Genomic DNA, 56121 nt, shown 5'->3' with positions numbered 1-56121 from the left:
GGGAGCTGGGTTTTCTTTCCTAGCCTACCTGAACCAGTGACAGCCTCAAGTCACCAAGGGCACCTTTGTGCTTATCAAAAGGCTTGTGACTGGTAAATTTTATCCACTTGCCTCTCTCAGCCTTGATTGGGACAGTTCCCGAAGGCTTCCAGTGGAAGAGATACCGTCTGCCACATTTCAGTAACGTCTTTGATCAAGCTGGTTGTGAGATGGTGTGAGATCATTCCAAACCCTCCTGCAGCCAGAGGTGAAGCTTTAGGGACAGAATAGACCAGAGGTCACCACCGGGGCTCAGTGCTCACATGTGGGAAGGTCAGACCAGGAGACCCAAGTTTCTTGTCCAGCACGATGGAATGTGTTCCAGCCTGCCATGGCTTTGTGTCAGGGGCTCGGCCCATGTTGGCTGGGAGCCCAGTTACCACAGTGTCATCTGTCAGGCCCATGCTGAGCCTCAGCCAGGGGGAGGGATTCAAATTAGGAACTGTCCTTAGAGTAAAGGGAAGTCAGAAAAAAAAGTGAAACTTGAGGTCAAAGAACACAATATTAATCTGTCTTTAGACCAATGCTACCATAAGATGCGATTTTTGTTTTGTTTTTTGGAGGAAGGGCCCTTGAATAATGAGGGCCTGAAGCAGGGAGACCAAGGTACTACAGCTCCCCTCACCCTTGGGGGCTTCCTGGAACACATTTTTGCCACGACCCGTGGCTACAGCCATCACCCAGCCTAGAAACTAGAGCGCTTACAGTTTTGCAGAGTGGACAGAATCTGGACCACGAGCTCCCAGCGAGCAAGGCTCTAGGAATGAACCTGCACTCAGCACTCTGCAGCGGGCCGTTAACCCAGCTCCTTGCTGCCTGCCTCTGCCCCTGGTTGGGGAGAAGCTGAGATGTCACTGACAGACCCTACTGAGGGGAGGCTGTTGACATTCTCCAGGGAGATAAACATCCTTATGTTTTTATTTTACATGGTTTTGTAGTTCTCTCCATGCTTAAGGGAGTCAACTCGCTTGACCTTTGACATAGGAATTAAAAGCCCCATTTGAAAAGAGGAAGGCAGGGCCCTGCAGGCTGGGGTCATAGCCCCCAGAACGATGGTGTGGGGCCACAGCCCCTGTGTGCAGCTCCCTCCACACAGCCTGCACACCCTGCTGCCACAAGGACAGTTCCTACAGTCCCCCTTGCTCCCTTCCCTCAGCCCTCAATGCGTCCTGGCATTCAGTTGCCAGCCCCCACAGGGAAAATGGTCCCCCCACTGCTCACCAGCCCTCACTGGGGAACACAAGCAGACCCACTGAGGCATCACTAGGCAAAGGGAGAGATGGCACAGCCTGCCAGTGGCCATCATCTGACTCCATGACTGGCCAAAACTGCCAAGGCCATGACTCAGCAGGAAGCAAGAGTCCGGTCACTTGCTTCTAACTGGCAAGTCTGGGATAGAGGGAGGTGCAAATGGGGACATGAGGCCGAGTATGCTTTCAAGTGACTTGCCCTGTCTTATCCCAGAAGGAGCCACAATACAGTATTTTCAGCCATTCGTTCAGTGTGCTGACCATAGGTGTTCACTTGGCAACTCCATGTTATTCCAGCTTCCTTGCAGGACACATCAGAGCCTTTAATGTGCTGATGTCACTGGACAGTTCTTTTGTTTTGTTTTGTTTTTAATTAATTTATTTATTTTCAGAAAAACAGTATTCATTATTTTTTCACCACACCCAGTGCTCCATGCAATCCGTGCCCTCTGTAATACCCACCACCTGGTACCCCAACCTCCCACCCCCCGCCACTTCAAACCCCTCAGATTGTTTTTCAGAGTCCATAGTCTCTCATGATTCACCCCCCCTTCCAATTTACCCCAACTCCCTTCTCCTCTCTAACACCCCTTGTCCTCCATGATATTTGTTATGCTCCACAAATAAGTGAAACCATATGATAATTGACTCTCTCTGCTTCACTTATTTCACTCAGCATAATCTCTTCCAGTCCCGTCCACGTTGCTACAAAAGTTGGGTATTCATTCTTTCTGATGGAGGCATAATACTCCATAGTGTATATGGACCACATCTTCCTTATCCATTCGTCCGTTGAAGGGCATCTTGGTTCTTTCCATAGTTTGGCGACCGTGGCCATTGCTGCTATAAACATTGGGATACAGATGGCCCTTCTTTTCATGACATCTGTATCTTTGGGGTAAATACCCAGGAGTGCAATTGCAGGGTCATAGGGAAGTTCTATTTTTAACTTCTTGAGGAATCTCCACACTGTTCTCCAAAGAGGCTGCACCAACTTGCATTCCCACCAACAGTGGAAGAGGGTTCCCCTTTCTCCACATCCTCTCCAACACATGTTGTTTCCTGTTTTGTTAATTTTGGCCATTCTAACTGGTGTAAGGTGATATCTCAATGTGGTTTTAATTTGAATCTCCCTGAGGGCTAGTGATGATGAACATTTTTTCATGTGTCTGATAGCCATTTGTATGTGTTGATTGGAGAAGTGTCTGTTCATATCTTCTGCCCATTTTTTGATATGTTTGCCTGTTTTGTGTGTGTTGAGTTTGAGGAATTCATTATAGATCCTGGATATCAACCTTTTGTCTGTACTGTCATTTACAAATATCTTCTCCCATTCCGTGGGTTGCCTCTTTGTTTTTTTGTTTTTTTGGTTTTTTTTTTTTTTTGACTGTTTCCTTTGCTGTGCAAAAGCTTTTAATTTTGATGAAGTTCCGAAAGTTTATTTTCGCTTTTGTTTCCTTTGCCTTTGGAGACATATCTTGAAAGAAGTTGCTGTGGCTGATATCGAAGAGATTACTGCCTATATTCTCCTCTAGGATTCTGATGGATTCCTGTCTCACGTTGAGGTCTTTTATCCATTTTGAGTTTATCTTTGTGTACAGTGTAAGAGAATGGTCGAGTTTCATTCTTCTACATATAGCTGTCCAGTTTTCCCAGCACCATTTATTGAAGAGACTGTCTTTTTTCCACTGTATATTTTTTCCTGTTTTGTCGAAGATTAATTGACCATAGAGTTGAGGGTCCATATCTGGGCTCTCTACTCTGTTCCACTGGTCTATGTGTCTGTTTTTATGCCAGTACCATGCTGTCTTGGTGATCACAGCTTTGTAATAAAGCTTGAAGTCGGGTAACGTGATGCCCCCAGTTTTATTTTTGTTTTTCAACATTTCCTTAGTGATTCAGGATCTCTTCTGATTCCATACAAATTTTTGGATTATTTGCTCCAGCTCTTTGAAGAATACCGGTGGAATTTTGATCAGAATGGCTTTAAAAGTATAGATTGCTCTAGGCAGTATAGACATTTTAACAATGTTTACTCTTCCAATCCAAGAGCATGGAATGGTCTTCCATCTTTTTGTGTCTTCTTCAATTTCTTTCATGAGTGTTTGCAGTTCCTTGAGTACAGATCTTTACCTCTTTGGTTAGGTTTATTCCCAGGTATCTTATGGTGCTATAGTAAATGGAATAGATTCTCTAATTTCCTTTTCTGTATTTTCATTGTTGTCACTGGACAGTTCTAAGGAGATGTGGAATGCTGCTTTGTCGGAGTTGAGTGAACTTCTGATCCTAGAGCATCTCTCAGGCTAGACTTTGAAGGAAGCTTTTTATAAATGCCACCAGGGTGGGGAGAGGGTGGTGCACTAAACTAAACAGTTTTCTGACAGGAGAGCTCATGACTCAGGAGCTGAGTGCCAATCTGGGATGCCCTGGCCCGCCCTCGCTCCATTGCTGTCCCCAGGAATCACGGGAGCAGCTGGCAGTATCCACAGTAATTCTTCTGCCATGCATGCAGCCACGTCCCCTGGCCAGAGTGTCCTTGCATCCAGTCAGTCCTGGGTGTGCTCGTTTCCCATTTTACGGATGAGAAAACTGGGGCCCAGAGGAGGGGTCAGAAACCAGCACCAGCCTGGCAACCCCTGGGGTGGCCAAGAGAGCATATGTCTGGACCGAGCAAGGGCTCAGCCATGACTCCAGGGCACCGTGCATGCCCCGCGCCCTGTGCAGATCCTGGGACTCACTCCCGGGCCTGCCACACTCAGAGTTCTGGGCTCTGGGCCATTTCTATGACCTTGGTTCACATAATGTGTCCTGTGTTCTGGAAGGAAGTAGGCACAGTATCTGAGGAACTGGGATGGGGACTATGGGATGATCCTCTGGGGAAAGGCTCTTCTCCAGAGCAGGAGAGAAGGACCATCACCCGGCACAGGTAATGAAAGCAGGGGCTTCCAGGAAACAGCAGGAGTCGTTATGTGGTCTGGATGCCCAGCAGGGAGCCCTCAGGACAAGAGCCAGACAAAGGCCCTGAGGCAGGTGAAGCTCAGGGCTCAGGGGCTCGGAGTGGAAGGGGCAGCAGGGGCAGAGCAGCTTTTTGTGAAGGGCAATCGGGTCTCCAAACAAACTGCTATTGTATTGGCAAGCAGCACACCCACAGGACTGGGTCTGTGCCCCTCCCCACACCCACAACTGCAGGGTCCTGGCAGGGACAAAGAGCCCACTGCCCTGTGGCGGTGCTGTGATACCCTGGGGGGAGGGGGCCCAGCTGCAACCCTCACCTCACACAGCCCCAGAGGGCTCACTGGTCACACACCCACACATGGGAACCGTCCCAGAACACACACAGATGCATGTGCATCAAGTAAAAGGCTAGAAAAAGAGACCCCCACATTAACTCCAGTCAAAAGAGTGTTGCAGGCACGGCCCTCGCTCCACAGCGAGACGGGGAGATGGGGAGGAGCCGGGCGGGAGGGGGTGCCACTCTGCTCAGATCACTGTGGGGCTTGGATTTGGGGGGCCCATGGGGCGTAGGGCTCAGACACAGAGGCACACAGGAGCCAAGGCCCCTCAGGCAGCTGCAAGAACTCCCAATGCCACCCCCGTGAAATTTTCCTCAGAGGACAGAACCAGCCAACTTCACCAGTGTCGGGAGCAGAGTCGTCGTTTGAATGTCCATGTCCTTGACACCCAACCTGGGTGGTTTTGCTGTTCGCATTAAAGAGGCCTGAAGTAACTGGTTTGTTTCCTTTTATCTTCCTGCAGGCTTTTTCAGAAGTGCCTTTTTTTTTTTTAAAAAAAAAAAAACAAATCCATAGGGCTCTTGCCTTGATTCTGTTCTGTCATCAGCTTTGGTGAGCTTGCCCGGTCTGCCTGCCTCACAAACGTGCTTGCCATTGTGAATTTTCTTCATCTCTGTAAATAGCTTGTCTGTGCTTCTCCCTAAGGACATCTTACTTTCTCACCCTGTGAGCAAAAATTGTTTACCATGGGGGGACAAAGGCTGGCGTGGGTATATCAGGGAGAGTTACCTGGCAGTAAGAAAGACATTTTCTAAGGAGAAGAGGGTCATTTCTTCAGAAAGATGCAAGGACCCTGGGGCGCCTGAGTGGCTCAGTGGGTTAAAACCCCTGCATGGGACGCCTGGGTGGCTCAGTTGGTTAAACGGCTGCCTTCGGCTCAGGTCATGATCCCAGCGTCCTGGGATCGAGTCCCACATCGGGCTCCTTGCTCCGCGGGGGGCCTGCTTCTCCCTCTGACTCTGCCTTCCACTCTGTCTGCCTGTGCTCGCTCTCGCTCGCTTTCTCTCTGACAAATAAATAAAAAATCTTAAAAAAAAATATGTCTCTTTAAAAAAAAACAAAAAAAAACAAAACAAAACAAAAAAAAAACCCTGCCTTCAGCTCAGGTCATGATCCCAGGGTCCTGGAATTGAGCCCCGCATCAGGATCGCTGCTCAGCAGGGAGTCTGCTTCCCCATCTCTCTCTGTCTGCCTCTCTGCCTACTTGTGGTCTGTCAAATAAGTAAACAAAATCTTAAAAAAAAAAAAAAAAAAAAAAAAGGATGCAAGGACCCTAACAGCTGAGTTCACAAATACGTGAAGAAGCCAAAAGAACTAAGGGGAAGGGGACGCCTGGGTGGCTCAGTTGGTTAAGCGGCTGCCTTCAGCTCAGGTCATGATCCCAGCGTCCTGGGATCGAGTCCCACATCGGGCTCCTTGCTTGGTGGGGAGCCTGCTTCTCCCTCTGCCTCTGCCTGCCACTCTGTCTGCCTGTGCTTTCTCTCGCTTCTCTCTCTATGACAAATAAATAAATAAAATCTTTTTAAAAAATTAAAAAAAAAAAAAAAAAAAAAAAAGAACTAAGGGGAGGAAGAGGCAGACCCACAACTACATGTGGAGGTTTCAACTCTCCTCTCGGCCTGTAGACAGTGGCTCACAGAGCGAAGAATCTGGAAACTCAGGAAGGATGCCTCAAATGTGAACACCACTACCCACCAGTTCCAGCTCATCCACAGTAGAATGCATTCTGCAGCGTGCCTGGAACATTCTCCACGAGCAGCTGCGTGCCCAGTTACCATCTGCTGAACACACCTGCAAGGACAGAAATCCTACAGAGCACATCCCATGACTACAACAGAATTAAACAATTACTCAGTAACAGAAATATAGTCAAAAATACACAAAAGGTTGGGGTGCCTGGGTGGCTCAGTGGGTTAAGCCTCTGCCTTGGGCTCAGGTCATGACCTCAGGGTCCTGGGATCGAGCCCCGCATCAGGCTCTGTGCTTAGCAGGGAGCATCCTTCCCCGCTGGCTGCCTGCCTCTCTGCCTACTTATGATCTCTCTCTGTGTCAAATAAATAAAATCTTTAAAAAAAATACACAAAAGGCACACATCATAAAGTTTTTAAAAACTGACAAATTGAACTTTATCAACATTGAAAATATTTGCTCTTCAAGAAACACTGCTTTTAAAACAAAGAGGTGGCCACAAGGAACAGAACAGAGGTTCTTCAAAACCCTAAAAACAGAATTACCATATGACCCAGCAACTGCACCTCTGGGGGTATACACACTAAAGAACTGAAGATTGGGTCTTAAAGAGGAATTTGTAAGCCATTCACAGTAGCTTTAGTCACAAGTCAGAGGGACAAAGTGACCCAAATGCCCCGTTGATGGAAAAACAAAATGGCGCCCATCACTCCGGTGGAATATGGCACGCCCTTCAAAAGGAAGGACGTTTTGACACCTGTTACAAGAGGGATGAAACTTGCAGGCACTTTGCTTGGTGAAATAAGCCAGACACAGAAGGACTTGTCTGATATGTGTCTGTCTTATTGTATGAAAAAGAACAAGTACCATAGTACTGTAACGTATTGATGTATCACTCTGCTTCCTGTTGCTTCTTTCTCCAGAACCCGACTACAGATGCCAAACATAATGGATGACCAGGATGGTGCCAATTTCAGAGCACTGCCCCGGACACCTACCCAGGATGAGAGCAGCTCTGGAGCTTCATCTCCCAGAGTCCACAGATGACATTAGGGTCCCCCTGATGGGGCATGCTCTGTGAGTCTGGACAAGGGCAGCAGGACAGGAACCCACCACCGCAGTATCACTTAGTTGCTTCCCGGCCCCCACATGCCCCATGCTCCCTGTTCGCCCTCCTCCCCCGACCCCCCAGCCCCCACAACCACAAGTCTTGTCACTGCCCCCGTGGTTCTGCCTTTCCCGGGATGTCCCACAGTTGGACGCTCACTCATTTTTTGATATTTACGTAGTAAAGAAATGATGCAGCTTTTTCACCTCTGGCTTCTATTTGTTTGCTTTCTGATTACTGAATTAGGAACAGGAGGCACAGGGCATTGGCCTCAGGGACAGATGTGTATCAGACCCTAGGAAGAAGGTCTGCAGTGAGTCCTAGATCCCACAGCTCAACTTCCACCAGCTCACCTTTCTCTGCCTCGGGCTCAGGGTTCCAGAGTCCTCCAGTCACCCACTGACTCTGCTTGCCTTCCGCTGGGCCAGTTTGGTGGATTCGGCTGTGCCAAGGCAGAGGAAGGAAAGGGGTGGTGGTGGCCCCTCCAGCCAGACCCAAGGCCATCTTCCTCAAAAACTTTTTATTTAAATTCATTCTCCTTGCTTTGGATGGTCTCCTTTTCCCATCCCAAAAGTTATACATACTTTTTTCCAAAATCATCTTCTAAAGTTTTGTTTACATTTATATCCATAACACATGAGAGGCTTCCGAGGGCTGGCCAACCCTCCGGGGGTCGTGTACCACTCCCACTTGAACCCCTCGTGTAGGGCAGGCACCTCCATCACCTCCATTCTCCTTATCTGCACCCAGTGGCTTTTCCTGGTGGCCTGGTACCTGGCAAACAAGCAGTGTGGGCCAGCCAGAGGGCTTGGCCAGTGCCCCCAGGCCTGACATGGGACCAGACCGGGCATTCAGCAGACAGCAAGCAGGCGGGGGAGGCCACCAGCCTGCAGTGTCCTGAGCAGCAGGGACAGGGGATGCAGGCAATAGTGGCCGAGGAAGGAGCCAGCCTGCGCAGTGCATGCCCCATTCTTTTGAGTGTACTAGAAGCCACTGAACTGTGCACTTTAAATGAGCAAACTATATAGTATGTGCATGATAGCTCAAAGCTATTTATCACAAGGCTCCCCAGGAAGTGCTCACTCCCCCTGACATGCCCCTGGTTCGCTAGGTCGCCGCCGTCAGCCTGACTTGAAAATCCTCACTTACTTGCCTTTAAAAATTACTGGATGGGGCGCCCGGGTGGCTCAGTTGGTCTGTCTTCGGTTCAGGTCATGATCCTCGGGTCCCGAGATGGAGTCCCACACTGGGCTCTCTGCTCAGCGGGGAGCCTGCTCCTCCCTCTGACCCTCCCTTGTCTTGGTGCTCTCACACTGGCTCACCCTCTCTCAAATTAAAGGAAAAAAAAATCTTAAAAAGGAAGAGAAAATAAAAGAGAAAACATCATGCAATAAATTTTTTTTTAAATAAAAAAGATAAAAATAAGAACTGCTGGAGCCCCGAGGCGACTGCCCCAACACTGCCTGTGTCTGTACTTGATGTCCCCTCAGTGACTCGGAGCCACAGAGGTGCCCAAGGCCTGGATGTGGCTGCTGTGTCCTCTGGCAAAGCCAACAGTCTCCTTCCTCTTGACTTCCTGCTAGTGGCGGACTGATCCAGGGCCTGGATCCGACTCCGCTCTGACCACACAAGTCACACCACCGATGCTGGCAGACAAGGTCAGGGGCGGCGGGGATGCCAGGCGCTGCCACTCACTGTGAGGTCCAAGCGGCCACTGACACCTGGTGCAGTTGAGCTGTGCATGCAGATGTGCCCTTATTCAGGTAGCTGTGTCTGCACTTATCTACTAAAATCCTGGTGTGGCACTGCCCCACATGGGGACCCTGTGATTTGGTGCGGGAGGGATGGGAAAGCGTCCCCACACTGAGAAGGCTCTTGAAGACCAGAAGGAGGCAAGTCAGTCCAGGCCATCTCAGGTTCATGCAGGGTAACAGATAGGACCCCATGCAGAGGACGATCCACAGCCGCTGTGGTTCTTCTCTGAAAGTCCCCAATTTCGTAGAGCACCAGGGACACACAGAGGAGCAGTGCAGATCAACCCAGCACCAGACCTTTAAGCAGATCTCACAGCCCCACCTGCGCAGCAGGAGGGGTAAGGCTGTTCTCTCAAGCAGATTCACAGGAGGCAGAAGCATGCCTCCAAGTCTCTTGGCCTTGGCGGCACGTCTGAGTACATCTGTCAGTCTCTAAGGGGCCCAGAACACATCGTTCCAGTGGACAAGGCAGAGGGCCAGAGAGGGAGTGGGTATTGTCAGCAAGCCTGCCGGCCCCATGGCACAGCTCATTCAGGTCAGACCAAACACACTGTCCCCTCCACTCTCCAGTGGCTCTCAACATCTCCCAAAAGTGGCCCATTTCATGCTTTTTCCAAAATAGCATTATCAAGTTGTGAATGTAAAACATTTTCATGGGTTTTCATCTGTTACATTTCTTGTCCCCACTGAAGATCAAACTGTCCCAGCTTTGGCCAGCAAGGAGGCTTCTCCAGGTCACTGCCAAGTCCTCTGGGTGTGACCCTCCCAGACATTCCTCGCCCAGGCTCATCACCAACATCCCAACACCTTGGACTGGCCATTCTGTCAAGAGGTGACTAACGGGATTTCAAGATCACAATATGAGGGCAAAGGATGGTCACTGTTTCTAAAGCTTTTCAGCAGCAAGAGCATGAGGGCAGGTAAAGATGATACAGATTAGATACAGATATTAAGTATAAAGTATAGATTACAGATAAGATTCAGACCAAATGCTCAGCTACAGATGGATGTGCACGATACCCACAGAATCCCTGCTGGCCGCTGATCTGCCCTCCACTTCTGTCATTCTCCCTTCCCATCCACTCTGTACAAGGACCCATGCAGTACACAGCCTCTTGGACTGGAGGATTCCTTCAGACTCCCTGGGGCTGGGCGTCTGCACAGCTCACCCCTCTCTACTGCTGAATCAGACTCTGCGGTCTGGCAGCTGCTCACCCGCCGACTTTGGCTGACCCTGGACCACACAGCTCTTCTGGAAGCTCTTCATCGGGTGCAAGTATGTGTCCTTTGTCCTACACAGAGGATACAGTGTCGGGGTACCAAGGCTAGCACCCACAATGTGATCACTACAAACACAAGCCTTGTGTCTGCCTGTCCTCCCTGCCCCCCTTTTTTTTTTCATGATTTTGTCAGAGAGGGAGGGCACGCACACACAAACAGAGGCAGCGGCAGGCAGAGGGACGCCCCTCTCCACGTCAGCAGCAGCCCGAGCCAGCAGCAGCACCACCACAATCACTGCAAAAATTGTTTCCTGATCTTGTTGGCCATCAGAGCTCATTTTCCAGCAGATTCCTCAGGAAGGGCTCCCAGGAGCAGGTTGTTTGGAGTTCTCCCATGTGGGTAACAATGCCCTGTGCCCTTTATACTTGCAAGTTGTGTTTTCTGGGCATAAATTCCTCGATGCACGTTTTCACTCTTCCCATCTTGTAAACATGCTACCACTTGCCATCTCCTAGGATAAAATACTTCCGTCAATAAGTCTGATAATCTACTGCTTTTCTGTAGGTTGTATTTTTTTAATAAGATGTCCAAATGAGGGACGCCTGGGTGGCTCAGTTGGTTAAGCAGCTGCCTTCGGCTCAGGTCATGATTCCAGCGTCCTGGGATTGAGTCCTGCATCGGGCTCCTTGCTTGGCAGGGAGCCTGCTTCTCCCTCTGCCTCTGCCTGCCATTCTGTCTGCCTGTGCTTGCTCTCTCGCCCTCTCTCTCTGATAAATAAAATCTTAAAAAAAAAAAAATGTCCAAATGAATTTTCTTTTTCTTTCAAGTCCAGTAATTTTGCTAGAACATGTCTGGCATTGGTCATTCTGGGTCAATGTGTTCAGAAATGCGGTGTGCTTTCAACGTGTGGTTACAAATCTTTTGTACTTCAGAGAAGTCTCTGTGAATGGTCCTTTCCCTGTAGGATAAGGTCTTGCAAAATAAGAGTACACTCTCACACCCACGACAGCACCGGCGACACCATCCGTCCCTGTGGGGATCCCGCCTGCGCAGCACACCAGTTTCCTGTTCGCCTGTCCAAGGGCATCTGGGTTGTCTCCAGTTTGGGGAAGCTCCGATCACAAGCCCAGTGAACATTCAGGTACGGGTTTTTGTGTGAATGCGTGTTTTCCCTCTGGGATTAAAGCCTGGAACACAAGTACAGGGCTTATGGGGGCTGCATGTTCGGTTTTTAAGAAGTAGTCAAGCTTGTCTCCAGAGTGGTGGACCTCCCACCAGCGCTGCGGGAGGCCTCCAGACCCCCGACCTTGTTCTCAGCAGCACTCAGTGTCGGCACTGGTGTACGCCAGCCACTTGGACAAGCAGGAGCGTCCAGGGACAGTCCCCTCCTCCAGCTCCTCTGCCATGCCCCCTTCACACCCTCTGGCTCCCTTTCTTTAATTTTTTTTAAAGGTTTTATTTATATATTCAAGAGAAAACGAGTGAGGAGAGGGAGAGGCAGACTCCCCGCTGAGCATGGAGCCCAACACAGGGCTCGATCCCAGGACCCTGAGATCACTACCAAAAGGATGTTTCATTGATGGAGCCACCCAGACACCCCCTTTCACTCACTTTTCAACTGGAGTTATTTTGAATTTTGAGACTTTTGATATATTCTGGATACAGGTCCTGTGAGGTGTGCCGTTTACAAAGGTTTTTCTCCTCCTGTGCATTTTGTCTTTCCATCCTCCTAACAAGTTCATTCACAGAACAAAAGCTTTTACCTATGACAAGGTCTGTTTCAGTAATGCTTCCTTTCGCAGATCATGCTTTTGGGGTCAAGACTAAGAACTGTGCCCAGCTCTGAAGTGCAGTGATTTTCTACCAGTGTTACACTTTACATTTAAGTCTGTGGCCCATTCTAAGTTCACTTCTGTACAACAATGAGGTTGAGGTTGCGGTTGCGGCCCACGGCCATGGATGCCCAACCATCCAAGAGCGCCCCTGCCATAGGCTGACTTCTAAAGTGGCTCCAGCAATCCCCACCCAGTTTCACACTCCTGGCTGATTCCCTCCTTGGGTGTCAGCTGGCCGGCAACCAGGTGTTCAGCAACAGAAGTGACAGGCCATCCCTTCCGAAACTGAGCTACACCAGCCTTCCATGCGGCTGGCTCCCTCCCTGCTTGCATGTTCTACGCTAGCTGCTATATGGAGAAGCCACCCACTGAGGAACAGAGGGCAATCCATGGCCAATATCCGTGAGTGTGGCTGGACATGGGTCCTTCCCCAGTCAAGCCTTCAGATGGGACCCCAGCCCCAGCCAACTTCTCCACTGCAGTCGTGTGAGAGCCCAAAAGAGAGGACCCCACTAAGCCACAGAAACAGAGAGAATATCTTTTTTTTTTTTTTTTTTTGGAGAATATCCTTCTTATGAGCCACTAAGTTTGGGGGAAACCTGTTGTGCATCAAGAGAGAACTCATACAGCCTCATCTCGCCTGCCTGCGTCAACCACAGGCCCAAGGAGAGGCCCAATTTTGCCCGAGGATAGGAAAAAAGTTCCTCTGAAAACTAAAATTCTGGGGCACCTGCATGGCTCAGTCAGTTAAGCGGTTGCCTTCAGCTCAGGTCATGATCCCAAGGTCCTGGGATCAAATCCCACATCAGACTCCCTGCTCAGTGGAGAGCCTGCATTTCCCTCTCCCTCTGCCTGCTGCTCTGCCTACTTGTGCTATCTCTCTGTCAAATAAATGAAATCTTAAAAAAAAGAAAAAGAAACTAAAATTCTGCCTTTTACCCAGAGTGCATGCCAAGGACACGAAAAGCTGTCACACTGGAAAGCACTCTCAGAATCACCTTCAGAGCCACATGGGGACATGCCACATGCCCCACACATGGCCTGGCACAGACTTGAGGGAGCAGCACACACCTTACTGAGCCCTGGGACCCCTCCCCAGGCACACCCACCCACATCTCAGCCTCCATGAAATGGCTAGGACACCTCTGTCATTGGCTTCCTGCTTCCCAAGGGCCGGTTATTCTGCCCAAAGACCATCCCTGCCCTGAGTGGTGGTGAAGGATGAAGCGCCGTGTAGCACTGTGCAGGGCTGTGGTGATGCAGTACATGGGTCTCCTGGCAACCACGGCTGCTCACGTGGCACTCAGGGTCTCCCTGAACTCCCGACATCCTACGGGTTAGATGCTATTATCCTGCTCTTACAGACAGGACAGGTCTGCATCCCACTGTCCACACTCAGTGGCCCCTAATGCGCATGCGGCCAGGCAGAGAGCTGAGGACACCTACAGTTGGTGCCTTTGTTGGAAAGCCAGTCATCAAGGTCCTTAGTGCCGATATTTGGAGACTTGGGTTCGTATGCTGCACAGAGGGAATCATTTTTCTGGAAAACAACATGCATCTTTGAAATGTGAGTTTTACAAAGTGGCATAAGGTTCAAGTAAAGCCTGCACACTGGAAAGCAAAGGAAACAGTGACAGTAAAGCAAAGAACACACGTCTACACACACGCATGCACACAAACAGAAAAAACATATTAGAACCACCCTTAAATAAAATAAGCAGAACTGATGATCAAAAAGGTACATTTCCTCCGACTCGCCAGCCCAGGTTCAAAGACAACTGCTCACCTGTTAACATGCAAGTGATAGCACCGTGATGGGACTTTGCCTACACGGAATAAAAAGACCTCTGTTAAACAGAAAAGCCACCCACATGATCCAGAAAGCCAAAAGTGCAGGGTTTTGGTTCAGGCAGAGACTGTTGACTCACCTGAGGATCCACTGATGTCTTCCTACAAAGGGAGAGGTTCCTGATAGAGCAGGAAGAAACAAGAGCGGCTTTCTAACACACGAAAAAAAGTTGGGGGACACAGGATGACAATCCTGATAAGCTGACCATGTCTACACATGGGGAGATACGAAAATGAATCACCAATGGAAGAGAGAGCAATCAGCCTGAAAGTGTGAAGAATTAATCATGCAGGACAAATTTTAGTTCTGACACTTCTTCATTTGATGTACAAGAGCCAAGAATAAAGAGGACTGGATCCTAGCCTATTGGTTATTTGTAACACTCATATAGAAAATACTAGATTATGCTAACGGCATCAAAAGGCAAGAACTGAAGTCTGAAGATTGATTTCCTTGTTGTTTAACAGCATTCCAAGAATTTAAATATGAAGCTAAAAGCCAGAATGATTCCTCTAGAACCTAAATCAGATCTCACATTTGCTACTGCCCACCTCATTCAGCCTGTCTACGTGTGAAACACCCCCACTCCAGCCAACCCTGCCTCCTCACCCTCCTTTAAGACCACTCCAGTCCACCCTTTGGCCACGGGTTAGACAAGTCCCTCAAGGCCTCCAAGTCTCATCCTACAACACCAGCCCCAAGACCGGAATCTATCCCCCAAGAAGGACTCTTCTGGTGTGGACATCGTCTCAGTCTGAAGACCTGTGAGCTAGAGACATCGTGCCTGCTCTAACCCCAGACCCCACCCCCACACACACACATATATACACAATGCACAATGGGCCCCACCTGGGCCAACTGCTCCAGACACTGCTATTCAGAGTTGAGGGTCCAGCATACAGGAGCCCCTGGGCCTGGTCCTGCTCCATCAGGGCCTCCAGGCTTCCTGGCTCTGCCTCTGGGCTCCTGGGTCCACCCTCTGAATTATTCTTTTTCCACAAAAGGCAGCCTATGTTTGGGGCGCCTGGGTGGTTCCATCAGTAAAGCAGCAGATTTATGATCTCAGCTCAGGTCATCTCTGGGTTGTGAGATCGAGCCCCAGTCAGGCCTCAGGTTGGGCTATGCACCAAGCATGGAGTCTGAGATTCTCCCCACCCTGCTCTCACCTCCAAAGGGAGGGAAAAAAAGGCAGGTGGTGTTTGCAGCCCTGAAGCTTCCTCCCCATGGGTCCTGCCAGCGGAATCCAGAGGGTCCAGGGCCCCTCTCTACTTCCTCCTGACTGTCCCTTCAAGTGCAAATGAGCAGTGTTTCTGACAATGGGATTCTCTCCAAAGCTTTCTGAGCCTCCTGTGAAATGTCCTGGCCTTCGTACAGGTCTCCTTGGAAGAAGCCCCTCTGTCTTGAGCTTCCACTGGGGAAGGCCCTAGAGTTTCTGGGAAACCTAGAAAGGGGTCCCGATTTTTTAAGGTCATAATGAGCCAAGACCACAGCTGCGGCTTCATCCCAGCACACACCTTCCTGGCCATCAGGACCCTGGATCTCAACAAGAGCCCTGCTTGTCCCCAGGTAGGCGGAAGGCACGGGAGACCAGTGAGCACTGCTCCTTTGCCCACAAGCCCTTCCCAGGGCTCCCACTCTCCTCAGGCCTTTCAGCCGGAGCTCCAACAGGAAGCGGGGGCGCCCAAGGCACCGCCTGGAACACCCGGGCAGCCCATCTAGCCTGTCCTCCTCCACCCCCACACTACACGCAACAGTGCTGCTCAACTCCGTCGCCACATGGCCAGGACCATGTTGCTCTAGTTCCTAGTATTTGCACACCTTCCCACCAAGTCCCTGACCCCAGGTCTCCTCAAAGCCACAGAGGCACTGCTGGCACTTTCCTCCTCTAAGTCCTGCCAGCTCCTGCCCAGCTACAAAATCTCTCCCACACATGAACCATTTGCCAGCAGTCTATACACCTGCCTACCCCAGGGCCTCTACACTTGCTGCCTTCTGAGGTGGTTGTTCCTCCCTGAGATCATGTCTGTCCAAAGGCCACCTCATCAGGTATCTCTCAATCAACCTATAAAAAATGACAACTTCCCACTTCCCAGTCCTCCCCAATCCCCCTATCCATCTCTGTTCTTACCCCTTATGCTTACACTGTACTTATAGTCTTCTGTACCCAGCAGAGTGTGAGTGCACACTTTAAAGGGAGCACCCGGTCTCCTGCAGGTCTCCGAGACCTACCAGAACTGTGTCTGACACAACAGTATGGGCTCAACAAAGTGAACAAGGAAGGGCTCCTGCCTTTTTGAAAGACCTTGAACAAAGCTGCCAAAACCCATCCTTTGCATCATGTCTGAGAGATCATCTGTGGGCCAAGTTTCCAGGGTTCACAGGTGTAATTATGGAAGATACGCAGTGGTCAAGGTGGCCTTTCGAAACCTGATGCTTACCCTGCTCCAAGGCAGACTGCACAGCCCTGGTCTGTCTCAGGAAACAGGGAAAGCCCTGCCACCCACTTCCGCTGCTGAATGAGTATCAAGCCTAGATCCCCTGGCTTCCACCCTAAGTCTACTGGGCACACGCCACCAAGTATGGCCAGGCTCTGAAGTGACAGGAGATCTGGATGGGACTCTGGTCCAAACCAAGATCTGCCATCAGAGCTCCAAACATAAAATAAGGTCCTCCTCACTGGGCAGAATTCAGTGAGCCAGGGCCAAGCTTTCTTCACCACCGTGCACTGTTCTCCCCAGCACCACATGGTAAGGTCCTCCAAACACAGGAATTCACTTGGCAGTCAGCCTATTTGGGCAACATAATAAATCAGCTAGAGAAGGTTCTTTTCTTTTTATTTTTGCAGTATCATTCCATACAAAAGCAATAGAAACATAACAGTCTTAACAAGAAGTTTACAATTGAATATTTGAACAGAAAATCTGTACACATCATTTACAGCAATTTTACATGGTAAATTAACGGACGGTAAAAAAAATGTTCTTTCTAAACCCCTCCGCTGCCTTAACTCTTGGAGTATTACAGGTAGAAGGCCTACCTACTGCTATTTACAAGTACCAAATTAAGACTGTATAACTTACATAAAATCCCTTAACAGCTTAATTTACTATCTTTGACTATCCAGTGCTCTGTATGAGGGAAAAAAAAAAACCAAAAAACCACACCCTGACATACTGACAAAAGGCCCCATATTAAATTTCCATAAAGATATTAAATTTACCCAATTATGAGAATACTCAGATACCAGTAAAGAAAGCTGATGCACGACTGGCCCCATGAATGTGTGGCTAACCCCAAACCAGCCATCTGACAAGTAAAAACTTAATGTCTAACATACTGGGGGAAAACCAGTCAAAATCAGCTTGTCAGATTAACTTGGATGGTACACATTAAGCAACTAAGTTTCCAAGACTGCTTCAAGTTCAGTTTTCCTTGGATTTAGTTCCATTTACAATTTAAAACATGCAAAATATACTCACTATACATAAAATTAACGTTTCTTAAGAAAATAAGGCAAGCGTAACAATTCACCATGAGATAATGCAGTAATGAACTAGGAACAAAAACCCTCCAGTTACCAACGCAGGACACATGCTTGGCCGGCCCCCAACCTGCCAGGTGGAGGCAACTCTTGCTCCCAGTAGCCTCCAGGTGGCATCAGTTAGCTCATGGCTGAGAAATCTTTCAAGGGCTCAGTTAAACAAGCTTCCAGATCAAATTCGTCCTCCACTCGGCAGTCCACGTGCCTGACTTTAGTGGGTGTGCCAGAGTACATGTCCTAGAAGACAGGAGCACAGTCAGGGCGAGCTCCCAAGGCACATGGAGCCTGGTGCTGCAGGCACTAAGCACAGGCTATGACCACCGCCTCCCACGCCCACAGCTCTACAGAACCCAGACAGAGCATGGCCAGCGAAGGTCTGTGTGTGCTGGAATGCTACTGAGAGAGAATTCAAATCCATCTCCTAGTTACTTCCACACGGTGGATAGGTCAAATCCCTACCCACCAGCCAACCCAAAAGAAACTCACAGACCCTTCACAGCGTCTGAGCCCCAGCCCTTTGACCCTCAGGGGGCTGCATTGGGGACTGGGGGCACCACCACCAGCTCCCTGTGACTTGTGAAGCAGAGTCCCCCCAAACCGCAGAGCATGTGCTTGCCAGCCGAGGAGGACCTGGCTGAGCTACTCTAGCACCGAGCAGAGGACAGAGCCCCTGCCCATCCTGCACCCCACAACTTGTGGGAATCACATGACAGCGTATGTCAAGCGTATGCACTCACTCACAATCCCCAATAACTACACTACCAAAGGGAGCATAGGTGCTAGATAGATCCAAAGCACTGTGTAAAGTGAGCAGCTAAGACAGATGTGCATGCCCATGTGCACCTTCTGTGAGCACAAAATACTGCTGAAAGACGGGACAAAACTGAACAGTGGCTCTCAGGCCAGGAGAGAGCAGTGTTTGATTAAGCACTTACTAAAGTGCCTTACTAAAGAGGTTTTGCTTTTTCATTAAAAAAGCTTAATTACGGGGCGCCTGGGGGGCTCAGCTGGTTAAGGCACTGCCTTCAGCTCAGGTCATGATCCCAGAGTCCCAGAATGGAGTCCTGCATCGGGATCCCTGCTCTGTGGGGAGTCTGCTTCTCCCTCTGACCTCCCCTCTCATGTTCTCGCTCTCTCATCAAATAAAATCTTTTTAAAAAAAGCAAAAGCTTAATTACAAGTTCATACTATCAAAGGTTAAGAGAGTTTATGATTTAGGACATTTAGACCCAGGGAAACCCAATGTTTATACCAACTAAAACCAAAATTTTAAATGAATGTTAAAAATAAAGTTATTTTTAGGGACGCCTGGGTGGCTCAATAGGTTAAATGTCTGCCTTCCACTCAGGTCATGATCCTGGGGTCCTGGGATCAAATCCCACATGTGGCTCCCCACTCTGTGGGGAGCCTGCTTCTCCCTCTCCCTCTGTAGCCCCCGTCCCCGGCTTGTGCTCTCTCTTGCTCTCTCTCTCTCTCTCTCTCAAGTACATAAATAAAATCTTTAAAAAAAAAGTTATTTTTGCAAGGAAGAAATCTGGTTGATACCACTTGAATCATATTTTATAAACTTTTTTTTTTTTTTAAGATTTTATTTACTTCTTTGACAGACAAAGATCACAAGGAGGCAGAGAAGCAGGCAGAGAGGAGGAAGCAGGCTCCCTGCTGAGCAGAGAGCCTGATGTGGGGCTCGATCCCAGGACCCTGAGGTCATGACCTGAGCCAAAGGCAGAGGGTTAACCCACTGAGCCACCCAGGCACCCCCATATTATAAACTTAACATCCCCAATAATGGGACAACAGGCCATACACTCCCAACATGGTCTTGCCTTAAGTGTTCACTCTGAATCTGGTTCTGCAAGAAACAATAGAACTTCCAAATGAGGAACTCTGTACTACAAAACTAGCCTGAAGCCTTCCCAAAAAGCTAATGTAATGGGAGGAAAAAGGGAGGAAGACTATTCTAAGAGGTAAGAAATGGCAATTTAAACAAGTTATCCTTGATCTAACTGTGGATCAAAAAAGAAAAAAAAGACTTGTAAAAAGAACATTTTTAGGGCAACCAGGAGGCCTGAACACGGACAGCTGATTAGACAGGAGTGCTCTGTCAACATGACATTTCTGGAGCACAATGACATCATGGCTGTGTCCATGTCTACTGGGATGGTTGACGGACCCAGTTACCTGGGTGTGCGTAATCCTAAATAAAGGGCTTAGTCCCGAGCTTCTCCTCCCTTCAGCATATCCTGCCATCTCTGAACCATCTCCTCTTGACCCCCAGGGCTCCTACCTCTAATCTTCACCGTCCAGCTCCTTGCCCCCTGGGCCTGAGCATCTCCCTCTAACTCCTGATTCTGCAGGTGGGATGTTCAGAATCTGTTTCTTTTTCTTTTTTTAAAAGATTTTATTTATTTATTTGACAGAGATCACAAGTAGGTAGAGAGGCAGTCAGAGAGAGAGGGGGAAACAGGCTCCCTGCTGAGCAGAGAGCCTGATGTGGGGCTCGATCCCAGGACCCTGAGACCATGACCTGAGCTGAAGGCAGAGGCTTAATCCACTGAGCCACCCAGGCACCCCCAGAATCTGTTTCTTGAGCAGGGACAAGAGTTACCCTTGATCCAAACTAAGGATGGACCAGTTGAGATTTTCACAGGTCCCTTTTAGTTCTACATACACATAAATATCCACAAAACTGGAACCATTTCATCACTAAATATTCCACTTTTATTTATCTCCAAAATTTTTCCACGTCATTAGTCTTCAAAAATAACCCTTTAAGCTCTATGCCTCATGATCTAACTTTGCTATTCCTCTCCTGTGGGACAGTCACACAGAGGGCAAGGTATGCAGATGGGCCACAAAACTAGAAGGACACATGTCAGGCTTGCCATGGGTGGGACACAGATGGAAGGCAAAAAAAAAAAAAAAAAAAGGAGAAAGAAAAAGGCAACTATGCACCTTTATTTTACCAGCTTCTCAAGTGTCCAAATACAGTATAGCATGATCCCACAGAAAGCCCAAGTACCTCACAACAAATATTTGCTTTTTCCTAGTTTCAATCTATTTTTTTCACTCAATATGCTAAGTATTTCCATATGCAAATATCAGGGTGGTCTCCTTATAAAGGTAATAAAGGGCTCTTATTATAAACTGCTCCCGTATATTTGCTTGTACACATGCAGAAAAGTCTGAAGGAACATGCACCCAATCAGCAGGTTAGATGAGCTAATTCTGTATATTGTTTTTTTTTTTTTTTAAAGATTTTATTTATTTATTTGACAGACAGAGATCACAAGTAGGCAGAGAGGCAGGTAGAGAGAGAGGAAGCAGGTTCCCCGATGAGCAGAGAGCCCAATGCGGGCTCAATCCCAGAACCCTGGGATCATGACCTGAGCCGGAGGCAGAGGCTTTAACCCACTGGGCCACCTAGGCGCCCCTTGTATATTGTTCTTAATCTTTATAGCTTTATTCCCCCCTCAAAGACATGTAATTTTTAAAAATTGGCAAATGTGGGGGAAACCCTTAGGCTCAAAGCATACCTTTATTTAGAAGTAACTAACAAGGGTGCCTGGGTGGCTCAGTGGGTTAAGGCCTCTGCCTTCAGGGGCGCCTGGGTGGCTCAGTGGGTAAAGCCGCTGCCTTCGACTCAGGTCATGATCTCAGGGTCCTGGGATCGAGTCCCGCATCGGGCTCTCTGCTCAGCAGGGAGCCTGCTTCCTTCTCTCTCTCTCTGCCTGCCTCTCAGTGTACTTGTAATTTCTGTCAAATAAATAAATAAAATCTTAAAAAAAAAAAAAAAAAAAAAGGCCTCTGCCTTCAGCTCAGGTCATGATCCCAGGGTCCTGGGATCGAGCCCCACATCGGGCTCTCTGCTCAGCAGGGAGCCTGCTTCCTCCTCTCTCTCTCTGCCTGCCTCTCTGCCACTTGTGATCTCTGTCTGTTAAGTAAATAAATAAAATCTTAAAAAAAAAAAAGAAAAGAAGTAACTAACAAATAATCTTGCACTAGCAAATCACCACCACAAACCGCATACAGCCTAAAATTCATGTCAGGGACAAGACCTACACAGACACTGGAATCCAGGAAAAAAGGCCTTTCACTTTTAAAATGAAAATGGCAGGACTGAGTAGGTGGATTGAACCAAAAACTTCAATTAAGGCTACTACCTAGGAATGCCATCAAGTCGACATCTCAGTGATGTGAGAAGAGATAAAAGAGCCCCTTCATAAACAGCAGAAGTGAACTCCATCTTCAATGCCAGTTCATCCAGGGGAAGATGCAGTCAACAACTAACCCAAAACACCATGGTGAGAGACGAAACTAAGAAAAGGCACTTACGAAGTTATCCTGAGAGCTCGTCTGGGACTCGCAGCTGCTTTCCGCAGACTCTGTCTCCATCTCCCCAAGGTCCACAGGATGTCTGCCAAGTGAAAGCAAACAGGTACATCAGCCACCACTTAAAGCAGGAGGTGCTCTCAGCCCGTTCACAAAATATAAGCACGATCAGCAAGCTGCCCAGTGCAAACACCGACTGCCAAGTATCTCCTTTGCTCCCAAAGCAATGCGAAGTTTCCGGTGAACTCCCACCTCCCCGCCCTGCACAGATAGGGTTGGCACAGTGACCACAAGGGGAAACGTCCACCTGGCTCAGAGAATACCACCACCTGCCTATTCTCAACGGTGGTGCGGCTGTTTACACACCCACAAGCATCCTTCTACACAGAAGCATCAATACAGGCTCAATGCAGGAGGAAGTGAATACTGCAATTGCTAATTTTCCAATTTTCTACTCCTAGAGAACAGACAACAGTGTCATAATGGGAAAAAAAATCGGTACGATGTTACAACATCTGTGAGGCCAAATCTATAAAGCCATGTTATAACTCATTTCAAAAATGACAGTTTCTAATAAATTTCCCCAGCACAAAGCAGGAACTCAAGTATTTGCTGAATGAATAAACCTGTCTCTGAGGAAGGCAGAGGCCCAGGTCAGGAGGGAGCTGACAATTGGTGCCCAAGGAGGGGTCACATGCAAGACAGTCCTTTCCACCTCCTTATTCAACAGGTGTCCTCACCCTGGGGCAAAAATCCAGCCCAAGACCTTTCCAACTGGGCTTGAGTTGAAAAACAAACAGGGAGGGGCACCTGGGCGCTAAGTCGGTGAAGGGGCTACCTTCAGTAGGTTACTCAAATACCTTTCAGAATGTTAATTTTAATTTTAATTTTAATTCTCGGGGCACCTGAGTGGCTCAGTGGGTTAAAGCCTCTGCCTTCAGCTCAGGTCATGATCTCAGGGTCCTAGGATCGAGCCCCGCATTGGGCTCTCGGCTCAGCAGTGAGCCTGCTTCCCCCTCCCTCTCTGCCTGCCTCTCTGCCTACTTGTGATCTCTCTCTCTCTCTATCAAATAAATAAATAAAATCTTTAAAAAAATTTTTTAAGGGCGCCTGGGTGGCTCAGTGGATTAAGCCGCTGCCTTCGGCTCAGGTCATGATCTCAGGGTCCTGGGATCGAGTCCCGCATCGGGCTCTCTGCTCAGCAGGGAGCCTGCTTCCTCCTCTCTCTCTCTCTCTCTCTGCCTGCCTCTCTGCCTACTTGTGATTTCTCTCTGTCAAATAAATAAATAAAATCTTTTAAAAAAAAAAAAAAATTTTTTTTAAATTATTAAAATTTAAAGAACAAATAAATAACAGCCCTCATATCACTAGGTTTACTGATCTCCATTTTCTCTAGCTATGCAAAGGCAATTAAATCCAGGAAGCAGATTCCTCCCTCCACCACCCTCCCCATATGCAGCACTTGCACATGAGGCAAACACACACAAAGCCAAGGCCGCTGGCTGCTCTGCTCTCAGAACTCCCAGGGGCCCTCCATACCATGATAACCTGCACAGAAACAATCACGTGATTTCAATCACTGCACCAATTGCAGAAACAGAGGACAAGAATGCAACGAAGACATACATTTCTTGTAAATCACATCCTTCTTCAGCTGGAGGATCCCAAAAATGCAAAGCCACTTTCCAGAGTTTGATCTGCTGGTCCCACGATCGTCGACTATACTTCTTGAATTTGTTGGGGGTCTTGGGATGGATGCCAGGCTGTCGGAGGTGTCTACAGGAAAGAGGGAGGTTGTTCTAGAACATACCATTCACCTCTGTACGTCAGCTCTAAGATTAACAAAACTCTTGAGATTAGAGTTATCAAAAATTGTAGATCAACTGAGATCATAAAATGAGTAAAAGTTATGTACGAAAAAGCACTACCCCTTTGACTCTACTCTCCCTTTGCCATCTGTGCTCCAGAAAAGCATATATGACCCCTAGTCCTACCATGAAATGGATACCCTCTCTGAGCTTTCTTTGCAAACCTGTGCATGAGGAGCAGGGTAGGAAGAGCATGCTGCCGGGAAAGAGGGGACAAAGTTCATGTTTTTCTCCAACACCATCTTTACAACCTACAACCTGAACTTTACTCTTCTATCACGCATGTTAATGGCTTTACGTGTCTGAAACCCAGCATTCCTGGGACTTGAAATGTTACCTAACACTCTGAACTGTACCATGTTAGTTTCTTAGCTTCCTGTCCCTGGGTTTTCAGTCCCCTCCCTTCCTCATCTGTCACATAGCTCCTCAAAGTGGTTCAGTGGTCCTCAGCAGCCATGAAGTACACCAAATAAGATTTGCCACAGAAGCAGAGCAGAGACTAGACTGCAGTGCCCCACAGTCCCATCAGGAGATGCCAGTGACAAGACTACCTGGGGACTTCTTTAATATAGCGGTCGTAGGCGATGGTGTTCTTCCCGTAGTTGATCTGCTTCTGCCTTCTCATCAGGACGCTCTCGTCTGTCTCTAAGTCAGCTGGCACCGTGGACCCCGCCTCCTTGGAGTCAGAACTAAAGATGAGATGGACAAAACGAGCCTCAAGATTAAGACCATTACAGGGGCACCTGGGTGGCTCAGTGGGTTAAGCCGCTGCCTTCGGCTCAGGTCATGATCTCAGGGTCCTGGGATCGAGCCCTGCATCGGGCTCTCTGCTCCACAGGGAGCCTGCTTCCCTCTCTCTCTCTCTCTGCCTGCCTCTCTGCCTACTCGTGATCTCTGTCTGTCAAATAAATAAATAAAATCTTTAAAAAAAAAAAAAAGATTAAGACATAAGACAATGCTAAAACAAAACAATGAAAGAACATCTGTCCTCTGGATTCTAAACCACGCTAATCCCAGAACAGTCCAGAACTGTCTCCATGGGAATGTAGTACATAACAGGCACAAATCCCAAAGCAGGGAAAAAAGGACTAAGCAGAACAAGCTGCTGGGAAACCAGCATCCCATGTGCAGTTCTTCCCACCAGCAAGTGACAGGCCTATTGAATTAAGAGAAGAAACATTTACATGGCATTTACCTTCCCGATGAGGATTTTCTCTCACTCCCAAAGTCATTTATGAGTAGTTTTCTTTTATATCTGAGAACAAAATAAACATTACTCTTTTAGAAAGGTATACAAGTTAACACAGTGCTTTTCAGGGAGTCCCCAGAGGTCAGGCATTTCCTTGAGCAGTGTGGTCTGGTACGTAAATCAGGGTAACGGCACAGTGGTTCCATTTTATTTCAATCTCCCTCAGTCACCTTCTCTCATAAGCTCGCACGAAGAGCTTAGAGCAGCCAGGCTCTGGGAGCAAACGACTTACCTCAATAACCCTGGGCACCACCATATGTAATAGAGAGATTCCCTAAGCCAAAAAAAGCCCCTAACAGCTTCAGGTTAAGTAGTGAGATCCACCTTTTGGGGAAGAAAAAACAAAAACAAAAACAAACAAACAAAACCTAAATTGAGATAAACACTTTTTTATTTCTAATACCACAAGTCCTTACATGTATGCCTACTGGGTTCTGCTCGCCTTCTCCCATCTGCGAAAGAGACTGAACATACCCCAGTCTTGTTCCTCATGGATTTCAGGAGGCATTTGATTTCTATCACTGCAACTACCGGAACCCCGCTTTGCCAAGGTATGTCAGCCAAAGGAGTGTAGCTCAATCTAACACTGAAGCCAAGAACCACCTCAAGCTAGAAGTTCGTATGTCTGAAATATGTCATATCTTACTGTCTCCTTTTCCAAAAGTGCCAGGCCCCCCAGTTTGCTGAGATACCAAGTACAGTTTGGAAACCAGGAAGTAACGAACGAGTTTACTTCCTGTGTACCTAAAAAAGCTCTGATTCTATACCAGCCTGTGAGAACTGAGAAAACATGTCCTCGGTATCACTTTATGTGATTCATTCTCTCAGGGACTCCAGATAAAACAGACTGTCTTGAAGTATGACTAAAACCCATTTTCCAATTTCCAGATAGGTGGTGTGTAGTGCATATTATCCTTCTTGAAGTACAGTGAACTAAATTCTGGTAAAAAAGGCAGACTACCATCAGCAATAGGTCAAACCACCAGGGTACTACTAGAGCAGCAGCTTTCCATCAGGAAGGGTGTGATCGGCCAAGATGGCTCAAAATAGAGCAGGCCTATTTTGCAAAGTAGAACAATTTTTGGAGACAGGCCTATGAGACAACTGCAGAACAAAGCGGGGTCCACCAAAGGAGGGTCAAAAGAGACAGGGGTCTTCATCAACAAGAGCCGCTAATAGTCCCTGGCAAGGGTCAGGAGAGATAGGCTATGTGCAGAAAGCTGTTACAAGACTTGGGAGCGGAACACAGAAACTACAAGAGACCAAATCAAACATCCTAGATTTACAGTTGGGAAAAATGAGATCTATATAAATAAAACAACTAATTCCAAACGCTGGAGCCCATTTCTAACCATGCATACCGCCCACCCACACACATACATTTTGATACCTAAAAGAAATTCAAGCAGCCCTCTGAGAGGCCCTAACTAACGCGCGTGTGGCCTGGGCCTTTCCTGACATAGCTGTAAGCACCATCAAGCACTGCAGAGGTGGCACAGGCAGGCTGGCCCAACTTCCCTGCTCAGACGATGCATATTCTCCGAAGATTTAAGGGCCAAGAGACTCAGTTCAATACTAGAACTGATTATGAGCCACAGCATTTCAATTCAAAGCTCAATCAGCTGGGTTGGATGGCATATTTCAAACAAAAGGGAAGACCCAAAAATACCAAACTGTAATTGAGAGAGAAGCAGTGCATTAGGATGCATCGTCTGAACCATAATGAGTTGAGGCAAAGGCTTGGAGTTTGTGAGAACTTGGATATACACAACAATTTGGGGTACAACTGCAAGGGGCTCCTAGGCCCCAAGCCAGAGACCTCTTCCTGTGCTCTCCCACTTCCGAGCTGTTACCTGAACCAGGTGTCAGACAAAAGTGCACTCCCTACCTAAAGAGAGATCCAGGGGCGCCTGGTGGCTCAGTGGGTTAAAAACTCTGCCTTCGGCTCAGGTCATGATTCCAGGATACTGGGATCAAACCCCGAATTGGGCTCTCTGCTCGGCGGGGAGCCTGCTTCCTCCTCTCTCTCTGCCTGCCTCTCCACCTACTTGTAACCTGTCAAATAAATAATAATAATCTTTAAAATAGGGGCACCTGGGTGGCTCAGTGGGTCAAAGCCCCTGCTTTCGGCTCAGGTCATGATCCCAGGGTTCTGGGATCGACCCCCACAATGGGCTCTCTGCTCTGCGGGGAGCCTGCTTCTCCTCTCTCTCTGTCTGCCTCTCTGCCTGCTTGTGATCTCTGTGAAATAAATAAATAAAATCTTAAAAAGAAATAATAAAATAAAGTAAATTAAAAATAAATAAATAGAGAGCCACACAGTTGGCTGGGGTGGCGGAACTCAATGTGGTAGGTTAGAGGCATCATGGTAGGTTAGAGACATCATGGTAGCACCACCTCCCACCTACTGCCACGGTGGAAGGACAGCCACTAAGACAACAGTCCTTCAGTGAGCAGATGCATCTGCACCACTCAATTAAGGCACGGCTGGACCCCACCCGAGTTTCCCATCCAGCAGGCCAGGGGAAGTCTGGGCTCTTCCAACAAGTGGTCAGGCACTGCTAATGCTGCTGGAATGGGAACCAGCCTCTGAAGAATTATTCTTCTAACACACACCTCAAAACTAACATATAAGGGACGCCTGGGTGGCTCAGTTGGTTGGACGACTGCCTTCGGCTCAGGTCACGATCCCGGAGTCCCGGGATCGAGTCCCGCATCGGGCTCCCAGCTCCATGGGGAGTCTGCTTCTCCCTCTGACCTTCTCCTCGCTCATGCTCTCTCTCACTGTCTCTCTCTCTCAAATAAATAATAAATAAAATCTTAAAAAAAAAAAAAAACTAACATATAATCAGCAACACCACGGATCACACTTCACAAGGGTCTGGGAGGTATACCTTGCAATTTCTTTGTTAACTCTGGTCCTCATTTCATCCTCTTCAACTGCACTTGCCCAGTCTGAACATCTAGAACGGGGCTTCGGGCCTTCAGGAGTTGTAAAACTGCAATACAACGAAAATGCACGTTTGAACCAGGACACCTCTGTTCAGTATCCTTTCAAACAGCACACTAGGAGATGCTCCCATGCTGTCTGCAGAGTGTCGAGGGAATGGGCTCCAGGATACTCTCTGCTCCATCGCTTATTAGCTCACTGAGTTTGGGCAATTCACTTCAAGCCTCTCGGAGGTTTATCTGTTGAACATGCGGGCACCCATCATCTACTGGTGTTGGCTGGATCATGAGGAAACAGTCCACTGGGGGGAAGGCCACATGAACAAGCCACCTTCAGCACAGGCAAGAACACAACCTGTTCGGGCACCTGGGTGGCTCAGTGGGTTAAAGCCTCTGCCTTCAGCTCAGGTCGTGATCCCAGGGTCCTAGGATCGAGCCCCACATTGGGCTCTCTGCTCTGCAGGGAGCCTGCTTCCTCCTTTCTCTCTGCCTGCCTCTCTGCCTACCTGTGATCTCTGTCTGTTAAATAAAATCTTTAAAAAAAAAAAAGAACACAACCTGTTCTTTCATTTACAAAATGAGAAACTACTTTTCAGTATTTTAAAAAGGAACTAGATAACACTTCATACTACGAAAAGTGACCACCACATAAAAGGCACTTAATAAATGGTGCATACTGGGGCGCCTGGGTGGCTCAGTGGGTTAAGCCGCTGCCTTCGGCTCAAGTCATGATCTCAGGGTCCTGGGATCAAGTCCCGTATCGGGCTCTCTGCTCAGCAGGGAGCCTGCTTCCCTCTCTCTCTCTCTCTCTCTCTGCCTGCCTCTCTGTCTACTTGTAATCTCTCTCTGTCAAATAAATAAATAAAATCTAAAAAAAAAAAAAAAAAAAAATTAAATAAATGGTGCATACTGTTTACTTTTAAATGTACCTAATTAACTATTCAAAATGTATCACCTAATTAGAATAGCAGGATAGGAATATACATAGGAGTCCCTGCCAAATTAGGACTTAGCGTACTGGAAACAGCACCCCTTAGAGTTGGTCAAGTGTAAACGAGGAGCTCAGTTCAATCCAGAGATCAAGGAAACCTTTCATCAAGGGGCATCTGGGTGGCTAACTGGGTTTTAAGCCTCTGCCTTGAGCTCAGGTCTTGATCTCAGGGAGCACTGGGCTCTCTGCTCAGTGGAGAACCCCCTTCCCTGGCTCTTTCTGCCTAACTCTCTGCCTACTTGTGATCTCTTCCTCTCTGTCAAATAAATAAATAAAATCTTAAAAGAAAAAAAGAAAAAAAAAAAGACCAACTTATGGGGCGACTCGGTGACTCATTGAGCCTCTGCCTTCAGCTCAGGTCATGATATCAGGGTCCTGCGATTGAGCTCCACATAGGGCTCTCGCCTCAGCAGGGAGCCTGCCTCCCCCCCCACCCCTGCCTCTCTGCCTGCCTGTGATCTGTTAAATAGATAAAATCTTAAAAAAAAAAAAAAAAAAGGAGGAGAGGTGCCTGGGTGGCTCAGTCCATTAAGTGCCTGCCTTTAGCTCAGGTCATAATCCTGGGATCCTGGGATTGAGCCCCACATCGGGCTCCCTGAGCAGTGGGGAGTCTTGCTTGTCCCTCAGCCTCTGCATGCATGCTCTCTCAAATAAAAAATTGTTAAAAAAAAAAAAACAAAAGAGCAATTTGAAAAAGGCTTAATACCAAGAATTCTGGCAGTCAGAATTGTTGGTATATCTATTATTTGTAGATTAGATGCAAACCGACATCTTTATTTTTCCTCAATTTTCTATTAGCCACCACTGACACAACAAAGAAAGACACAACTCCAGGTGCCACTCTAAGAGACCAGATGCATCCTAGCTGCAAACCACATGCCACTGCAGCAATAGATGAATGATCCCTGTGTGCAATTACCATTTCTTTTCTTACAGCTATCTCACCCAGAAAAACTAAGATTTCTAAAACTAAGTTTCCAGAGCCTAAAAATGGTTGGCAGGGTCTGAAGTCAATTTAAAGAACCAAAACTTAAAGTGACTCAGTAACTGCATCCAGACACAGAAAGGAACCACGTGGAAGGTTGTCGACAGCTGGACCTCAGTGTCCGTACTGGTGGACCAAGAGGCTCAGGTCTGGGCCATGACAGACTGCTGAACACTTAAAAGGCACTTACAAACGATCATCCACTACATTGCATAGTTTGGTAAAATAGAAAATACCTTTGGTAGAACTAAGGCCACCTTTCTAGATCAAGGGAGCGTATTCAACCTATCCTATTCTAGGACAAAAGTACTTTTAGGGGAAAGTGCTCCAATGGAAAACAAAGCCTACCTTGTACCATGAACTACGGACCCTACTACAGGCACCGCGTGCGCCCCACAGGCATCACCACAGCAGACAGCGGACAAGCAGCCCCCACAGAGCCAAGAGGAGCCAAGGGCACTCCCGCCGCCCTGTTAGAGGAGTAAGGCCCCGGTGGCTGACTCCCGAGCCAGAGGCCCACCCACGGGGATACAGAGGACTTTGGAGGCAGCGTATAAGGACCTAACGTCTCCTCCGCTAAACGGGAGACCGTCAAGATCAGATCTTGATCCCCACGGGGTTCCATCGCTTCTCTTCACGTCCGGCTGCAGCAGCGTCCAGGCGCCCGCACATCAGCGTCTCTGCCCGAGCAGCTTTCCCAGCAGCGCGTCTTTAAAAGGCTCCACTCCGCACAGGCCACACTCGGCAGTACCCGGCGCTCTGAGCGTCCACACTGCCCGCTCCAGTCGCCGCCTCCCTCCCCGGCCGGGTCAGCTCTACCCCCACCCTCTCCTTCACAGCAAACGGCTCCGCGGACAGCAAGGGTGTTCGAAGCCACCCCTGCGCCTTGAGTCTCCCCAGACTCCCGTCCGAACCCAGGGCCCGCCAACGAGTGCAGAACCGCGGGAAGTCCAGTGCCCGCACGTTCCCCCCACAGTGCCCGCGTCCCGGTCAGCCGCTCCCCACACAAGGGCCGCCCACAGGGACTGACCCGCCCACGCCCCAGGAGCTCCCGGCCTCCCCGCTGCCCCCCGGCTCCCAGCGGCCTCTCCGGGGCCCGGAACCACCCGCGGCGAGAGTGCGGCGAGAAGGCTCTGCACGAAGCGCACCTGCCCCGCAGGCCCCCGCCCAGGCTGCGCCACCGCCGGAGCAGGACACACGCGACACAACCCGCCGGCGGCACGGCCTCCTCCGGCCGGCTAGGCTGGGGCACGGGCACCGCCAGCGCGCGGGACCCCCCCAGCCAGCCGGGACCCCCGGGCGCCCCACGCCCGCGCCGCACTCCGGGCCCACCTGTCCGGGCGGCCCTCGCCCGCCGGCTTCGCGGGGCCCTCGGCGTCGTCGGGCCTCCTGCGCCTCCCGTCGGCTCTGCGCTTCCGCCCGAGGCTCCATCTCGCGGGGGGCGGCGGACTGCAGGTAACACACTGCGTCAAGGGGAGGCCCCGGGCGCCCGCCGCGGACCCCCGCCCGGCCGGCCCAGAATGCCCAGGGCGCGCGGCCCGCCTCACCTGCTGCCGCCGTCGCGGCGGCTCCCATAAGCGGAGGGGCTGCGCGGCCGGCAGGCCATGGCAAGCGTGGCGGCGGCGGCGGCGGGGTCCGCGGCAGGGGTCCGAGGATGGAGGCGGAGACCGCAGCCTCACCAGCTCTGGCGCTGACAGGTTCTGCGCGCGCCCCGCCCCCAACCGCCTTTATGTGGCGCCAGCCCCGCCCCCGGAGCTCCCGCGCGCGCGCCGCGGCGGGAGAGACCATTGCGCCCAGGCCGGCGGGGGAGCCCCGGCGGCTGCTCGCGCTTCGCAGGCGTCCCGGGCCTGGGCGAGGGAACGCGGGACCGCAACCCTGACGCCGCCTTCCGGGAGGCGACGGACCGACGCCGTGCGGCCAGACGGGGACAGGCCCGAGAAAACGCTGCCCCACGTCCCAGCTTGGGACGGCCTGGGCTACCAAGCCTCCGCGCAGCGGGCGGGGCGGGGCGAGGGGGGCTTTTGGCGGGAGATTCGGACGCGCGCACGGCCCAGGCGCTCGGAGTGGCCAGGACCCGGGAGAAGACGCGCCTCTGATTGGCTGGCCCGGCAAGGCGGCCTCTGATTGGTCGACCCCACGGGGGCGGCCTCTGGGCAGGCGGGAATCGGGAACCCGGAAGGGGAGGCCGCAGTCTGGGCCGCCAGCCTTCGCCGGTTCTCCCCGCTGCGGGGTGCTCACTACCGCCGCCCTCCCGCCCCTGGCCCGTGGCTCGTGGCTACGCTTCGCGAATCCTCCACGCCCCTCTGACCCAAGCGCCATGAGGGCCGCCACCCCTTCTGCGGAACCCCTGGCCCAGCCCGGCTGGAGCCCCGGGAAGGGGCAGCTGGAAAACGGAGGCTGCGGCTCCTACAGCGCCCGCCTCCCGCCTCATTTTAGACAGAAATGGGCAAAGCACTGCCACTTCCCAGTCGGCTTCGCGGGTTACCAGTTCGAGTATCAGCACAATATTCCAGTATGTACATCGGACTAACGCTTTATTAAATACTGTATTGCTCAGCTAACAGTAAATTTATAAAACTAAGTAACTTTATTTTGTAATAAAAATAACCCGACCCAGTCCTTCGACAGCATCTGAAACCCTCGGCTGACACTAGGCTCATCGTCCCCTCTTATAGCCTCAGTTGGCCGGGTACCCCGGCGACCCACGAGGCTAAGCCACCTCCGCTCCCAAATCCCTGGGCTTCAGTGTGGCCTTAGCCAAGGCAAGCCGGCTTGGTCCATCACCCCCGCTTCAAACAGCCAGGTTTAGGAGGCTTAGGGCTACAAACACGAGGGCTCCCTCCAGCAACCACATCAGTCAGAGCTGGGCCTGATGGCCTGGCTGCTCCTGCCCTCCTAGGTGTGCCACCAGGAGTTGGGAAGAGGCAGGGCACTTTCTGATCCAGGTGGCCTTACAGAGCTGTGGCCAGCCCTGTGCTGTGTCCCAACAAGCTTGTCTGTAAGGACAGCGCTGTTGTCTTCGGCTCAGTATCCCGTCTGGCTGGGAGTCAGGCTTGGCCTTCCTCTGGACTCATGGGGCGGCAGTAGGCATGAAGGTGCATGACCTCCAGGAGACAAGCAACCTCCACAAGCATGCAGCTTTAGAACAGGAATTGAGAGAAGCCAGCCTCTAAAAGGAAGTCCGGGATCTCCCTGGGGCAGATGGCAGGTAGCGGCCACCCCACCCAGGAAGTCCCAGGTAGTGCTCTCACCCTGGAGTGGCACCCCAGTCTCTCTGCACCGCCGGACTCTCCCCAGACGCTGAGAAGCCTGGAGGGATGCAGAGGGCACACAGGGCCACCAGCCAGCTTGGAGACAGGAGTCTGGAGGACAAACTGCAACCAGTTTGGATGAACCTGGGTTTGGTATGTAACTGAAAGGCAGGTATGCTACATAAAATTAAGGCAAGTGGTTCAGGGTAGGGCCCTGCGGGCAGAACCCTGGTCTCCAGAAGACAGTTCAGGCAGCCTCAGAATGCTCTGGAAACAGGCCCCACACCATACCATATTCCGAGTCCAGCACCTGCCCCCACCTGGAGAAACAAGAAGAAAGGAAGCGGAGGCACTGAAGTCCCATCCCACTGCCACTGCTACAGAAGAAAACTTCCTTTTTAAACAAAAACTGCTGTCCTTCATCATGCTGGGGAAAGAGCCCCTGGCTGACAACACAAGTGAGGGCCTGGAGCCCTGGCTGCTCCTCATGGTAACTGTGGGGTCCTTAGCAGGGCTCGCCGGGGCCACCAAGGCCACTTTTTGCTCCGGCCAGCAGGCTCAGCGCACAGCACACACATCCAGGATGCAGAAGCGTGCACGGCAGGTGGGGCAGGGCACACGGCTGGCGAGCCAGGTGTCAGGGCGCTGTGGGTCCTGGCGGCTGGCGAACCACTTGCCCATGCAGGTGAGACACCACATGGGGCGACAGTAGCACTGCTGGCACTCGCCTTCAGCTGTCTCTTGGCAGGTCTTCACCAGCTTCACACTGGCACGTGTCTGCATGCAGCCAATGCATGCCTCCAGCTCCTGCGGGTGGGCCAAGGGTGTCATAGGGAGCCTGGCCAGATAGCCCTGTGCCCCTCCATTCTACCCAGGGGGCTTGGCCTGTGGGAACCCACCTGCCCCCACCCAGCCCTCACCTGGCTGCTGGGGACTGAGTAGGCTGGGTTGACCTCCACCAGAGAAGCAAACGTCTCCAGGAACAGGTCGCCCAGGCTCTGATGGATGACCACGTTGGCCGCACTGCGGATGGGTGCGCGGAGCTTCTCACACAGCTCACCATACTCCGTGGAGTTCAGCCTGCACAAGGTGAGGTCTGCTGGGCTGGGGCCACTGAACCAAGGCCCCTCTGCAGGGCAGGGCCATCATTCCTGCTGGGGATGCCAAGGTGCCTCTACAGTGACAGACACCCACAACCACACACAACATGGGAGCCCAGGCACAGCCCAGTCACCTGAAGTAGACCAGCCAGTAAAGATAACCCTGAGACCAGAGCCCACAGAATCAGCACCAACTCCCTGCCCCCAAGGGATGCAGAGAGGGGCAAAAAAAGTGGGTGGATTGCAGGTGGGACACAGAATGCCTGGCTCTCAACAAGTTCAGGCACAAAGAGGGTCACAGGAGAGGAACAATGCACTGTCCAAAGTTTGAATGGGGTGGGAAGACATTGGTTGGGCCCCAGAGCCAAAGCAGCCATCAAGCCTCAGTCCTGTACCATCCCCCCAAACATGCCTAACGTGCTCCCCTGAAAAGAGCTGTCATGGAAAGAGCAGCAGCAGGGGGTACCTACAGGGGCATGAGGGGACAACAGGCCTTGAGGGAGAGTTCCACTGGTGGGGTGGACAGAGGAGCCTGCTCCAATGCATCATTGCCTCCCAGAGGAGCCCAAGACTAGAACCTGGTGGCTGGCTGCCTCTGACATGCCCCAGCCTTACTCTTGCCCTGGCCACACACACACCTACCGGATGTCGAAGGCCTGCACGCCAGGGCTGGCACTGGCCACGTGGATGGTAAGGAGCTGCACAGGCAGGTTCGAGTCTGGGGAGAGCTCATGCTGCTGGGACTCTGTCACGGTCAGGTGCACATCCTGCTGCTGAGCCACGTGCACACGGTATGTGGTCACCTTCATCACCCACGTGTCTGTCACAATCACACGTGCCCCTGGTGCCCCCGTGGCAAACTTATCGATCCGCCGGAATTCCGTGTTGACTGAGGAGGCCACGGCCCTCCAGCCTGACTGTGGGAGGGCATAGAGGGCCAAGGTGCGGGCCAGCGGGTGGCGGGCCCACTGATCACAGGACCAGTAGTAGATTAGGGTGCTGGCGATGGTGGGCAAGGTCACTGACAGCAGGAAGAAGAGCCGCCAGGCCTCTGGGGCCTGGCCGAGGGAGTAGAGCTGCTTTTCTGAGGCCGCAAAGCACATGCCCACGTAGTAACCTACAAGGATAAGAAGGGCCTCAGCAGGAATTGGGGCTGCCAGGCCATTGTTATCCCTCCAAAGTGCCTACCAAAGGCCGTCTTGGTCAGCTCTCAGAGCTAGGCCATGGTACCCCAGGGCAGGTGCACCTTACCTGCCTCCACACTGGCCCAGCTCAACCCTTGCCCACGACAGTAATATAATAAAGGAGAAAAAGACATTTCTAATGTACTACTTTAGCCATACAAGAGTAATACATGATTACAGAAATAGGAAAGCCTGAAAAACGCAAAAACAAACACAAAGATCTGGTGTCACCCAAAGCCAAGCTGCACATTGGCCTCCCAGGGGCGGGATCTTGGCCTCTCAACCCCAACCCCACTGAGAAGGCAAATCAGTGTGTGGCCCTTCCCAAGAACTCAGATTTGTGCTCCAAACAGAAAGCAGAAAACAACGGGGGAACACCACAGCTCCCAGGCCCCTGCTGGTTAGTTCTGGGCCGATTTGCATATTCTGACTGAAGTAGATAACGAAGTAGATAATGGGTACCCGCCAGAGCACTTTTAAGAGCACAAAATAATAGTAAACATTTGCTGTCTATCAAGTTACTTCATTTAAGGTAATTTATCCTGCAGCAGTAGAAAACATGCATACAAAGTTTCAAAGCTTTTACAAAACAAGGTCAAAAGGAAAAAAAAGACCCTGAGACTGGCCACAAGGCTAAATTCTTCCCACCTGCATGAGTCACTGAGCTCCCTAAGCTCCAGCTTCTCAGTCCTGGTGCAGCCTGCGGACAGCCCTGCCACACACAGGCTTACAGAAAGGGTGTGGCTAAAGGGACTTCAGAAAGCTGTGGGAACCCTTAGTTCCCAAGACAGAAACCCAACCCACGATCCTCTTGGGGGCCCAGGTTCCGAGCCACACTTTCCTCATCCCTGCCTCACAGAGCTGCTGGGGCCTCAGGTTGAGAAAGCCACACAGTTACCCCAACAGCAGGCAGACAGAACCAGTGGCAAAGGAGACCACCAGACTGCCACCAAGGCCTGTGTCCTTGGCGTGGGCAGGCAGCCCTCCTGCTCATGTCTGGCCTCAACCCAGTCCCCTCCAGGAGGCTCTCCACACCTGGCCCAGGCTGCTGCGCCCTGCTGACAGCTGGAAACTCCTGTGCCCACGGAGCCATAGACACGGCCCCCAGCAGCTACCTGCCCTTCCAGACCTGCTTCTGCTCTGTATGCTCCAGAGAACCACATACACATATCTAGTACCGCGCCTTCCAGCCAGTCCCCTGTCCAACCAGCTGACAAACCAGTCTCTCAGAGGCCAGAGAGCACCTGAGTCTCCGCCCAGGGTCAACCCCTGTACCACCTGTGAGCATCCTGCGCCAGCCACACAAACACGCCCCGCCATCCTCTGCACCTGTGACGCCCCTATGGGGTTACCCATCTCTGCCTCCTTTCCCACACCCACCTTCCAAAGCCTGGGAAAAGACCACCTGCTCTCCCAGGTCTCTCCACCTTCCTGTTACGATCAGTTAACTCATGTCCCTCTCCTGGGAACTGCCTCCACAAAATGACTCCGGACCTGCCCCAGCTGGGCGAAGCATCATCCCCTTTGCCCGCCCCTCAATATTCTAAGCCTTCATTTCCACCACCTGCAAACAGCCACCTGCCGCCAGCGAGCACCTTCCTCTCCGCTCTCGGGAGTCGGGACCCGAGAAGCCCAACTCAGAGCGCACGGGCTGTTAGTTCACGGCCGCGGTTCTCAGGATCAGCGTCTCTCCTCTGCTCCGAGCGACCCGGGACCCGCTCGCCTTCCCCCGACTCTCCCCGACCTCTGGGGTCCCGGAACTCGGCCGCAGCCCGAGGGGCCACTTCCGCCCACCAAGGAGGACACAGGCCGGTGCCCCGCCCCGAGGACCCTCTGGGGAGGGTCCGGCCTGCTCACCGAGCGGCAGCAGCGAGTGGCACAGCAGCGTGGCGGAGGTGCGGCGCAGGTGGTAGGATACAAAGGCGGCGTCCTCGCTGCCCAGCCAGCCCGACAGCAGGTTCTGCACCGTGAGCCCGGCCGAGTGGAACTCGGTGGGCGTGAACACGAAACACACGGCGAACACCAGGTAGGCCAGCGTGAAGGTGACCTCCGGGCTGTCCATCGCGCTGCCGCGGCCCCCAGGAAGCCGTCAGGGAGAGCCCCGCAGCCCGCGACTGGAAACAGCCCCGAGAACTCCGAGCCGGTTGGCCGCAGCAGGCGAGCGCCACCGGCGCGGGGCGCTCTGGGAGACTGTGTCGCCGCCCGCGGGGCATTCTGGGAGATGGGGTCCCGTCTGCAGGCTGGCGTGAGGAGCGCTGGGAGACGTCACATCTACGCGGGGCACCCTGGGAAACGGAGTTGCCGCGTCTGGCTCAGCCAGAAGCGTTGGGACCGCGACGGTCCTCGTGAGAGTTCGGCTCCATCTCACAATCCGCTTTGGGGCGGAGCTGCAGCCGGTCCCATTTCACAACTGGGGAAGCCGAGACCCGGGCCAATGGCTCTTAGGCCCTGGCCCTTCCGCGCAGCCCTGTCGCGTCCGCGGCAGATCTCACCCCGGCCTCCCCCAGCCACCCTCAGCCCGCCAGCGGCGCCGCCCCTCCGCAGGCGCAGCGAGCCGGGTTCCCGACGCCTTCCGGCGCCGCCACGCCCAACACGCCCCTCCCCCGGAAGCGGACTGCCGGCGTCCGGGAGGCGTGGCCGCGGCGCGGCGTGCGTCCCGCCCCCGTCGCGAGCTGATTGGCCGCGTGCGCCAACCGTCGGTATTTGAATCCGTGGCGGGCGAACGGGCTCCCGGATTCCGCGCCTCCCGCTCCCTCGGTTTCGTGTGGCCGCCAGCAGGTAGGCGATGGCGGCGGCGGAGTCCCCGGCTCGGGATTCAATCCCCACCTCGTCCCCCCCAGCCTCCGGTCCCCGTACCCTGACGCCCGCGGCAGCTGGGCGGCGCCCACCCCCAACGGGCCCTCCTCCGTCCGCGGCTCCTCCCGCGCTTTCGGGGTGCGCCGTCCGCTCGGCACCCCCGCCCCCTGGGACCCACCCCGCCGGTGTTTGCTGCCGCCCTCCCAGGGGCGCCCTCCTGCCAGAGTCCCCGGCACCCCGCGGGTCCGCTGGTTTCCGTCTGCAGCCCTTGGGCGGAGACGCCTGAGGGTTTCCTGCCTTACGGTTCCCCCTCGGTCTCCTAAGTCGGCCTCCCCTCGCCGTCACCTTTTGACCTCTTCCAGCCTCGAACCCTACCTGTATCCGCGCCTTGCGAGTGTACACTTCCTATCCTCTGCGCCCCCGGCTCAACGCCCTCCCCTCTTGGACCCGATCCTCCGCCCCTCCCACCTCTGGGGGCACCTTCGTGCTGCTTTATCCACGCCCCACCTGCGAGCTCCCATCTGTGAGCCCTCGCCGACAACAGCACCCGCCCTCCCGTTCCTGCTGATTGTTCCCAGCTGCTGCGCGCAGCTCCTCTGGGTTCCGCCCACGGACCTGGACCTCGGTTCAATGGGAGGTCTGGCCTGGCCGGCTCTGCTGGGAGCCTTCTCCTCTTTGTCAGTGAAAGCTAGGCCTGACAGAGGATGCCCCGGCCGTTCTCCCACCTTCCTCAGGCGAGGCACTGTCGGAAAGTGTCCTCTAGGCCCCCTCCCTGGAGTATCCCACAGCCATCCCACTCCCAGATGTGGGCCTGCTGGCCAAGCTGGGGCTGCTCACACCACCCCGTCTGGACGCAGGAACCTCTGACCCCCCACTTCCCTCCTGCCCTTTCCTGGGCTCACACACAGGGCCCCACCCCCATACCTTCCAGGGCATCTTGTAACTTTGACTCCCCTCTTTTCAGGACAGCTTTGCTCCCTCTGCCCCTGCCAAGCCCAGCCTTGCTCTTCAAGCTGCAGCCTCCAGCACCCCCGCCACCAGCAAATACCTGAGACATTCCCATGGACAGGCCCTCTAGCGACTACTGGGTTGGGAATGTCATGCTAGTGACTGTCAGGAGGACCTTGGGAAGGGGGAGTGAGGACTTCTGGGCCTCTGTGGAGGTCGCTGGTGTATATTTCTAGACTCCAAGCCTCAGTGTTGAAATTCCTCCAGTCCCCACCAAAGTAATTCTCCATTTTATTGGTCTCCACCTTGCCCCGCTCTCTTCTGGGCCTGGACCCTCATGGTGCCACAGTGTGCCCCCCATCTCCCAGCCTGTGACGAAAGAGCAAGCCTGCTTTCTTGCTCTCAGCTAACATGGCAGCCAGCTCAGCTGTTGCTGTGGCCTCAGCGCCTGCAGTAGAGGCCTGAGGGGAGACCCAGGCTTTCTAACAGGCCCACACCCAGGTCTCCTGACCTTTCCTCGCTAAGTTCAAATTGTTTTGAGGACCCGATTCCCCTTCCTTGTTCTGTGGGCTGAAGGCCTTTGCGGCTCTTTGTCCTGGGTGGCGGCAGCTGCCCTAAAACAAGGACTGCCTGGCAGAGGACATGCTGAGATGGGACCCACCAGTGCAGGATGGGGACATCTGCCCTGCCGGGCCAACTCCTTGCCCTGCCTATACAGCCCTCATGCTGACGCCAATTGTCTGCTTTCCCAGAATGAGTCTGCAGATCTACAATGATGAAAACGTCACTGGTGACAAAAGTGCAGAGAACTGTGAGTTCCTGTTTTCACCGCCGGAACTTACCGGAAGACTATCTGTTCTTCGTCTGTCACAGAAAGAAAATGTGCCACCCAAGAGCGTACTCAAAGCTATGAAAGTAAGCACATTTCGCCTGTGTAAATATACTGTGTGTCATGCATTAGGTCCCTCTGGGACTTGCTTACCTGGGGACTTGTGGAAGAGGGCAGGGCACTGCCACAATAGTGGGTGAAAACTGGAATTCTTGAACAGATCTCCTCCTCCCCCAATAGGTGACTTTCCAGACTCCTCTGCGGGACCCACAGACACACCGGATATTGAGTCCTAGCATGAGCAGCAAGCTCGAGGCTCCTTTTGCTCTGGAGGATACTGTTGGCTTAGAAAATTCTCCTCAAAACCAGACCCAGAAAGAGAAGTAAGTGTTGATGCTGCTTAATGTACTGCAATTCCTAATCTTTCCAGCAGACAGTGCAGGAAAATTCAACTTTGTCGTTAGTTGCATCTGGTCAAGTTCCTCGTGGTTTCTGCTGTGAACTTGTGCAGGGCATTGCCCAGCATGATAAGTGGCTCACACTAGAAGCCACTTGTTAGTAGAAAAGTGGATGATGGGGGCACCTGGGTGGCTCAGTGGGTTAAAGCCTCTGCCTTCGGCTCAAGTCGTGATCCCGGGGTCCTGGGATCGAGCCCCACATCGGGCTCTCTGCTTGGCATGGAGCCTGCTTCCTCCTCTTTCTCTCTGCCTGCCTCTCTGCCTACTTGTGATCTCGGTCTGTCAAATAAATAAATAAAATTTTAAAAGAAAAGAAAAGTGGATGATGAAATTTGTAGAAGTTCAAGGTTTTTTTGTTTAAGCTTTTTTTGGTTTATTTGTAAAGAGAGAGCACAAATAGGGAGGGGCAGAGAGAAAGAGCAAGAATCTTGATCTCATGACCCTAAGATCATGACCTGCGCCAAAACCAAGTCAGACGCCCAACTAACTGAGCCACCCAGGTGCCCCAAATAAGTTTAGGTTTTATGTTGTGTGGGGTGCCTGGGTGACTCAGTGGGTTAAACTCTCTGCCTTCGGCTTGGGTCATGATTCCAGGGTCCTGGGATCGAGCTCCGCATTGGGCTCTCTGCTCAGCGAGGAGCCTGCTTCCTCATCTCTCTCTGCCTGCCTCTCTGCCTACTTGTGATTTGTCTGTCAAATAAATAAATAAAATCTTTTAAAAAAAAAAAGAAAGAAAGAAAAGTTTTATGTCGTGCTCCTTTACTGTGCCTTTACCAGCACACCAGCCTGGCTTTGGTTTGTCTCATTTCATGGAATGTCTGCGCACATCTCCAGTGCTATGTGGATAGGTTTCTTTCTTTTTATACCCACTGGGTTCTCCTTTTTGTTTGCGAGTCAGCCTTGGATGTTGTCAAGAGCTCTCGATCTTCTCTTTCTCTTCAGTGAAAATCTGTGTAGCTGGTGGTCACCAAATGAAAGGGGGAGATAGGCAAGCAGAGAAAACCTTGACTGTGACTTCTCCCGTTTCGGGTCTCCCAGAAACCTGCGTGCTCTCGTTGGTCCACGAGCTTTGATTTATGAGGTTATACTTGTGAAAGTTAATCCTAAGAAGAGAATTAACTGAATGTTCTTTTTTTACTGTTTTTAGCTAATGTCTTCTCATGGATTAAGTTCTAATTTAAAAATTAACAGATTCTTTAGTGTTAACTAAGCTTGTTTCTAAAAAGCCAACAGTTCACCAAGGAAGTGGACACCAAAATGACCAATGGAATTCTCCACAAACCAATGATGGCCAATGCCATCCCCGCTCCAGCAGATGTGAGAGCAACCCCTGAAGATTGGCAGCATTCCAGTGGGCCCACCTCAGCTCACCTGGCCAGTCTGGATCCCTCAAGCTCTCCCCAGATGCCAAAACGTCTTGAAAATCAAGTGGCTTCTCTAGGACAAATGACTGTGAGCCCCGAGCAAGCCTTGGAGGAAAGCGTCCATTCTTATTTCTCAGAAAAGAGTATTCCCTCCACCTTGGAAATCACAGAAGACCCTTCCCAGATGGCTACCCCAGACCAAACAGAAGACCCTCCCGAAGCCACCAGAGAAAGCCCAAACTGGGTGGCTGCTTTGTCCCCTATGACTTACCCTGCAGGAGCAGGTGGAGAAGGGTCCCCTGTAGACCTGCCTGGTGAGGCCCCGGCCGGCCCTGAAGAGCCCTCAGGTCCTGGAGATGCCACACTGTCCAGCCATCTGAAGGCTGGAGGGGCCACAGCCCCAAGTCCTCAGAAGAAAGAAGCTGATGGCCAGAGAGCCACCTCGTGGAATGGCAGGCCCATAGAGCTAGAATTTGATTTATCTGACAATACTACCAGCAAAACATTGCCTGCACTGAGGGAATTGGGGACGAGACCTAGCCCTAAACCTTCCCCTAGGATGTCAGAACCACGGCAAGAAAAGGCCCCTGAGGAGGCCAGTGAGGGGCCCCTTCCCCTGCCCCGGAGGTCTTCCAGCCTGGACTGGAACAATCTGGATGACCCAATCTTTAACCCATTTGAAGGAGGAGAGGCCCAGCCCTCAGAATGCCCACAGAGCAGGCCAGCCGGGCCTGTGGCCAAGGAGGTGTCTGCTAGTCCCGAGGCCACGGGGCCCTCCTCTCCGAGCCTGTGAGTACTTGGTGGTGGGGGGATAGTGCCCAGCAGTGTGCGTGCTGGAGGACCCAGGCCAGAGAAGGGGCTTGGTCACACATGGGCTGTGGGAGGCAGCTGCCCGGCCTGGATCCCGAGACCACAGAGGGTGCGCTCCTCCACTGCAGGGGACTCCTGAGAGATTGTGCGGGAGAACACACAGTAGTGCCTGGTTCTGTCCCCTCCACGGCAGCTTATGCTTTCTAAGAGCATGATCTGGAAGCACCCTGGAGCTTGAGGGGATCTTGTCTGCCAGTCCAGGGCCGGCGGAGCAGCTCCCCGTGCTTGCCCCCGTGCCTCGGGCTCTCCCACTGTGCTCTCCCAGCACTTAGCCAGGGCCTGGCCCCCCAGCACTCATCCAGGCAGCATTCTGGTGGGATGCATGCCGGCTTCCCCCCAGCCAGGAGTGCGCCCTGACAGTCCTGTAGGCCATCTCCTCGCACCGGCCCGGCCCCCTGGGACCCTTACTCTGGCACATTTGCCAGCTTCCTGGTGAAATCAGACAAGTAAACCCTTGGGATTTGCTCTATGAGCCGGGTCCCCCTGGGAAGCCCATGCTTCTTGGGCAGTTGAGGTGGGTGGGGATGGCTCTGCTGGGAACTTCTGCATAGCCCTTGGCCTTCAAGGTGAGGGTTCACAGGGTGGGAGGCAGCTCAATCCCGGGGCACATCCCCTATTGACACCATCTCTTCAGGCAGGTGCCTTCATTCTCCTCGGATGACACGCCTGGGGTGCAGACCGCAGCCAGGACCCCAGGTGCAGCAGGCAAGGTAGGGACATGAGCTCAGCCCAGGCCATCCGTCATCCTCCGTGCACTTGGGCAGAGGGCGGTGGGGAGAGACCAGGTGGGACACGGCGTGGCACCAAAATCCCCACCCCACCCCACCCCACCCCGCTCCCATCCTGACGAGACTGGGGGAGGTACAGCTGCGCACAGGACCTTGGGCCTCATGAGATGCCCAGACCAAGCTGCCCTTCTTCCAGGAGGGAGCTGCGGACCCTGCAGGTGCACCAACCTCCAGGGGTGGCCTGGGCGGTGAGCCAGCACCCCCCACTCCACAGGACCTGGAGCCCACCGCAGAGCTGGCTGAGGAGCAGTTCCGAGACCCCACTGAGGGTACGTTGTCCCCAGGTCACTTGTCTGTTCCTGCCGGCGGTTGCTGTTCCAGAAATGCCCAAGTTCAGGGACATTTTTCCAGAGATCACCCTACAGGCAGCTATTCCCTGACTTGAAGCGATGTGTACAGATGCTCTGGATCCTTCCAGGACATACCCCTGCCGTAAGGGATTTCAGGACTGGAAATCAGATCCGGAAAGAGGCTCTGTGCACACACACAGGCGGCGGGCGCATTGTTGGTGGAGAAATCCTGTTGGAATGGCAAGTCCACACAGAGAACTGCCCTTCCATGGGGGTGGAGGGCGGGTCTGGACTCTTGAGATGAGAATCTAGGATGGACTTATCTCACGAGAGAGAAGGCAGGGGTCTTGATGAGGCTTAACTTACAGGTAGAGAGGAGACCGGAGTGCAGGGTTGGTCCGTGACCGGACGATCCCAGGGACCCCTGAGTCCCAAGGGAGTTCTTGGGTCTGGTTTCTCTCCCTGAGCATCAGGTGTTCAAGGGTCCTCTGTGTCACTGCTTGTTTCCTGTCCCAGCCAAAGGGTGTGCCGCCGTGCGGAGGGACCACAACTAGCATTTCTGTTCACCAGTTGAGGGTCGTCTGGGTTGTCTGCTCAGTGAGACTGCCGCAAACTTTCGCATGCATGTGTTGGACGTGAGTGTCTGTTGGTCTTGGGCACGAACCCTGGAGGGGAACTCCGGGTCATGTGGTAGCTCTGGGTGACACTGAGGAGACACCAGCTTAACTTTCCAAAGCAGCAGCTGTGTTTAAGGTCCCCAACTCTCCTTGGCCTCGGCAGCCCCCTGGGGGCCTCTGGGACTTCAGTTCCAGCCTCCAGCCATGGGGAGCGCCCCCTCCGAGGATCTGATCTGCATCCCCCTGCTGATAAGAGTCTTCATGTGCCTTTCACACCTTCTTGGAATGTCTGCTTGTGTACTTTGCCCTGCTGTTGGATTCAAATTGGCATTTTTTTTTTTTTAAGATTTTATTTATTTGATAGAGACACATCGAGAAAGGAATACAAGCAGAGGAAGTGGAAGAGGGAGAAGCAGGCTCCCCACTGAGCAGGGAGCCTGTTGCGGGGCTTAATCCCAGAACCCTGGGATCATGACCTGAGCCGAAGGCAGACGCTTTAACTGAGCCACCCAGGTGCCCCTCAGATTGGCTTTTTATTATTGAGTTGTAATGATTTCCTATCTATCCTAGGTAAGGATTTTTTTACCATATAGGTGACATGGAAGGAATCGTTTCCTGTTCTATGGGCTTTCTGTCTCCCAGTGGCGTCCTTTGAAACACAGATGTTAACCCCGAAGTCTTGTTTCCCTCTTTTTCTTTTGCTCTTTGTGCTTTTAGTATGAAATCTAAGGAATCCATGCCAGATGTGATACTGCAAGGGTCTGCCCTTACATTTTCTAAAAACATTACCGTTGTAGCTCTTATATTTGGGATTTTTATTCATTTTGAGTAAATTTTTGTGTATGATGGGGGCCATCCTCAGGTTTTTTTAAGTGAAAGTTCCATTGTCCAGAATTCAAAAATGGTTTTAGGGGAAGTTTTACTTTTTTTTTTTTTTTTTTTTTTTTTTTTTTTTTTTTAAGATTTTATTTATTTGAGAGAGTGAGAGTGAGAGCACAAGAGGGAAGAAGGTCAGAGGGAGAAGCAGATTCCCTGCAGAGCTGAGTGCCCGATGCAGGATTCGTTCCCGGGACTCCAGGACCATGACATGAGCTGAAGGCAGTAACTTAACCAACTGAGCCACCCAGGAACCCCTAGAGTAGTTTTAAATAATAGCTCTTAGCCCTGGCACTTGGGTCCCTTAGAACAGTTTTGGTTGTCGTACCTGAAGAGATGCTGCTTGGCTCCCGGCAACACACGGGACAATCCCACCAGGTGTCTTGGCCCCAGGGGTCCTTAGTGTGAGCCAGGATTGGTGGCCCCCAGGGGAGAGGGGTGGAGGGAGCAAATCACAGCTCTGGGCAGCCCCGCCTGAGGGCCACAGGGCTAGAAGCAGGGGACTGCTATTCACGGTGCCCGTGTGGTGGGTGACAGCAGCACTAATGCCTCCCCCCTCCTCAGTTCTAGGCTCTGGAGCTGAGGTGGATTATCTGGAGCAGTTTGGGGGTTCCTCGGTGAGTACCGCACCGTCATGACAGCCTTTTCCAGAGTATACCTCTGCAAAGAGGGTGCTTTCTAGAACAACCCTGAGCCACTGACCCACCTCCAAAATCACGATGGGCTGGCTCACACATGCCAATGGTGTCTGCTCCGTGATAGGCATCAGCAGCTCCCCGGGACCCCCTCCCAAGCTGCACCCGGGGCCTCGTGGTGCCTGTCTGGAGCTCTCATGGAGAGGGGAGCTTGAGCACACGCTGCTGCATGCTGGGGTCTGCCTTGGGGCCATCCTCCATGAGGGAGGCTGGTGAACCTGCATACTCGCCCATTCCTCCAGTTTAAGGAGTCAGCCCTGAGAAAACAGTCTTTGTACCTCAAGTTTGACCCGCTCCTAAAGGACAGCCCTCAGAGACCAGGGCCTATGGCTCCAGAGACCAGCAGGTATACCTCCCCTCTATCCCCTGGGGCTTAGGGCGGGCAGATGGGCAGGCATCTACCCAAGATTTCTAGACTAAATGGGGACATTCATGACTCTGCCTTGGAAAGGTAGACTTCAGGGCTCTCTGGACCCCTCGGGTACTGGAGAAGGGATTGTGGGTCCAATCCCACACTTGCCTGTCTTCATGAGTGGACCCCTGTGGCTGGGTGATAGCTCATGCCACAGGGGCGGAGACTCGAAGTGGAGTTGAAGGGATGTAACAGAGGCTGTTCTCTGGCCTTTGGGGGAAATGGGCACATTTACCTTCTATTCTGGGGTCTCAGTGCACAGGATGTGGCCGTGCCTTCCTCAGGAAACTTGCCAGAGGCGAAGCTCGTGGAACTTGACTTCCTGGGACCCCCAGATGCTCCCGTAAGTGCTCTTCCCCCTTGTGATGCAGAGAGAAGACTCTGGTTACGGGCCTGATGACACGAGTGGGTGCAGCACCCCTCCTTGGCATGGGGTGGGGGAATCCCTACTGCCCTGGGAGCCCATGGCCTCTGAGGACCTGTCCTCCCGACAGTAGGGTAGAGGTGGGGGTGGCTCCCAAAAGAACATATGGCCCAGCTTGTCGTCCCCCCACAGATGCTGGATCCCCCTCCCTGTGTCTTTGGGCCTGGGGGGCCACCGCTGTCCATGGGCTCCATCGTGGACGTGTTGCAGTACAGCCAGAAGGACCTGGACGCAGCGGTGAGACCAGGGTGTAGGGCGGCTGGGTTCCCATCAGGTGCTGCAGTACATAGCCCTGAGCACCAGCTCTCCTCCAAAGATGTCCGCTCACTGGTTTCGCACCCCAGTGTCTTCCCCCAGCATCTCCCAGAGTAGCTGCTTACATACAGAAGGGCTCAGGCATCCCCCACAGGCACAGGCTGGCCACATCTGCTAGCTGCTAAGTCCTTTCCCAGCCTCAGTGCCTGTGGCCCCCTGTCCTGCCCAGAGCTGGCCAGGAGCTCCCGTGGTTGGGCCCCTCCCCCTCTGCAGCTGCTCTCCCAGCCTTGTCCATGGCAGGAGGTGTCCCCCCTCTCCACCCGCACACAGACACAATTCCTGGGGGCTGATGGGACCCCTTCGTGTCCGACAGGCAGTTCTCTCCCTGGACACTGGCTGGCCCTGCCACCACCTGGGAGCCACAAGGTCCTTGGGCTGACTGGGGCTCCTCACAGCCACTACCCCGACTCTGACACGTTGTCCCCTGGACCCTGGGTGTGAGGGGTGCCCAGCAGCTACGTGCTATGTGCCGTGTGCAGGTGGAGACCACACGCGAGGAGAACGTGCTGCTGAGGAGCCAGTGTGAGACGCTGCGCGCCAGGAACCTGGAGATGGGGTAAGGCTTGCAGTGCTCACCGGGCGGCTTGGGTGCATCTGCTGCGGGAGGCACAGGCGGCCATGGGCACCTCCATTCTCCCCACAGGAAGATCATGGATGGCTTTGAGGGAATCGTGTACCAGGCGATGGGTGAGTGCTGGCAGCCCCAGGTCTCAACTGTGGTGGAGCCACCAAGGCCAGTGAGGGAACGTCTGGTGGTCAGAGCTGGGTGGTGCTGGGGGACTGGTACTTGCTGGCCCCAAAGCTGGCCAGGCCCCAGGTGGGCATCTGGAGTCCCTTCCATGGTCACTGTAGCCATGGTGTGCCCCCCACGTCCCCAGGGGATCCCAGGGTGTCAGGCTCTGGACGTGTCAGGTGGGGCTTGGAGTGAGTACCAGTCCTCACCCTGGGCAAAGCCTCAAGCTCCCGGAGGCTCCTGGCTTGGGGACCTGGCCCGGTATCCCTTGGGGCCCTAGGTTCCTGTCCACCCACCCCTCCAGGGCTGGCTTGTGGGCCCCCTAGGCTCTGCTCTGGAAGATCACATTGGAGGGGGTGTCTTTCGCCTGGCCCTCAGCGGGACCACAGCCGGCTGCCCACCCCTCCCCTGCCGCATGTGTCCCACATCCCAGGCCCTCACCTGTGGTACCAGCATGTGGGGGCTGCTCTCACCCTGGTGCTTGTTTCTCTTTGCTCAAGAGGAGGCTCAGAAGCAGAAGGAACTTGCAAAAGCAGAGATCCAGAAGATCCTAAAGGAAAAAGAGCAGCTGACTACAGACCTGAGCTCCATGGAAAAGTCTTTCTCTGACCTCTTCAAACGGTTTGAGAAACAGAAGGAGGTGATTGAGGGTTACCGCAAGGTAGGTGGTACCAGGTGGGCCTGTGCCTGTCTCCCACACAAGTACCTGGGGCCAGCCTGCCCCATGACCTCACCTTGCTGAGGGCAGAAGCTGCTCACTCGCCAGGCAGACCACCCGGGCAGCCCCTGGCTGTGCCCTTCCCTTGCCAGTGGACCCAGTGTTGGCGGAGGTTACTATTTGTCCAGGGACTTGAGCAGAGGGGCCATGGGGCCTGGGCTGGAGACAGAGCCCCGGCAGGCTCTGGGTGCCTAGGATGCCCTGGAGGAGGGCCTGGGCCCCTTGGACCTCCGTGGCCCCACTGCATGAGGCCTACGGGCTGCCCGGCATTCTGGGCACACAGCTGGGCAGGGCTCCCCCATGGCCGACCCTTTCTTCCTGTGCAAGAGGAGTCACCTGAAGGAGCTGGTCCCCTTCCAGAGAGCATCGAGACCTGCACGCATGGCATGTGGTGACCACACGCACAGCTGCTGAGACAGGCCTATGTTAGGGGTGGGGGCAGGGGGCCTAGAAGGTGTCACCTGATGTGTGAAAGAAGAAAGCACAGGGGCAAAACTCAAAGGTGGGGCCTGTTGCCATGAAGGAAGAGGGCTCAGGGGGCCCTGGAAGGCCCAGGGGTGGTGGGGGTGCTGCATCGGGGCCTCAATCTCCAGCCTTCTCCCTGCCCCTCAACTATTGGCTTTGTCATGGTCTGAAACCAGACCCAGACTCAGCTGCAAAGCTGGGGCCACACAGCCCTGAGGTGGATGGCCCCAGCCCCATGTCCAGATATGCCCTCCTGTGGTCGGCAGTACCTGCCAGAAGCTGTGAGGGGCCAGGGGTCCGTTCTCACATCTGGCATGGGGGGGGGGGGGGCAGGTAGGTGTCCAGCTATGTCCCCGTGGCCCTCCTTGTCGGAGCTGCTGCTTAACACCCCCAGAAACCCTTGATGGTGGGCCGTCCACACCTGTCCAAAAAGCGAGGCCTGGGGGGCTCCAACAGAGGACATACCGCACAGTTTACATCTGCATGTTCTCTAAAGAATGAAGAGTCGCTGAAGAAGTGTGTGGAGGGTTACATTGCAAGGATAGAAAAGGAGGGCCAGCGGTACCAGGCCCTGAAGGCCCATGCGGAGGAGAAGCTCCAACTGTGAGTTTGGTGGGAGTGGGCGGGGCAAGACCTAGCAACCCTCGGGTCAGGGACCCCCCTGGCCTTGACAGATCAGCCCCCTCTTTGGCATCCCCAGGGCTAGCGAGGAGATTGCCCAGGTGCGCAGCAAGGCCCAAGCAGAGTCCTTGGCCTTCCAGGCCAGCCTGAGGAAGGAGCAGATGCGCATCCACTCACTGGAGAAGACAGTGGAGCAAAAGGTGGGCACATGGGACCCCTGGTGCTGGGGGGAGGGGAGGAGCCCTGCCTGCTCGGGACCGGCTTGGGGATCCACCCTGGGGCAGGGGCTTCAGCCAATAACTTGTAGGCAGCCCATGGCCCACTCCAGGGCTGCCGCTTCTGAGAATTGCTCCAGACCCAGGGATTCTGCGCCCCAGCTGACACAGTCAGAAGAGCATGCAACTCTTTGAACAACTTGGGGTTGTGAGTTCAAGCCCCACGTGAGATGTAGGGAGGATTCAAAATAAAATCTTCAGAAAAACAAATGAGGATTTTATTTTTCTCCTCCAGACTAAGGAAAATGAGGAACTGACCCGGATCTGTGATGACCTCATCTCCAAGATGGAGAAGATCTGACACACCCCCGCCCCATCTGTCTGTGTGTGTGTGTGTGTGTGTGTGTGTGTGTGTGCGCGCGCGCGCGCGCGCGCACGCGCGCATGCCTGTCTGTCTATGGAAGTTTTCCTGTTCTTCTCTCTTGATCTCTCGTTTTTAAACTAGACTGCTTTAAAAAGAAGAGTAAATAAAGATTGCCTTTGGTTCAAGTGTTGAAGGTGCTCTCATTTTGACTCCGGTGTGGGTTTCTGGCTTGGGCCAGAGGCTGACCTGGCCACTGCAGCTGTTGGCCCGTGCCCCTCGTGGTTGCCCAAGGGGCACCAGCCCTGCCTTTGCACGGCCGTGCTGCCACTGGCCTGGGGTGGTTGGCCCTCGACGGGGCTGTGGTTCCCGCATCCATTGCTCTCAGGTCCTTTGTGGTCGTGGTGAATGAACAACTGCAATCATTTTGGGCGCCCAGCTTGATGCCAGGGTGAGCCTGACACGATCTGGAAGGCGGGGTTCCCCAGCTGGACCCCACGCCTCCTGGGCCGAGTCTGAGATGGAGTTCCCAGAAGTGGACTTGGATGCCTCTACTGACCATTGGGCTATAGATCCTGCCAACCACAGTGGGCATTTGTGACTCGGCACAAAGGCCCAGCATCTCCTGAGCCAGGTGTCAAGGTGGATGTCTGAGTTGGTGACCCCTCGGTGGCTGTCAGGACCATATCCAGAGGATATGGCATGGCACTGGGGATGGGACTAAGGGCATGGCTGGGTGAAGGTGAACCTCTGGGACAGGTGGTTTCCGAACCAGGCAGAACCTCCTCAAGGAGCAGGCAAAAGGCACAGGTGAGGGAAATAGTACCTGGACAGGGGTTAGGAGTAGCTGGCACCAAGGTCTGAGGAGGAACAGCTAGCAAAAGGGAGCAGGGGACCTGGCACAGAGACCCAAGCCAAGGCCTGCCCAGGTAGGAGGCCTCTGAGTTCCCCAGTGCCACCACCCCACACTGGGACTCCTGCTGTCAGCTGGCCTCCCCAAGAAGGACCTCAGGGTGGGCAGCGGGCCCTCCCAGCCACCACCAGGGGGCGCTGCTGGCCCAAAGCCACAATTCAGTGTAGAGTGGGAGGGGACTGTGGGGCCAGCCACCAGGGCACCCAGGACCCCACAGGTGGAGGATATGTTTGCTCTCAGAGTGTCTGAAGGAAAGTGCCCAGTGCTGGGAGCAGGAACTGGGGAGCCCCCCTGCTGCCCGCACCACTCTCCTGTCTCCTGTCCCACGATGTCTCTCAACCCTGAGGACCTCCCATAGGGCCTCTTCTCTAGATGGCCACCAGGGTGTTCCTGGGCTCAAGGATCTGCTCTGGGCCCTTGAGCTGGAGCCCAGGCCCTGGGGCGGGCCCCCAGGATACCACTGTCCAGCCACCAGCTCTCTGCTCTAAAGCCACTTCTAACGGCTTTCCCCCCACACAGTCCCAAACCTGGTGTGTCTGGGGGCCCTGGCATCTGGGAACCACCCTCACTAGCTCTACCCAGGGACCCTAGAAACAATGCTCACACAGAAGTGTCCCTTCCACGCAGAGGCCACCCGTCGCTGCCCCTGGCAGGCAGGCCTGACCCGCCACACCGGCCAGCAGCTTCCTCCCCTCAGAGCCTGTGATGCCTCCAAGCAGCTTGCCGCCACCCCCCAATCTGGCTCCGCAGCTCAAGGTTCAGGCTGGGGCACTTGGGCCTGGAAGGCATGTCCTCAAGAGCATGCCTGGCTGTCCTGGGCTAGAGTTCCTGCCGCTGCTCCAGGCTCCGCGGCACCTGGGGCTCAGGACTGCAGCTCATCTGGGGCCTCACCCACGTACAGGCCCTTCCAGCCGCGGGGCAAGGGGCCGTGCAGCCGCAGGGCTCCCACTCCTCCTCGTAGGGTCAGGGCTGCCCCGAAGGCTCTGTTGTAGCTAGCTCCTCACCAGGCTCAACTGGCCTGCTGGCCACCAAGGCCCTGTCCCCCACGGAGCCTCTCGGAGCCTGGCCAGGAGTCTGCCCAGAGAAGGCCACTGGGGGCAGCCGGCCGTGCTGAGGACACGGGCCGCTGGTCAGCATCCTGGGCCAGGAGCCTCTCTTCGGGACAAAGGGGCCTTGTGCAGCTGAATGGGTGTTTATACTGGAGCCCGAGCTAACTCAGGGCGGCAAGGCTGGGTAGGCCTGGCACTGGGCTTCCCCGGGTAAACATGGCCAAGCCAGGCACACAGCCGCAGGACTGAACTTCCACACCCTTGCCTTCCCTGCTTGGGACACCAGCAGTATCCTGGGGCCTCCTGCCAGGATGGGGGCATGAGGACCCGGGGGCTGGCCTGGGACGCTGCCTCGGATCCCCAGTGCTGAGCAGGAGGGAAGTAGTGTCCACAGGCTGGCAGCATGCCCACTGAGGCCTCGTGGATGGGGCACCCCGTGGCTGCCTCCCAGATCCATGGCTGCCCCTACCTTCTTAGAGCACAGGAGAGGAGGGCCCCCCAAGTCTGCAGAGACTCCCTCTTTTACCCCCAGTGAGATGTCATCAGGAGGAGGGACCTCAGGTGAGGGGTGAGGTAAGGGTGGTCATGAGGGTGGGGAGTAGAGGGGAGAGACCTTGCCTCCAAGTGAGGCCACTGTGAGAAGGTCTGCGGGCTGCCACCGCAGCTCAACTTCAGCCTCCAGAACCAAGAGACCTAATGACCTGTCGCCGAAGGCAGGCCCGCAGGATCTTGTGAGGGCAGCTCAAGGACTGCGACCCTCACCGTGACCAGGACTGCCGGGCAGGAGGCCCGCCCCCCGCCCCACCTGTCCTCCCTAGAGCTGTGGCCATCCACACCGCACTGAGAGGGCCCATGGGGGAGGAGCAGAATGGGGGTGCAGGGGGACCGGCCTTCCTCGATGTCCCCCCTACCTCCACACTGGCAGGCCACTGTAGCTCTCTTCAGCCATGGCCTCCCTCTGGAGTCAGGTGCTGCCTCCACTCCCAGCTACCCCCAGCCCAGGCTAAACCCCAAACTCTCCTTGGCCCCTCAGTGGGAAGGAGGATTTCCACGTGGCCAAGCGGGTGCTCAGAAGGTCCTTTCTTGGGCTGACCCCCTCCCCACTGTGCCGCTCTGCACTCTGAGAAAGCCAGATAGTGTAGATGCTGCCTGGGCCCGTAGGATCGGGGTGTGCACACCCAGGCCCCTGTCGCCTGCGGCCTCTCAGAGAGGTCCTGGCAGGGTGGAGGTCAGCAAGCCACCACACGCTGGAGAGTAGACGGCTCTCCCCAGGGCCAGCAGGGCTGCCTGAGGCCAGAGAAGGGAGTCCTGACTCAGCGGAGGCTGCCTTGGGGGCCCTGCTGGGGTGTGGGGCGTGTCCCTGAGGTGGAGAACCTGCCTGTAGGGCTGCACGTGGGGGACAGCCCCACGCACCCTGGCCCTGGTTCCTAGAGGCCTCCCTTCCCAGGACCCCAGACTCCAGGAGCCCTGGGCTGCCCTCACCCTTTCCACCCACCCCTGTTAAGGTTGCGAGAGAGCCATTGTGCCCAGCGGCCTGCAGGGGGTGCCATTGGGCTGGCCTCAGCGGCCGGCAGCTGAGCTGCGACCGGTCCCAGGGGCCGGGGCCTCCACGCTGGGTCTCCCAGACCCCTACCCTGGGGCATCAAGGGGTTATCTCCCTGTCGTCCCTGTCCAGCCATCAGGGGCACCAGTCCTGCCCCCTGCACGTACCCTCTGCCCTGCAGACCCCCAGGTACCAACCTAGGCCCCCACAAACTGCAGAGCAGGCCCAGCCACAGTGGGGGTACTTAGGAGGCACACCTGGGCCCAGAGCAGCTGGGGGGCCCATCACCAACCACTGAGGGTCTGGATGAGCCTGAAATGGGCCTGCCAGCAGAGGCTTGTGGCGGGGACTTGGCCCTTCCCTCCCTGGCCCCGTCCTTGTCCAGCGGGGCTCCAGGGGCCGAGGCAAAGGTCCCCTGCCCCCTGGCACCACCAGCCAGGCCCCAGGGTGTGCTGGGCTCTTGGCCCCCTCCTCAGTCTTTTAGTAGTAGGCCGGACTCAGAGAAACACGCCCAGCCCCCACCTGGCCCTGGGCTCCAGGCTGTCCGGCTCACAGGTGTCTGTAGACAGACCTCACGAGGGCAGAGTGAGGTGAGGGAGTGAGCGCTCCCCCAGCACCTCCTGCTCTGGAACAGGGCTTGAGGTGAGGGGACCATACCTCCTGCAGACAACAGGTGGGAACAGAGGGACAGAGTGAGGGGCTGTACCCAGCCCACTGGGGGCCAGGTTCCCAGAGGCGGGGACCTCTAACCTCGGAGCCCTGGCCTGTTTCCCCCTCCCAGGTGTCCCCCCATACCCCCTACAGACACACGCCATCAGAGGATGGGCTGGCATCCTCTGACCCAGGTGTCTACTCTGCAGGGGCAAAGATGGGGTGGGCAGGGCTGTGGGGGAGGGAACACGCTTCTCTTGACCAGGTAACCTGTGACACTCAGCTTCTGAGGAGGAGGGGGTTCTGCTGGGCAGCAAAGGGGTGAGTGGCCTGTGCGATTCCGGCCTAGACCTGCGGTCTACCCGTGGGTTTCCAAAGGCATAGTGTCCGTCCACTCATGGGATGGGACTGGGCCCACCTTGGGGGCCGTCTCCAGCAGGACTGGCTGCACAGGCAGCATCCCTGGGCCCTGTGGAATGGCTTTGGAAGCTAGGTGGGGGAGAGCTGGTGTTAAAGCCAGCCCAAGGGGTCCCACCAGAGGGCGGTCTTCCCCTGGCGTGCCAGGCTGGCAGGGCGGTTAGCGGGTGGGGCCTGGAGAGCTGCCAAGGCCCGGGCCTGGGCCTGAACCACGGGTGTCCCACACAGGCTGTGTCCCGGCCCCATGGCATGCAGGGGAGCCTGACGGGCCCTAGCGCTTCTGCCTGGGGTGTCCCCCAACCTCAGGACTGCCCAGAGCCTGCCTGCCCCTTGCCCTGGCTCAGAGCTAGTTGCTGAAGCTACACATGGCCCTCTTGGGGGCCCATGGCTATAAGCCCTGACGGCAGGGCTGACCAGAAGTTGATGCTGAGGATGGGGGAGGGCTGGCAGCTGCGGGTGGACCCCTAACAACCCCAACAACGCCCTTAGGGTGTGGGACCTCACACCCTAAGTTACAGGAAGCAGAGGGGGATCCAGACCAGGGCACAGAGCTCTGGAGCCCTACACGTCGTCCGCACACACAAACATGAACAAAGGGCTTTCTCAGTTCCAAGCACCATGCCCAGCCTTCGGGGTCCAGCCCCGGCCCTGATGGAGTCCACCTTCTGGCGGGGTGAGGGGCAGAGAGTGCAGGAATAAGCAAGAACAGGGTGGGAGGAAGGTGGCAGCACTGTGGGTAAGGGGGCAGAGAGCAGGGGCCTGAGAGGCAGAAGTGCCCCTGGGGGGCTCCCAAGCACCCCCTCTAGCCAGGAAAATCCCAAGGCTGCTTCACGGCCTCTTCTGCCCCACCCCCCACACACCACAGATACTGAGCCACTTCCATGGAGCTTCCTGGGCAGGGGCCTCACTACCTCCACACCAGCCAGGCAGGAGCTCCAGCAACCCAGAGCAGCAGGGAGCATGGGAGGGGGACCAGCGTGGGCTGACCCCCGTGTCCTGCCAAGACCTCAGATTCCCACACCATGCAGGTGACCCCCATCCCCTGCTGCTCACCAGTGGACAGGTGGGTGGGACAGCTGAAGATTGGGCTGGGCTGGCTCTTGGGACCCCAGGCAGGGCCCTCCCTCATCCTCTCTGGGCTGCAGAGGTCATGGGCCAGCAACCCTTGGGGTCCTCCAAACTTGGAAGGTAGCCGCCCACCAGGGTGCAGGCCCAACCCTCCTCAGCTGGGCTGGGCCTGGGGGGTGTCACTCTGCACCAGGCCC

At 53.8% G+C, this 56121-nt stretch overlaps 3 protein-coding genes across 8 annotated transcripts; 1 reads left to right on the top strand and 2 right to left on the bottom strand.

Moving 5' to 3' along the window:
• Positions 1 to 16855: 16855 nt before the first annotated feature.
• Positions 16856 to 31691, bottom strand: SLBP (stem-loop histone mRNA binding protein). Of its 2 annotated transcripts, XM_059167220.1 has the most exons (8): positions 31501 to 31691; positions 31286 to 31402; positions 27923 to 28027; positions 24975 to 25034; positions 24331 to 24468; positions 23538 to 23687; positions 21915 to 21996; positions 16856 to 17816 (listed from the first exon to the last, which is right to left on the bottom strand). In XM_059167220.1, exons 1-8 carry the CDS (start codon positions 31557 to 31559, stop codon positions 17700 to 17702), a joined length of 828 nt encoding a protein of 275 aa, XP_059023203.1. In that variant the 5' UTR covers positions 31560 to 31691; the 3' UTR covers positions 16856 to 17699. The 2 variants fall into 2 exon arrangements, with proteins under 2 accessions (XP_059023203.1, XP_059023214.1); XM_059167231.1 differs by lacking the exon at positions 27923 to 28027.
• A 779-nt stretch (positions 31692 to 32470) lies between these two features.
• TMEM129 (transmembrane protein 129, E3 ubiquitin ligase) lies at positions 32471 to 38034 on the bottom strand. 5 transcript variants are annotated; one of them, XM_059167174.1, is made up of 4 exons: positions 37346 to 38026; positions 34947 to 35421; positions 34125 to 34284; positions 32471 to 34011 (listed from the first exon to the last, which is right to left on the bottom strand). In XM_059167174.1, the coding sequence occupies exons 1-4, from the start codon at positions 37548 to 37550 to the stop codon at positions 33763 to 33765; spliced, it is 1089 nt and encodes a 362-aa protein (XP_059023157.1). In that variant the 5' UTR covers positions 37551 to 38026; the 3' UTR covers positions 32471 to 33762. The 5 variants fall into 5 exon arrangements, with proteins under 5 accessions (XP_059023157.1, XP_059023165.1, XP_059023175.1 ...); XM_059167182.1 differs by lacking the exon at positions 32471 to 34011 and having other exon boundaries at positions 34130 to 34378; positions 37346 to 38034; XM_059167192.1 differs by lacking the exon at positions 32471 to 34011 and having other exon boundaries at positions 34221 to 34358; positions 37346 to 38032.
• Positions 38035 to 38147: 113 nt separating this feature from the next.
• On the top strand, positions 38148 to 50471 carry TACC3 (transforming acidic coiled-coil containing protein 3). The gene is made up of 16 exons (XM_059167163.1): positions 38148 to 38266; positions 39985 to 40147; positions 40302 to 40444; positions 41746 to 42672; positions 43388 to 43463; positions 43678 to 43810; positions 45889 to 45941; positions 46262 to 46365; positions 46687 to 46774; positions 46988 to 47092; positions 47650 to 47726; positions 47814 to 47857; positions 48404 to 48564; positions 49583 to 49689; positions 49787 to 49907; positions 50218 to 50471. Exons 2-16 carry the CDS (start codon positions 39986 to 39988, stop codon positions 50281 to 50283), a joined length of 2367 nt encoding a protein of 788 aa, XP_059023146.1. The 5' UTR covers positions 38148 to 38266; position 39985; the 3' UTR covers positions 50284 to 50471.
• Positions 50472 to 56121: the final 5650 nt, after the last annotated feature.

Source organism: Mustela lutreola, chromosome 1, assembly GCF_030435805.1.
Source record: "Mustela lutreola isolate mMusLut2 chromosome 1, mMusLut2.pri, whole genome shotgun sequence".
NCBI classification, from domain to species: domain Eukaryota; kingdom Metazoa; phylum Chordata; class Mammalia; order Carnivora; family Mustelidae; genus Mustela; species Mustela lutreola.
This window is presented reverse-complemented; position numbering and strand designations above follow the sequence as displayed.

What these genes read in the sequence shown, in the direction of transcription:
- SLBP (XM_059167220.1), bottom strand. Translation starts at nt 31,559, where the DNA reads ATGGCCTGCCGGCCGCGCAGCCCCTCCGCTTATGGGAGCCGCCGCGAC. An exon ending in GGCGAGGGCCGCCCGGACAG is followed by an intron (nt 28,028 to 31,285) that starts GTGGGCCCGGAG and finishes GTTGTATTGCAG; the next exon opens with TTTTACAACTCCTGAAGGCC. An exon ending in GTTAACAAAGAAATTGCAAG is followed by an intron (nt 25,035 to 27,922) that starts GTATACCTCCCA and finishes TTTTGTTCTCAG; the next exon opens with ATATAAAAGAAAACTACTCA.
- TMEM129 (XM_059167174.1), bottom strand. Translation starts at nt 37,550, where the DNA reads ATGGACAGCCCGGAGGTCACCTTCACGCTGGCCTACCTGGTGTTCGCC. An exon ending in CCACTCGCTGCTGCCGCTCG is followed by an intron (nt 35,422 to 37,345) that starts GTGAGCAGGCCG and finishes TTATCCTTGTAG; the next exon opens with GTTACTACGTGGGCATGTGC. An exon ending in ACTCAGTCCCCAGCAGCCAG is followed by an intron (nt 34,012 to 34,124) that starts GTGAGGGCTGGG and finishes GCCCACCCGCAG; the next exon opens with GAGCTGGAGGCATGCATTGG.
- TACC3 (XM_059167163.1), top strand. Translation starts at nt 39,986, where the DNA reads ATGAGTCTGCAGATCTACAATGATGAAAACGTCACTGGTGACAAAAGT. An exon ending in GCGTACTCAAAGCTATGAAA is followed by an intron (nt 40,148 to 40,301) that starts GTAAGCACATTT and finishes CTCCCCCAATAG; the next exon opens with GTGACTTTCCAGACTCCTCT. An exon ending in AATCGTGTACCAGGCGATGG is followed by an intron (nt 47,858 to 48,403) that starts GTGAGTGCTGGC and finishes TCTTTGCTCAAG; the next exon opens with AGGAGGCTCAGAAGCAGAAG.